The following is a 63,789-nucleotide window of genomic DNA, read 5'->3' on the forward strand; positions in this document are numbered from 1 at the left end:
TTAAAACTCTCCATTAACATTGGTTGTGATTTTCTGTAGGGTCTGTGTTGCAAGGAATAAAATATCCTTGACAAGCATTGGATATTATACTTATCTCTAGATATAAATATAAATATTACAGATTGTTGGGATTATGCTGATTTAGTAAATTAGTGGTTATAGATTCTTCACCAATGGCAATGGATTCACTGTCACTGAGTAATTAGATATATTTTTCAATACTGGGCATGGTTTTATTCTTGTTAGGAAGGTCTTAAGTCACCCTTTTTGTCCTGGTAAGACTTTTATTTCTGCCCATCATGTTAAACCTTTTCTTTGACAACACGTTGGCAGCCAAAGTACATGGCTTGTACCTGAAAATGGACCCCCAGACAGAATTAATAAATTAATAGGTTGGCAACCCAAAGATGGGTAAGATTCTGCACAGAGCCTTACCAACCTAAGACAGAAGTGAATTGCTTTTGATAATGCATAATCCATAATGGGTAAGGAAGCCATTCTTGTCAGAATGACATAAGACAGGCTCAGTCTTGTTAATGAAATAAAAAAGGGGGAGAGGCAGAGAGGCTTTGGTGTTGCTTGGCAAGAATCTGACATGGGCCAAGGACAAAGAAATGGGCTGCTTGGCAGGAATATGACATTGTCCAAGGACAAGGAAGTAGGCTTCAGGCAGGAATTGGACATTAGGCTAGAACAAAGAAGTAATTTCAGACAGGAATCTAAATTTTATGCTAGAACAAGAAAGTAGGCTTCAAACATGAATATGACCTTGGGCTAGGACAGGGAAGTAGGATCAGATACTTTGGTCATCCTGATAAGCCCTTAAAAACAGTTATCATGATAGTGTTCATGTAATTGGCTTTAATGCCTTGCCTTTTCTTTGATTATTTGTGTATATTCCCTTGCTTGTTCCTTGACTATTTGCATCTATTGTATTGCTAGGCCCTCAACCTAGAATTGACCTTAATACATGCATGTAATTAAAATGGTATAAAAGTGAAAGACCACCGCAAGGGGACCCTCACCCAAGTCCGGACCTGCACACCCCAAGGACACTCAAGAGACCTTCTTGATGCAATTGCAGAGGAGGTTTAATGACGAGGGCCCTCGGGCCGGAACATATCTCACGCAGAAGATAGAGGTTCTGACCCAGAACCCAGGAAATTTGGGATATTTTTGGGTAGGGGTTGGGGATAGCAGGAAAATTTGGGGCGGTTACATATGATTGGATATTTCAAACATCAGCAACTTGCAGAAGCAGCTACGTGTGAGCTGGCAGGATGACTAGATACTTTTGACCATGAAACCTTGGACTTCTCGAAAAGGGGGAGAGAAAAGTAAACACCAGATAGCCCATTACTCACTTGGGCTTGTCTGGGCACGTCTTAGCATGCCTTTTCATTTGGGTCACCCTGTCCCTGCAGGGGCTTAATATTTTTATTATGACTATATTTAACAAATTGTTGGTGGTTTTTGCTGACCATGAATTTTTGTTGTTACAATGCTGCTTTCAAATTTTGTTCTCACAAAAGCATAAAGGAGGAGGGGGGATGGAATAGGTGGTGCTAGGAAGGGGAAATGGGGAAAGGTGATGACATCTGTATTGTAAATAAATAAAATATCCAATAAAAAATTTTAAAGAATGAAAGGTCTAAAGTCCATTTAGAGAGCTGTTGGTTACAACCAAAGTATATTTGACACTACTTCACCTTTAGGATAATAATGACATGCTGGTTGTTTATGTGGCTCATAGTCATCAAAGCTAGGTAGGAAATGTTAGTTGCAACTCTCTTTGGAAACTTGCATGTCTTCTAATACCATGTAAGCTAGTCTTCAGGAAGGGGACTATCAGGTCAATTCAGTTCATGAGTCTATGGGCCCTAAAACTGATACTTTAACATGCAGTGACTATGTTAAAAGCCACTGAGTTATTTACTAGTGGCTCACTACTTCAAAATATATATATATATATATATATATATATATATATATATATATATATCCTCTTATATTCCACTTTGAATGGATCACTGTTATTATTCCCACTTCTAAAATTAAATTCAGAGAGTAAGTAAAACAGTTTATATACAGAGCAATCAAAAATTGTTTAGGCTAGTTTTGAAGGCAATTTTTAATAATTGTAACATTTTAAAAATTTAAATGTGTATACAACAATCATTTCTTTGCATTATGCACCTGTAAAACTTGTATTTCTTTACTCTGTGTCCAAAATGTTCCTTAAGTTTTCATTGAGGGGTGACTCAGCACTTAAGTCTCTTACAGAGGACCTGTGTTTCGTTTGTAGCATGCCTTTTAAAACAATAGAAAATTATTAAATATATTTTTCTTTTCTTAGTACTAGTAAATGAAAAAACTAATTATCAGAATAAGAATAGTATTAGGTTGTGTCTTAACACAGGAAAAGACTGGTTCCCACCTGGTTAGGAGGAGGCTCTCATTGCCCACTCCCACGGTGACACACTTACTCCAACAAGGCCACACATACTCCAAGAAGGCCACACCTCCTAATAGTGCTACTTGCTGGGCTGAGTTTATTCAAACCACCACATTTCACTTCCTTGTCCCCATAGATTTGATTAAACATATGGCTCTATAGGGGCTACACTTAGCCATAGCGTAATAAAAATACATTTAGTCCAACTTTCAAAGTCTTCATAGTTTATAAAAGTCTCACTAATATTAAAAGTCCAATGTTTAGTCTTTATTAAGATTCATTCAATCAAAAAGCAGACCCTAAACACAGCAGGATATATATTACAATTTGAAAATATCATAGTGAAGAAATATTGAACCAAACAAGACCAATTACCAGCTGGGAAAATTCCAACGTATACAACTCTGTGTCTGATATAAAAATACTCTTCAAATCTCCAATTCTTTATATATTTGTTGATTGCAACAAACTTCTTTCTCCTAGGCTGGTCCACTCCCTGTTGGTAGCTTTCCACAGAAGGTATCCTACAGCTTTGATATCTCTAACATGTTTGGGTCTCCCAGGCAACTTCAACTTTACAGCTTCTTATTCCAATGTTTGGGATCCAAACATGATCTTCTTGGCTTTTCAGAAGGGCTCTTATCCAGCTCTGCCTTCTGTAACACTCTAGGCCTAGTTGACTCTACTCCACTGCTGCTGCTGTTCTTGGTGATCATCCCACAGTACTGGCATCTCCAACACACTGAAGTCTTCCACTGCAACTAGGCTTCACCAATAGCCTCTCAAAGGCACTTGCCATGTTACCAAGCCTCAACTTTTTTACATGACTCCTTTGGTCCTGGTCCATCAACTGAAAATGATGCTGCATCTTCAACAATGGCTTTCCCTGGCCTCTCACAATGATGAGCCTCAGCTGCTCTTCATGACCACTTTATGCCTTCAAAACCATAAATGCATAAATGAAGAATTATGTTGTAATTCTATTGGGGATTGAATTGAGTCTGTATATTGCTTTTGGAAAGATGGCCATTTTAGTATGTTAATCCTACTAATCCTACATGAGCATAAAAGATCTTCTGTCTTCTAATATCTTCTTCAATTTATTTCTTCAGTGACTTGAAGCTGTCACATATATCTTTTGCTGGGGGCTAGTACTGGTTGTTCATCTTTCTTGTTCTTAGTTCTTCTTGATGCAGTGATGGGGGAAGAATGTTGCCAGTGGTAAGATTTGGACTTATGAGATATTTATGGTTGCTGTATAATAATAAAATCTTTACCTGTCTAAGTCTAACTCACTTTGCTACTGTTGCTGATCTGCCTGTGTCTCTTTGAGGCCAGAAACTGCAGTCTCTGTCATCTGGCACCTCATTATAAAATAGCAATATATTAAGTAAAGGATTGCAGGAAACTTTTCTCTTTTGTCCAGATGCCTAACACTTGTCAGGCTAGGAGGCAGTTTGGAGCAATAAACTATTTAACCAGGAGAATCATATTCACAGAAGAAAAACCTTTTACACAAGCAAATACAGGTTATTTTTGTTGGATTTTTTCTTTATTTACATTTCAAATGTTATCCCCTTCCCTGTTTCCCCTCCAGAAGCCCCCTATCCCATCCCCCTGATTCTATGAGGGTTCTCCCCCACCCACCCACCCACCCACTCCTGCCTCCCTGCCCTGACATTCTCTTACACTGAAGCATCAAGCCTTCACAGGACCAAGGGCATCTCCTCCCATTGATGCTGGACAAGGCCATCCTCTGCTACTTATGCTCCTGGAGTCATGGGTCTCTCCATGTGTACTCTTTGGTTGGTGGTTTAGTTCCTGGGAGCTCTGGGGGGTTTGGTTGGTTGATATTGTTGTTCTTCCTATGGGGGTCCATTCTCTAACTCCTCCACTGGTGACCCCATGCTCAGTCCAATGGTTGGATGTCAGCATCCGCATCTGTATTTGTCAGGCTCTGGCAGAGCCTCTGAAGAGACAGCTATATCAGGCTCCTGTCAGCAAGCACTTCTTGGCATCCACTAGTGTCTAGGTTTGGTGACTGTGTATGGGATGGATTTCCAGGTGGGGAAGTCTCTGGGTGGTAGGTGGCCTTTCCTTCAGTCTCTGCTCCATACTTTGTCTCTGTATTTCCTCCCATGAGTATTTTTTTCCCCCTTCTAAGAAGGACTGATGCATCCATCTTTTGGTCTTTCTTCTTCTTGAGCTTCATGTAGTCTGTGAGTTGTATCTTGGGTATTCCAAACTTTTGGGCTATTATCCACTTATCAGTGAATGCATACCTTGTATGTTCTTTTGTGATTGAATTACCTCACTCAGGATCTTATCTAGTTCCATCCATTTGCCTAAGAATTTCATAAAGTCACTGGTTTTGATAGCTGAGTAGCACTCCATTTTGTAAATGTGCCACATTTTCTGTATCTATTCCTCTTTTGAAGGACAACCAGTATATTTCCAGCTTCTGGCTATTATAAGTAAGGCTGCTACAAACATAGTGGAGCATGTCTTCTTTTTTATATGTTGGAGTATCTTTTGAATATATGCCCAGGAGTGGTATAGCTGGATCCTCAGGTAGTACTACATCCAACTTTCTGAGGAACTGCGAGACTGGTTTCCAGAGTGGTTGCACCAGCTTGCAATACCACCAGCAATGGAGGGGTGTTCCTCTTTCTCCACATGCTCACCAGCATCTGCTGTCACCTGAGTTTTTGATCTTAGCCATTCTGACTCAATCTACAGACTCAGTGCAATCCCCATCAAAATTCCAACTCAACTCTTCATAGAGATAGAAAGAGTGATTTGCAAATTCACTCGGCATAACAAAAAACCAGGATAGCGAAAACTATTCTCAACAATTAACGAACTTCTGTGGGAATCACCATCCCTGGCCTCAAGCTGTATTTCAGAGCAATAATGATAAAGAGTATATGGTATTGGTACAGAGACAGGCAAGTAGATCAATGGAATAGAACTGAAGACCCAGAAATGACCCACACATCTATGGTCACTTGATCTTTGACAAAGGACCTAAAACCATCCAGTGCAAACATGGATTAAAGTCACATAAATTCATATCCTATCCATGCATACACATTCTTAAATAATTATTTGAGCCAGTTGGACCCAGCTTTCACACTATCTTAGACCTCCTAGGAGGTAGGCAGTGCTGTCTTTGGTTAGGTCAGGCCCCCTGTGATCCTGGTTAGAGCAAGTTTCCTGTGTTCCTGTGGCTCTGTGGCCCTGGTTAGGACAGACCTCCTGGGAAACAGGTTGGCTTTGGGGTCCTGGGGGCAGGCACATTGATCTGCTAAGGGTTCAGGTAGAGGTGTAGACTGGAAGGATGATTGGACTTAGGTATAAAGGAATAGATTCTATGTTTGCTGGGCTCTGTGGGTGTTCCAGCTCATGGGTATTGGGGTGTGGATCTTATCCATGTTCCTGATTATGGCTGACCTCCTGCGATATAGGTAGGCTGTGCAGGATATGAGTTCAGGTAGAGGTGCATACTGGAAGGACAATGGGGTTCAAGCAGAGAGTGATAGGTGCATGGGGGAAGGGACACTGAACTGTATGGTTCAGGAGTCTGATGGAGGTAGAGTATAGGTAGCAAGAGAATGGGGGTATCCCTGGGAAAAATTTTCTAATTTCTTAATTCATTACATTTAAATTAAACTGTATTGCACATATATACAATTTCTTTACATATCATAGTATCTATTTATGTACTATCACCTAATCACTATGAGTAGTGCATCAATATACACAGATGTTCAAGTTTCTCTGTGATAAGACTTTCTAGTCCACTGGGTATACACAGGAATCTAGGCATGGGTATTGAGGTGTTGAGGTTCTAGTTGTGTTTGTAGGGACTCTCAGTGGGCTTTCCACAGTGGCTGCTCATAATATAATTACGTAACAGTGCCAGTTTTCTTTTTTTCCCACATCTTTGTGAGCATTTGTTGTTATTTGTTTTCTTGATGTTAGGTGTTCTGTTTATAGGATATAAAAATCTTTTTTAAAAAATTTTATTTAATATTTTATTTACATTTAAGATTCCATCCCCTTTCCCCATTTCCCCTCCCTAGAATACCCCTGTCCCGTGCACCCCCACTTTCCTTTTTGCTTTTATACAAATTTTTTAAATGTTAATCAAAGGATTTATAAGTTTGGTAATGCTCAATCAGAAGTGTAACCCAATACCCAACCTAGATATAAAAACTATCTTTGACTGGTGGAGACCTGTGAACATCTGCCTCCATGCCCCCTCTCTCTTTCTCTTTCTCATCACCTAGCTTCTCCTCTCCTTCATCTTCTCTCCTTACTCCATCTCTTCCTCTCAATACTCCTTCCCACTTAGCTCTTCCTACATATCACTCTTCCTGTTAAAGTAAAACTTTTCTCTCAAAATACAATTAAAGCATACTTATTCCTAATTTTACCAGTGAGGTACAAGATAGTCCTAATACCCAGTCCATCATTTTGTTGACTAACCAGAACCTCTGTCATCTCTTCTAACTAAAACACTTACTTTTGATCCTGGCTTTTTTTTTTTTTTTTTTTTTGCTTTAGAATGAATGTCAGCTGAAAACCATCTACTCAGATCTTTTCTCTCAAAGTAAATAGCCAGGATTGGCTATGAGACTATAGGTCTTCAACCCCGTCAGAAATCCAGAATGACTGAGTTAACTGAAGTTATGGGAAGCACTAAACATAGCTTCTAAAACTTAGCCAATTAATAGAGACCGCTGAACACCTGAAAAGCCCCTATACTACCGAACTTTGGAGCATCAAATCTTCAGCCTTCTGGCCCAGAGTCATCTGACAGACCTTAGTGATGCAGGATTATTAAGGGCTGATTACTCTGTCTGGGCAGATATAATCAGTTGACTATTCTGCATGTGTGTCCTTTTCTGGACAGTAATTTGTCTGTAGATGGAAAGAGGCAATTCTTGCCTAGTGGCTGTCACCACACAACTTGAGTAACTCCAAGGATGCTCAATTTCTTCTTAGAATTCACGACAGGAAGCTGTCAGGAGCAGACAGGTCTCTAATCAGAATGGACATTAATATATAAATATTTGTAGCGTCAATTCTATGGACTTCTGATGTTTTGAAAACCAACTATCCATGTAAGGTAACCTGGACTGTTGTCTGTTCACTCCTCTCAGCTATTTCTAAATAAAATATGGGAAACCTCCTAACAATAAACTCAAAGCCATGAATTTGCTATAGTCCCTTAACTCATAGGTTAACCGTCCCAAATCAGTTAAAAAAGTTAAAGAAGAACTAGGTCTAGGCCTTGTATTTCTAAATGTGTTATACAGACACAATGCCCATGAGAGTATCAATATTCATCTCACTTTTGTATGAATAAGAAGCTCATACCAATGAAAACCTTAAATTTGAAATCAAAGTAAATTTTGTACCATTTAAGAAATTAAAACTTCATCTTGATAATAATTATACAGATTTCTACCAATAGGTTATGGCTATGCAATAAGTCCTAGCTAATCCTCCCTGTTCCAACAAAAACACTACTTGTCCCTAGAAAGACAGAGCATTATTAACCATATTAATCCCCAAGCCCAGGGAATAGGGGCACTGACTCTTCTTTAACTTCTTCAAGCTGATTATGGGCTTTGAGATATTAGAAGAGGGGTTGGGGGAAGAGTAAGTTGATAAGCCTCTGACGCTGTGTCTTCACTGAATCTAGATGGAATTCCAGGACATCAGAGGTTTGGGTAGGTCTGCTCAGTATGCTTGATGAGTAGATACACCAAGGCTGTGTATTCTGCAATATACAATTCTCAGAACAAGTTTTAGTATAAGAAAAAAAAATTTCCCCCCTAGGGGGATGACATATATTTAAAGATATATGTAACTTTTCTTTTTTTTTTCCCTTTTTAAAATTCGTTGAAACATTTACATTTCAGATTTTATCCCATTACTCCACTTCCTCCCACCACCAAGAAACCTCCTATCCCATCCCCCTCCTCATGCTTCTATGAGGCAGTGACCGCATCTAGCCCCCCCACTATCCCCTCCCCACCCTCACATTTTCTCCCCCCATTCTGTGTTTATTTTTTTATGGGACCAAGAAATTCCTCTCCCACCTATGCCCTACAAGGCCATCCTCCCCTACATATACACTGGAGTCTTGGGTCTCTCCCTATGTGTTCCCAGGCTGGTGGTTTAGACCCTGGGGGGTGCGGGGGGGCTCTGGTTGTTTGGTATTGTTGCTTTCCTCCTGGGGTCACAAACCCTTTCCGCTCCTTCAGTCCTCTCTCCAAGTTCTCCATTGGGAAACTCGTGCTCATATCAGTGGTTAACTGTGAGCATCGTCCTCTGAGTGTCTTAGTCTTTGGCAGACCTCTAAGGAGACAGCTATATCATGTTCCTCACATTATGCACTTCCAGCCATCCACAACAGTGTTTAGCTTAGGTGGCTGTACATGGGATGAATACCCAGGTGGAATGGTCTCCTGATGGCCACTCTTTCAGTTTCTGTCCCATGTTTTGTTTCCATATTTGCTCCCTTGAGCATTTTTGTTTCTCTTTCTAAGTAGAACTGAGGCATCCCCTCTTTGTCTTCCTTCTTCATGAGCTTCATGTGGTCTGCGGGTTGAGTCTTCGCTAATCCAAGCTTTTGGGTTAACATCCGTTTAACAGTGAGTAAATACCCTGAGTGTTCTTTTGGGATTGGGTTAGCTCACTCAAGATGATAATTTCTAGATCCACCTATTTACCTAAAAATTTCTCGAATTCATTATTTTTAATAGCTGAGTAATACTCCATTGTGTAGATGTACCACATTTTTTGTATCCATCTTGGTTCTTTCCAGCTTCTGGCTGTTATAAATAAGGCTGCTATGAACATAGTGGAGCATATGTCTTTATTATATGTTGGAGCATCTTCTGGGTATATGCCCAGGAGTGCTACAGCTGGATCCTCAGGTAATGCTATGTCCAGTTTTCTGAGGAACCCCCAGACTGATTTCCAGAGTGGTTGTACCAGCTTGCAATCCCACCAAAAATGGAGTAGTGTTCCTCTTTCTCTGCAGCATTGCCAGCATCTACTATCACCTGAGTTTTTGATCTTAGCCATTCTGATTGGTGTGAGGTGGTATCTCAGGGTTGTTTTGATTTGTATTTTTCTGATGATTAAGGATGTTGACCATTTCTTAAGGTGCTTCTCAGCCATTCCAGTTTCCTCTGTTGAGAATTCTTTGTTTAGCTCTGTACCCCAGTTTTTAATAGGGTTATATGGTTGTCTGGAGTATAATTTCTTGAGTTCTTTGTATATCTTGGATATTAGCCCTCGATCGGATGTAGGATTGGTAAAGATCTTTTCCCAATCTGTTGGCTGCCGATTTGTCTTATTGACAATGTCCTTTGCCTTACAGAAGCTTTGCAATTATATGAGGTCCCATTTGTTAATCCTTGATCTGAGAGCATAAGCCATTGGTGTTCTGTTCAGGAACTTTTCCCCTGTGCCTAGGTATTCAATGGTCTTCCCCACCTTCTTTTCTATTAGTTTCAGTTTATCTGGTTTTATGTGAAGGTCCTTTATCCACTTGGACTTGAGCTTTGTACAAGGAGATAAGAATAGATTGATTTGCATTCTTCTACATGCTGACCTCCAGTTGAACCAGCACCATTTGTTGAAAATGCTGTTTTTTCACCACTGGATGGTTTTAGCTTCTTTGTCAAAGATCAAGTGACCATAAGTGTGTGGGTTCATTTCTGGATCTTCAACTCTATTCCATTGATCTTCCTGCCTGTCTCTGTACCAATACCATGCAGTTTTTATCATTATTGCTCTGTAGTACAGTTTGAGGTCAGGGATGGTGATTATCCCAAAAGTTCTTTTATTGTTGAAAATAGTTCCAGCTATCCTGGGTTTTTTGTTATTCCAAATGAATTTTCAAATTGCTCTTTCTATCTCTATGAAGAATTGATTTGGAATTTTGATGGGGATTGCATTGAATCTGTAGATTGCTTTTGGCAAGATGGCCATTTTTACTAAATGAATCTTGCCAATTTATGAGTATGGGAGATCTTTCCATCTTCTGAGATCTTCTTCAATTTCTTTCTTCAAAGACTTGAAGTTCTTGTCATACAGATCTTTCACTTGCTTGGTTCGATTCACTCCAAGATATTTTATATCATTTTTGACTATTGTGAAGGGTGTCATTTCCCTAATCTTTTTCTCAGCCTGTTTATTTTTTGAGTAGAGGAAGGCTACTGATTTGTTTGAGTTGATTTTATATCCAGCCACTTTGCTGAAGTTGTTTATCAGGTTTAGGAGTTCTCTGGTGGAAGTTTTAGGGTCACTTAAGTATACTATCATATCATCTGCAAATAGTGAAATTTTGACTCCTTCCTTTCCTTTTGTATCCATTTGACTTCCTTTTATTGTCTAATTGGTCTGGCTAGGACTTCCAGTGCTATATTGAATAGGTAGGGTGAGAGTGGGCAGCCTTGTCTAGTCCCTGATCTTAGTGGGATTGCTTCAAGTTTCTCTCCATTTAGTTTGATGTTGGCTACTGGCTTGCTGTGTCTGTCTGTATGTATATGTATGTGTATGTTTATGTATATGTATATATGTATATGTATATACATATATATGTATGTATATATGTATACATATGTATATACATATATGTATATACATATATATACACATATATATGTATATATATGTGTGTGTGTATATATATAGTTTAGGTATGGGCCTTGAATTCCTGATCTTTCCAAGACTTTTAACATGTAGGGATGTTGAATTTTGTCAAATGCTTTCTCAGCATCTAGTGAGATGATCATGTGGTTTTTTTCTTTGAGTTTGTTTATATGGATTTGATGTTTGATGGATTTCCAAATATTGAACCATTCCTGCATTCCTGGGATAAATCCTACTTGATCATGATGGATGATTGTTTTGATGTGTTTTTGGATTAGGTTTGCAAGAATTTTATTGAGTATTTTTGCATCAATATTCATTCATAAGCGAGATTGGTCTGAAGTTCTCTTTCTTTGTTGGGTCTTTGTTAGGTTTAGGGATGAGCATAATTATAGCTTCATGGAACGAATTGCATAGGGTTCCTTCTGTTTCTATTCTGTGGAATAGTTTGAAGAGAATTGGTATTAGGTCTTCCTTGAAGATCTGATAGAATTCTGCACTAAAATCATCTGGTCCCCAACTTTTTTTGGTGGGGAGACTTTTAATGACTACTATTTCTTTAGGGGTTATGGGACTGTTTAGATGATTTATCTCCTTCTGATTTAATTTTGGTACATGGTATCTGCCTAGAAAATTCTCCATTTCATGCAGATTTTCCCATTTTGTTGAGTATAGGCCTTTGTAGTAAGATCTGATGATTTTTAATTTCCTCAGTTTTTGTTGTTATGCCTTCCTTTTCAGTTCTGATTTTATTAATTTTATACTGTCTCTGTGCCCTTTGGTTAATCTGGCTAAGGGTTTATCTATCTTGTTCATTTTCTCAAAGAACCAGCTCCTGGTTTTGTTGATATTTTGTATAGTTCTTTCTGTTTCTACTTGGTTGATTTCAGCCCTGATTTTGATTATTTCCTGCCATCTACTCCTCTTGGGTGTATTTGATTCTTTTTGTTCTAAAGCTTTCAGGTGTGCTGTCAAGTTGTTAGTGTATGTTCTCTCCAGTTTCTGTTTGTAGGCACTTAGAGCTATGAGTTTTCCTCTTAATACTGCTTTCATGGAGTCCCGCAAGTTGTGGTATGATGTGTCCTCATTTTCATTAAATTCTAAAAAGTCTTTAATTTCTTTCTTATTTCTTCCTTGACCAAGTCATCATTGAGTCTCCAAGCATTGTTCAGTTTCCATGTGTATGCGGGCTTTCCATCGTTTTTTCATTATTAAAGACCAGCCTTAGTCCATGGTGATCTGATAGGGTGCAAGGGATTATTTCAATCTTTTTGTAGTTATTGAGACCTTTTTTGTGATCAATTATATGTTGTATTTTGGAGAAGGTACCATGAGGTGCTGAGAAAAAGATATATTCTTTTTTTGTAGGATAAAATGTTCTATAGATATCAGTTATAATTTGTTTCATAACTTCTGTTAGTTTCATTGTGTCTCTGTGTATTTTCTGTTTCCATGATCTGTCCATTGTTGAGAGTGGGGTGTTGAAATCCCCTACTATTATTGTGGGAGGTGCAATGTATGATATGAGTGTCAGTAAAGTTACTATTATGTATGTGGGTGCCCTTGCATTTGGAGCATAGATGTTCAGAATTGAGAGTTCATTTTGGTAGATTTTTCCTTTGATGAGTATGAAGTGTCCTTCCTTATCCTTTTTTATTACTTTTGGTTGGAAGTCGATTTTGTTTAATATTAGAATTGCTACTGCAGCTTGTTTCTTGGGACCATTTGCTTGGAAGATTGTATTCCATTTTTTTTTACTCTGAAGTAGTTAGTGTCTGTCTTTTTCACTGAGGTGTGTTTCCTGTATGCACCAAAATTCTGTGTCCTGTTTATGTATCCAGTGTGATAGTCTATGTCTTTTTATTAGATAATTGAGTCCATTGATTTAAGAGATATTAAGGAAAAATGATTCTTGCTTCCTGTTATTTTTATTATTAGAGGTGGAATTATGTTTGTGTAACTATCTTCTTTTGGGTTGTTGGAAGATTACTTCATTGTTTTTTCTAGGTTGCAGTTTCCCTTCTTGTGTTGTAGTTTTCCATCAATTATCCTTTGAAGTGCTGGATTTGTGGTAAGATATTGTGTAAATTTAGTTTTGTCATGGAATATCTTGGTTTCTCCATCAATAGTGATTGAGAGTTTTGCTGGGTACAGTAGTCTGGGCTGGCATTTGTGTTTTCTTATGGTCTGTATATCAGTCCAGGATCTTCTGGCTTTTATAATCTCTGGTAGGAAGACTGGTATAATTCTTATAGGTCTACCTTGATATGTTACTTGCCCTTTTTCCCTTACTGATTTTAGTATTTTTTCTTTGTTTTGTACATTTGATGTTTTGATTATTATGTGACAGGAGGTATTTCTTTTTTGGTCTAGTCTATTTGGAGTTCTGTAGGCTTCTTGTATATTTATGGACATCTCTTTCTTTCTTTCTTTCTTTCTTTCTTTGTTTGTTTGTTTGTTTTTGTTTTTATTTTTCGAGACAGGGTTTCTCTGTGTAGTCCTGGCTGTCCTGGAACTCACTTTGTAGACCAGGCTGGCCTCGAACTCAGAAATCTGCCTGCCTCTGCCTCCCAAGTGCTGGGATTAAAGGCATGTGCCACCACTGCTCGGCCGGATATCTCTTTCTTTAGGTTAGGGAAGTTTTCCTCTATAATTTTGTTGAAGATATTTATTGGCCCTTTAAGTTGGAAATCTTCACCCTCATCTATACCTATTATCCTTAGGTTTGGCCTTTTCATTGTGTCCTAGATTTTCTGAATGTTTTGGGTTAGGAGCTTTTTGCATTTTGCATTTTCTTTGACAATTGTGCCAATGTTTTCCATGGTATCTTCTGCACATGAGATTCTCTCTTCTATCTCTTGTATTCTGTTGGTGATGCTTGCATCTATGACTCCTGATTTCTTTCCTAGGTTTTCTATGTCCAGGGTAGTCTCCCTTTGGGATTTCTTTATTGTTTCTACTTTCATTTTTAGATCCTGGATGGTTTTGTTTAATTCATTCACCTGTTTGGTTGTGTTTTTCTTGCAATTCTTCAAGGGATTTTTTTTGTGTTTTCTCTTTAAGGGCTTCTACCTGTTCACCTGTGTTGTCCTGTACTTCTTTAAGGGAGTTATTTATGTCCTTCTTAACGTCTTCTATCATCATCAGGAGAAGTGATTTTAATTCTGAATCCTGCTTTTCCAGTGTGATGGGGGTGTCCAGGGCTTTCTATGGTGGAAGAACTAGGTTCTGATGATGCCAAGTAACTTTGGTTTCTGTTGCTTAAGTTCTTGAGCTTGCCTTTTGCCATCTGGTTAACTCTAGTGCTACTTGCACTCACTGTCTTTGACTGGAGCCTGTCTTTCCAGTTATCTTGCTTGTGTCAGAACTCCTCAGGGTCCAGATGTCTTTCTGATCCTGTGATCCTGAGCTCCAGCTGCTCTGAGTGCAGTGGCTCCTCTAGAATGTCTCAGGATATGGTGTCTCCATGGTAGCAGACCAGCTAGGTGTCTGCTGCTCTGAGTGCAGTGTCTCCTCTAGGATATCACAGGATATACTGTCTGCTGTTCTGAGTGCAGTGGCTCCTCTATGATGCTTCAGGATATGGTGTCTTCACAGGAGCAGATTGGCTAGGTATCTGCCCTAGCCACAAGGACCAAGCGAGGGCCGAAGGGGAGTGGTATTCTACAGGGGTGGGGTTTGGTTGCCTGGTGGGTCCTGAGTGCCCCCTGCTCCCAGTAGAGGAGTTCAGTGGCTCCTCTAGGATGTCTCAGGATATGGTGCCTTAACTAGAACAGGCCATCTATGTGTTTGCCCCAGCCACAAGGACCAAGTGAGAGGCCAAAATATGTGATCTTTATTTATACTTTAGTAAAGTCAAATTTGAAGGTAATTATGTGAATATTATCCATTTCTAACCAATGATTCTTAATCCTTGATGATATAAAAACAAGTATACTTAGAAGTCAGAATTATTCGTGCTATTTTTCTTAGTTTTCAAAATGAGTCATTAGCGTACATAGAGACTGTACACCTAGGAAGTTATGTAAGTTTACAATCTCCAATCTATTTGCTTCCATGTTTGATGAGACCCACACACTCACCAACTCACAACTGCATAATAACCAATTTTTATTTCCTTTGGGAGGCATTAAAGATATATAATTTTTAAAGATACCAATGAAAAGGCTGTCTGCATATGGTTGCTTTTACCTGAGTTGATCTTGTTCCTATTACTGATTCCGTCTTCTTTTTTTTAAATATGCTGAAGTGGATTCTGTGCATTTAATTTAAAATCTAATTCTCATTCCAAGAAATGTTATTAGTTTTATTTTGGCTTCAACTTGAGAATTTGTTCTTATTTTCCTCAACAATAATCTAGTAACAAATCTCTAAGATTTCACCAATACCTATCATTACTGCTATTCAAACACTAGCTGTTTTAAGCCATTTAGTTTCTTCGCTATTGCTCATGTGTAAAGATAAGGTATCATATACAAAAATTCTTTTCTTGTTTCATTTATGAAAGAGAAGTGTCATTGGTTAACCTGTGTGAACCAAAATTGGCTAAAATTTGTTTGAATTATCCATTAATCAAGTAATCATATGGGTATGTAATTTATGATAAGTTCTTGTTTTGTATCATTGTGAACAAAGAAATCTCCAGATAATTCCAATTATTTATGTATATATTACTCCATAATGATTCACAAAGAATTCTTGAATGTTTTTAACAAGAATTTAAGCATAAAGAAACTGATAAACTTTAAATGGAAAGGCTTCATTAAACCCACTTCTTAGAGTTTAGAGAACCCTGAGAAAGAGGAGGTCAGAGTGTGAAAACCATAGATGAAGAAAACAAGGAGAATAAATCCCTGTAAAGCAACTGAGCAAAGTTCATGTGATCTTACAGATATAGGAGCAGCAAGTACAGGGCCTACATGAATCTGCACCGGGTCTTCTTTCTATATATTATAGATATCAGTTTAGTATTCTTATGGGACTTCTGAGTATATGAATAATGAGTGGGTCTCTGCTTCTTGTTTCTTCTCTTGAGACTATTTTACTTCTGTTGCTTTCATGGGTCCAACTTCAGTGTGAAGTTTTGTTTTATCTTTTTATATGTTATGCTATGCTTGCTGTTATCTCTTAGAAGCCTGTTTTTCTTGTTGTTTTGTTTTTGTCTGGATTTTTTTATTTGCTTGCTTTGCTTTTTTTTTTTTTCCTATTGAGAGACAAAAAGGGAGTTAGATCCAGATTGCATAGAAGATGAGGAGAAACTGGGAGGAGTAGAGAAAAGGGAAACTGTATTTAGAATATATTGTATGAGAAAAGAATCTATGTTTAGTAAAAGGGGTGAAATAAAACAAAATAAGAAAATGCAGTAAAAAGTGAGAATCCTGAAACCTTTGCTGCTTTGTTTTAATAACTCAAGTATTTTGACATAGATTGCATTATTACAAGCATATGAATGATTAAGAAGCAAACATGTTTATTTCATTTCGATTTTCCAATTTTGTGGCATACAGGTTTTAAAAATAAGACCTAATGATTCTTTGTACTTCCTCAGTGTCTGTGACTTTATTCCCCTTTTCATCTTCTGATTTTGTTAATTTGGACATTTTCTCACTGCCTTCTAGTTAATTTTGTTAAGGGTTTGCCTATCTTGTTGATTTTCCTAAAGAACCCTCCCTTTGTTTCATTGACTTTTTGTACTGTTCTCTTTGTTTCTATTTTACTGATTTCAGCCCTGAGTTTGACTATTTCCTGTTCTCTATTCCTCTTGGGTCTTTTTGCTTCTTTCTGTTCTGCAGATTCCAGCTGTGCTGGCAAGTCATTAGTATGCTGTCTCACTTATTTCTTTATGAAGACAGTGCTACAATTTTTTTCTTTTAGCATTGCTTTTACTGTGTCCCATACTTTTGGGTATGTTGTACATTCATTTCATCTGGACATTTCCCCTAAGCAGGCAAGATTTCCAATGGAGATATTGGGGCACCAACTCAGCCACTGAAGCTCAGTCCCACAAATATGTCCTGCCTACAAGATATGCAGGGGTAAAAGATGGAACAAAATTTGAGGGAATGGTCAAGCAATGACTGGCACTACTTGAGACCCATGTCATGAAAGGAAATCCACCTCTGACACTATGAATGATGTTCTTCTTATACTTGTAGACAGGAGTCTAGCATAACAGTCATCACAGAAGCTTCACCCAATAATTGAAGGAAACTGATGCTGAGACCCTCAGCCAAATATTAAGTGGATCTCGGGGAATCCTGTGAAAGACAGTGAGAAAGGAGTGAAGGAGCCATGGGGGTCAAGGACATCACAAAAAACCCTACAGAATCAACTAATCTGAACTCACAGGGTCTCATAGAAACTGAACTGCCAACAAGAGAGCATGCATGGAACAGACCTAGATAAAAGTTGTGCAGCTGAGTCTTGATGTGGGACTCCTAATTCAGAAGCAGGGGATGTCTTTGACTATATTACTTGCCTTTGGATCGCTTTTCCTTATCTGGGCTTCCTTGTCTAACTTCAGTAAAACTAGATGCACCTAGTCTTAGTATAACATGAATGTCAAGGCTAGTTGGTATACATGAGATGCCACCCTTTTCTGAGGAGAAGGGAATCAGGGGCAGATGAGAGGAGAAGAGGGAGGAGAAGTTGGCATCAGGATGTAAATTAAATAAAAACGTAATTAATAAAAATTGTAATGCAGGAAAATAATAAAATGTGTGCCAAACAGATGACTGAGGATCTTTTTGATGCTAAATAAGTTTAAGTAGCAAGGAAATGACACTACAAGATTTCATCTTACTCCAGTAAGAATAGTTAAGACCATTAAAACAAATGACCAAAAGTGCTGGTATTAATTTGGAGAAAGTGGAAGACTTATTCACTGTTGATGGGAGAGAAAAGTAGTACAGCCTCTATGGAAATATCTTTGAACTTTCCTCAAAAGGCTAGAAACAGATATAATGTATTATCCTCTTTGCATATACCAGGCTATTACTATATGAATACATGCTCACTCATGTTCATTACTACTTTATTAACAATAGCCCAGAAATGGAAAAACCCAGATGTGCAAATGATGACTTGTTAGTAAAACCACACTACATATAAACATTGGAATATTATTCATTCACTTGTTAATAATCAAATTATGAAAGGGAGTTTATATAGTCATTTTGAGTGATGTAATTCAGACACATAAAGCAAATATCCTAAAATTTCTCTCAGATATAGATGTTATCTTTGAATCTTTAAATATGTGTGTTTAAATTAGAGTGCCCTTCAAAGTCAGAAAGCTATAATGTCACACAGGGTATTTCAAGGGATGGGAGTTAGGATACAGGTAGTATTAAGATAAAGTTCGATACATTGAAAAAAGATATATTAAAAGGGGTGGAGGATGGGAAGAAAGAATAGAAAATTGGTAGATGAAAAGATAATAATAGTAAAGATCCTTGAAAGGTTATATAGACATGTTCTATTAAAATATAGCTTCCCGAAATACATAAATGTGCATACATAAAAGTTGTTAACCTATACAGGTGGGGCAATGCCTTCTCCAGACAAAATAGGTGATGCAATAAAGAACCCAGTGCTGGAAATGTGTTACCTCTTCTGGAGTTGTTGGTCAAAGGGGTATCATGCACTTTCCACACATTGCAGACAGTTGTCATTGCTCTATAACTTGAAGGTAAGATCCTTATTTCTGAAGACATCACATACTGGAGATGTAGGATATAGAGAAATCTAACTGATATCGACCTGGATGATTAATATATACTAGCTAGCTGTCCTGTTGCTGAAAGGTTATATGAATGCTACCAAGGGAGGAAAGTCATCAACTACGTCATCAAATTGTGGACCCTGCATGCTATAATGATGATTGGCCAGACAAAATTGGCGTAATAGTGGCTTGAATGTTGTGGGGGTAACTATCCACCAAATTCTGATTGAATTTAAGGACTGGTCCTCAAAAAGGAATTCATGCTTGGTACTGTTAATTGTGAAAAACAAACACACACAAAACAAAACACCAAAATGACAATCAAAAATATGGCTGGGTAAGAAAATCTAATACACTATCCTGCTAAGTTAACATACTAATAAAACACCCTCTAAGTTCCTATTTTTATAGCCATAGTTTAATGTATCTTTCAGCTACCATCAGATAAATATCTTCTGTAGTAAATGGTGATTAATAAGAGATTCAGAACTGATCAATGTGCATGAAATAAGAGACTCTGGAGTGCTCAGTTTTAATAAGGCTTCATATACTCTCCCTCCAAGATTCATGGATCATCATGGAGGAGGGATGATTTAAGTTGCAGTGGACTAGGTCAGCAGTGAAATATATTTTGCTGAATATGGGAGAATCATTACACACATGATTTCACAGTGGCTATGACTGCATGCATTAGGCATGAATAATATAAAGTTGTCTAAAGTCTCAGCTGGCTAAAGGTAGGGGCTTGTGAAGTATGACCACTATCTGAGATTTAAATAATTGATGTCTGCTGATGGAGACAGAGCAACTTTTCTTAAGTGATGTGTAACTTGAGAGACTACTCATGCCCCAGCATATTGTTCTAAGCTATTGAGCATATAGACAACACTACATGGACCCAGTATATGTAAAAAAAAGACGGCACATGAAAATGAGAGGAAGAGGTTCTGAGGGCAGCTAGTGGAGTAATTTCAGGGGAGAATTTAATATAAACAAATTATATGCATATATTAAATAGCCTATAATAAAGAGATACTGAATTATACCACTGTAATCTTGAACAGGGGAGAGAACTGCATATGTAGAGAAATGTTGAACATGGCATGACTCACAGGTATATAGCCGCATAGGACTTGGACATACCGGTTAATTAAGATAAATTATCCTAACTTCTATAAAAAAGTATACAATATCTGAATCTATAATGGATCACTAAATATCAGGGTGTTTTACAAAGAGATGGATTATGGACTAGGCATACCAGTAAGTCAGAGGTATACTTCCTCCAGGAAATATTCACCTCTTAAAGCTTTCATAATTTACACAAATAGCAACACAAATATATGAGTACATGAGTGACAATTTTCATTCAAACTACCATAGCAAGGATATGTACTACGGGTGAAGAGTATAGTGGGACATATAATAACAGAAAAGGTGGAGAAATAGATCAACAATCTTGAAATGAGCAATATACAACCACAAGGAAATCATTAATCAATATAAATGAAAGAGTAGAGTTTTGTAGGTTTATACCCTCACACTAATTCCTGTACCTCGCTCTGCTTCCTTGTGTGAATGAACAAATGATCAGGCAGCTTCAAGCTCCTGATGATATTCCATGTCTCCACACCATCATGCACTCTACTCATTTGGAACATAAAGTTAAAACAACCCCCTTTTCTCCACTAAGTTTGTTTTGATAACCATGTTTTATCACAGTTAACAGAAAAGCAACTGATAAAGAAATTGGTACTAGAGGTGGGATGTGGCTATGAGGAACCTGATCATGTTGCGTTTTGAAAGCTTTAAGCAGAGCTTAATGGAGCTTTCTATCAAAAGTGTGGAAGGCAGTTTTGTTGAAATCAATGTGGACAGTGGAGATCTGGTTCAAAACGTCTCAGCAGGAACCAGAGACTGTATCAACCATAGGGCTAGATGCCATTTATGTGATATTTTGGCCAACAATCTAGCCATATCCTTATAATGTCCTAAGAATTTTTTTTTTAGGCGACTAAATTGTAAACTAATATACTGATTTATTTTCCAGAGGAATTCCAACATAGCCTAATGTTGACCCTGTGTATTGGTTATTACTTGTCATTCTTATGTAAGAATACAGTGAAAAGGAACAACAAGAACAGGAAGAAATAATATGTGCAACTTGGAGCAGAAAAGGGCACCAGGACACTTAAGAGTATAGTCAATCATGTACTGAAGAGGAAGCGGCTGTGTGATTTAAAAAAATAAATGGTGCCCAAGAGTGAGACTCCATCAAGAAAAGAAACCTAAGGGATTTCATCCTCCTAGAAAATAGTTTGCCTAGAAAAATTTCCATCAGCTTCAATATACAGAAGCTGCTGTAACTGTGGTCCAAGAATAGCAGAATCCATTCCAAATAGGCAGCCTAACTTGGTGTTACTCATGTGATGCTGGCTTTAGAATCATTAATGATGCAAAATTCATGACATCGTTGATTTTTTTCCTTCAGGGCTTAAAACAGTAATTGAAAATAAGACAATGTATTTAAAGGTCAGAGTCCCAAGTGGAGGTGAGGTATAAGGTCTGACCTGGCTCCAAAACTCTCTTTGACTTGTATTGATGGGAGCTGTATGCCTCTGACAGCCAGGTGTCTTCACTGTGGTTATTACCTAGACATCATCAGAAACAGCATAAAAATTTCTGCAAGTGAACAGAACTTTTGATGCTGTCTGCCAATCTCATTGACAAACAGAATTATGCAATTTGAACCTGGCCTTAAAGGGTTCAATCCGCACCTACACATCATTTTGCTTTTGCCCTGGAGCAGTTGAAGTCAGAAATTAATGGGTGAAAAACTAACTTCTAGAAGTAGATAACTTCAATTTCTTTCTTCAGAAACTTGAAGTTCTTGTCATACAGATCTTATACTTGCTTGGTTAGATTCACACCAAAGTATTTATGTTATTTGTGACTATTGTGAAGGGTGTCTTTCCCCTAATTTCTTTCTCAGCCTGTTTATCCACATGAAGCTCATAAAGAAGGAAGAACAAAGTGTGGGTTCTTCAGTCCTTCTTAGAAAGAGTAACAAAATACTCATGGGAGCAAATATGGAAACAAAGTGTGGGACAGAAATTGGAGACTGTTCCACCTAGGTATCCATTCCATGTTCAGTCACTAAATGTATATGCCGATGTGAATGCCAGGAAGTGCATGCTGATAGCCTGATATAGCTGTCTCCTTAGAGGTCTGCCAGAGCCTGACATATACAGAGGCAGATGCTTGCAGATAACTATTGAACTGATCATGGGGTTCCTAATGGAGGAGTTAGAGAGAAGGCTGAAGGAGATGAAGGGGTTTGTGGCTCCATGGGGAAAGCAACAATACCAACCAACCAGAGCTCCCAGGATCTAAAGGACTAGCCTGGGAGCACATAGAGAGAGACCTATGGCTTCAGCTGTATATGTAGGGGAGGATGGTATTGTCTGGCATAGGTGGAAGAGGAGATCCTTGGTCCCATGAAAGCTGGATGCCCCATTGTGGGGGAATTTGAGGTGGGGAGGTGGGAGTGGGTGGGTGGGAGCACATCCTCACAGAAGGAGGAGGAGGGGGGATGAGATAGTGAGTTTCTGGGGGGGATGAGGAAAAGGATTACATCTGAAATGTAAATAAAATATCCAATAAAAAAAGAAGAACTTGCTACTCTGTAATGTTTTTGCTCTTAATATAAATTATCAATAGATACTTCAAGGTACACTCTGTTTCACATTAAATCACAGTTGCATAACCTTGTAATAGTGGACTGATCTTGGTGATTAATCTTCAGTGAGTGTTGCTACATTGTCATTGACTTGGACAGATTTCTCTTCTACCTTTGTCTTACTACTTACTAATTTATATATGAGATGGCATTTGACTACTCACACAAAGAAATTTGGAGAAGACTTATCATGACGAACAAAACTCTGTGCTTTGCATTCTTTTTTATGTTCTTTGCTTATCTTAATTATGTACCCATACCAGGAAACATTGAGGAACCATGGAAAGTGAGAATCGTAGATGCTGGCATGAAAATATCATCACTTATGGTAATATATTTTTCCTGAAAAATTGGGAAGCTTTGTTACAAATAGATATGAAATTTCCTTTCATCAGTATTTTGAAAGATACTTTGCTTTTCTTTAGTGCTATATTTACAAATTACTATAGTTCATTTGGTTAGAATTTGAGTTATTCATTAACATGCTTTATTGTTTATTGAAGGAATCATGGTGTTTTAAGATGCTATTTCTAAAGTTAATAATGTACTCACAAAACAAAAAAATTAGTTTTCCTAAAAGAATATTTGGGTTCAGATTTTTAAATATATTTGATGCTTTATCAGGAAACCTAGGCTCACATATTTTCATAAATTTATGTATATAGACAATTCATATTATAAAATTTTGTATATATTAAACCTTTCATTGTTTTAGTGTCTTTCCCTCCTTCTTAGGTAATTCTTAAGCTTCCTATATTCAAAAACTATTCTTTAGCCAAAGAATTGATCAATATGAACTGTGTTAATAATCAACTTAATAGTAATGATAATTTCATTCCAACTCTATACAAGTGTTATGTTGATATTAAAATAATTACATTTTAATAATCAAAAAATGTTATGATAGTGGCATTTATTTCTTTCTTTTCATATCATTTAACAATTATTTGTATAATAATTGTAGAGCTGTATTTTTATGTTATAATATCCCTTCTGTAAAATCCACTAGAAATGTACCCTGTGTACTGATGAATGGAGCACATTTCTTTTTTTGAGCAGAAAGTGTGCTATATGGCACATACTCCCTGATATGACTTAGAGATCCATGTAGCTCAAAGGCCACATTTGGAACCTTCTGCTACTGTTGTCTGCTTTAGGTCCATGTTGCTGGCATTGAGACTTTATAATAATGACAGTGCCTGAATTTGAACTCAAGAATACACTTCATTATCTTTTTACCAAAATATGCTTCTGTCTGGAAGCCTTTGACTATTATGACAATGGGAAAGTTTGAGAAATAGAGATGAGCAAATAATGAATGATCAGAGAAGACACAGCAGTGTATGGTAGATGAGGAAGACATGAATATTGGGCTGCAGAAGGATGGTAATCTTCTCATGCTGGACAACTGCCCTATTTTCATTCTGATTTCTGTGATAATATGCCATGGCAAAGGGAACCTAAATGAGAGAGTGTTTAATACAGTCCATTATTCCAGGAAGATCAAGTTTGGGGTCTTAATGTGTAATCAAGAACAGAGAAAAATGGAAGCATGGATGTTAATATTTAACTAGTTATCTAGGCTCAAAATCAGGGAATGGAACCACTTACATTACAGGGCGGTATATTGCTACATCCATTAATATAATCAAACAATCCCCCATACACCTGTTCACCAGTCAACATGGTCAAGACAAGCCTTTATTGAGACACTCTCCTAAGGTGAGTCTAGGTTGTATGGAGTTGACAGTTGAACTAATCATTAAAATAGCTAACACATTTATTTTTGAGTGCAAAGTTAGCTGAGTTACCCTGGTTTGGGTTTCTTAATGCCTCATATTATTGACTTGGACAATATAGGAAATAAGGGTAAACAAGCTCTATTTTACAGAAAAATTGCTACATCATCATTATTGAGTAGTTTATATATTACTAGACTCCAAAGTGTCCCAATGGTTATCTCCTGTCAGTATAAATGTATTATGTGACTTTTGTGTCCTCGAATGTAAAATAGAACCATGAAACATGTAACTGTACATTGTTTTCCTTACACATGAATGTATATGAAAAAATTATTAGTTATTTAAATGATCATTCCAGTTATTGACAAGCTTCCACAGGGAGTTCAATTGATAAGTATTTTGCTTATGATTTTTACAGCCAGCATGACTCTCTTTTAATTATTATCTATGTGTCATGTCAGGTGTGAAATGGTTGTAAATATGGCTGCATGACACAGTTTCAGCTGCAGGAGCACCATCAACCTGAATATTGTATCTTCTGCTTTTCAGTATACAGATGGCATTGGTCTTTCTTGAATGCTTGTTTATTTTGCTTTTTTCTATACCCTATTTGTCCTTAAATATAATTTTGATTTTTTTCTCTGGGAAAGGGGATGAGGAAATTACTAGAGAAGGAAATGGCTTTGGTAACTATTGAAACAAATTGTTCTGGCCCTGGCCATTGAAGCAGCTAACCCAGGTATAACAGGACAAGGAGTCTAGGTGTAAAGGCTGACTGCCTTAATTGTTCTCTGGGAAAATTTTTGCCAACTCATGATGATAATTAAGCTGCACAAGGAAATATCTGATGCAGGAAATGTTTTTGAGAAACCTGAAGCTTTAGTAGTTAAGAGAATAATTGAAGACCACAAGGAAAAGGAACACTAGGCCTGGGTCACTAAGCACAGGGATCACCATAGAAAATATGAGGGACAGGATAGAGTAGAAATACCTGGGTATGCTTGATTAGTGAACACTGATGAGAGCCCCCATGAGAGGGGATCTCTAACAATAGCATGTTTGATCCAGAAATATTGGAAAAATTGGAAGTGTACATATTTATCTACACTAAGCTTATCAAAACAAGAATTATTGATCCCTCTATCCTGAGACAATTAGACTAATACATGCTACTAAAATATTCTAGTAACAAAACAAATTATAATTACTTTAGTTGAACTAACTATATGTTAGAAAAACAGAAATACTAAAGAGAGATTTATTTCAGCTATAGAAATGAATAGAGATGCTTTTATCTTGTCTTTTTTATTGGATATTTTATTTATTTACATTTCAGATGTCAGATTTATTTAAGGAAAAGAAAAGAAGCTTCTTGGTAGCATAAAAATGGAAACTTAGACTATTAGTAATATAGTAACTAAATAAGTACATTTTAACACTGAAATGAATTGAAGTCCAGGAAGATAGCTTGGTGGGTAAAGTACTTGCTGCACATGAAGGAAAACATGAGTTTGGATCTCTAGTACCCACATAAAACTAAACAGAGTAGTGTTTATTTGTGATCCTGCATCTCCCACAGTGGTATGGGAAGATAGGGGAATTCCTGGAAACTTGTGGACTAGCAGAACTGACATATGCAGTAGCAAAAAAATAGAAACAAACAAACAAACAAACAAACAAACAAGGAATGCAGACCATAACTCACACAATATGGAAACTGAAAAATGATAGCTGAATGTATTCTTTGGCTTCATAGACACATATATGCCTTCAAACACACACACACACACACACACACACATACACACACACACACACACACACGTTAAAATTTAATAGTTATAACTAGTCCTTCCAGTCTGTGCCAGTGCCATGATCATAAATAACTCCTTCAAAGAAATACAGGAAAACACAGGTAAACAGGTAGAAGCCCTTAAAGAGGAAACACAAAAATCCCTTAAAGAATTACAAGAGAACACAACTAAACAGGTAAAGGATTTGAACAAAACCATCTAGGTCATAAAAATGGAAGTAGAAACAATAAGGAAATAACAAAGGGAGACTACACTGGAGATACAAAAACTAGGCAAGAGATCAGGACCACAGAATACAAGAGATAGAAGAGAGAATCTCAGGTGCAGAACATACCATAGAAAACATTGACACACTGTCAAGGAAAACGCAAAATGCTCCTAACCCAAAACAACCAGGAAATGCAGGATACAGTAAGAACACCAAATACACCCAAGAGGGGTAGACAGCAGGAATTAATCAAACTCAGAGCTGAAATCAACCAAGCAGAAACAAAAAGAACTATACAAAGAATCAACAAAACCAGGACCTGGTTCTTTGATAAAGTCAACAAGATAGATAAGCCCTTAGCCAGACTAACCAGAGGGCACAAAGACAGTATTCAGATTAATAATATCAGAACTGAAAAGGGAGACATGACAACAGAAACTGAGGAAATTCAAAAAAAATCATCAGATCCTATTACAAAGGCCTATACTCAACAAAACTGGAAAATCTGGATGAAATGGATAATTTTCTAGACAGATATCAGACACCAAAGTTGAATCAGTAGCAGGTAAAACATCTAAACAGTCCCCTAACCCCTAAAGAAATTGAAGCAGTCATTAAAAGTCTCCCCACCTGTAGGACTGTGAAAGGATAGCATGGTTTCTGGTTGAGCACCAGCTAGAGATGGCCCAGAGTCCCAGCAGCCTGGAGACCCCACAGGTTTCCCTGCAAGGTACAGTATACATTTTGGTATGCTCCCAGACTCCAGGCTCCTGACAGGAGATGGAAGACTTCCATTGATCCACTCCTTTCAGGCATGTAGGACAACGTCTCTACTAGCCCCTCCACAGGTAGAGAGCATGACTACAGCTACAGAGCCTCAAGATAGATCTTCATGTTAATGAGAATCCTAAAGGCCAGAAGGACATAGCCAATTAAACATTCCTTTTAAGATCCTCCTCCTTGCAAAATGCATTTAACCTCAGGCCTGCCCTGAGAATACTGGGGTATCATTTCATCCATTTTCCACCATGACAATAAACGTTTTAAGGCTATGGACTATCTAGCTCCTTTGGGACCTGCAGTAGGGAACTGTGGAGAAGGTTTTCAACTACAGAGCTGACATCTAATCTCCCAATGATGACTGCTCTATGCTTCCAGCCACAGATGCCACAAATTCATCCCCTAAGAGTCTCATCTCTGCAGGACCCAGCCAGAACTCATCTCTCCCCCCGCCCCCTTCAGCTGTGGGCCTATCTAGCCCATGTACTCGACTTAATTTGGCCTTTCCGCGGCCTCCCAACCGTGTCTGGGAGTCCAAGGGCCTGAGAACCAAGGAGTTCCCTGCCACCTTTTGGCCCAGAGACCCCTAACCTAAGAAGTCCTGCCACCATGGGACCTCAGACTGTTCCCCACCCCTGTAGCAGAGTCTCGAAGCTTCACACAGCTCAACATCACACAGCTCTAGTGAAAACTACTTCGTGGTATTGGTACAGAGACAGGCAGGAAGATCAATAGAAGAGAATTGAAGACCCAGCAATAAACCCACACACAATAAACCCTATGGTCATTAATAAACCCACACTGCCCATGGAACTTTAAAACAATATCTTCATAAAATAAAAATGGGGGAGATATACTGGCCCGACCCACGAGCCTAGTAATTTGTGGGGGCAAGGAGGACTGCAACCTGTAAAAAGAACGGGCGAGAGAGAAAGGACTCAAGGAAGCAATTGCTTGTCAAGAGTTGTGTATTAGAGCACAAAGCGCTTTTTTATAATACATTTTACAAGGAGAGGGGGTAAGAGGGGCCAGGTGGTGGAAAAATACAGAGAGTCTTTGGACCCAATAGACATCAGAGGACCCTGGGGTGGAAACACCCCGGGATGGGCCCAAGGAAGGTGTTGAGGTGTCCAGTGGAAGGAGGAGGGCCTGTGCAAGGCGCTGTCCCTGGCGGATGTGAAGGGGCCCTCTGGAGCTAGTGGCCAATACTTTAATTTCTCCAGAGTAATCGTTATCAACGATTGAAAGGAAGACGGTAATGCCTTGAAGTGTGGCAGACACTCTGCCCAAGATAAGATAATAAGTCTGGGATGGGGGGTGGGGGTGCAAAGACACCAGTAGGGATTATCTGGCCTCCTCTTCCAGCTTCTAATATTGTATCAGAGGAGGCACAGAGGTCTAATCCTGCGCTCCCTAGGGTAGCCCTATGGAGGGATGAGGCTGGTTTGGGAGCTGTTGATGAAGGGTTTGGTGTGGCCCTGCCTGGCTATTCCCCGAGGCTGGCAGGAAGGACACTGGCTGAGGGGTCCGAGGCTAGCCCAGCATCCTGTTTCCCTGAAGGAGAGGGAGGGGGTTGCCCAGAATATCAGTTTTGGAATGGCAGGTATTAGCCCAGTGTTTGCCTCACTTGCAACAAGGGCAAGGGGTCATTGGAAGTGGATGCTCTCCCCTCAGTTGAGAGGGGGGCTGAGCCATGGGTCTACCCTGAGGGCACTGTTTAGCAAAATGACCCAGTTGACCACATCTGAAACAGATGGATGCATTCGCTCCACCACTAGTGGCTACTCCCACAGCCAGATTGATGGCTTGTGAGACCTTTTGGGCAAAGAGATCTACATCCTTGCAGATATGGATCATCTCATCTAAATCTTTATTTTTATATTTTCCTCGAAGGGCAGCCCTACAGGCAGAATTAGCATTCTCATATGCAAGCTGTTGGAGAAGTTTATTTTCTCCCTGGCCAGGTCCCAAGGACCTCTCAGCTGCCTCCAGGAGGCAAGCAACAAACTCTGAAAACTCTTCCTGATTGCCCTGAATGATCTTAGTCAAAGGAGAAAGAACAGAGCCTTTCATAGGAATGGCTCTCCAGGCCCTCATGGCTGCTGAAGAGGACTGAGCTAAGAGACCCAGAGAAAATTTTTGTTGTATTTGGTTAGAGGCATATTTCCCTCGACCTAGGAGTTTATCAAGCATCCATTTGATGGAGGGCGAGCGGAGCCTGTGCTAGAGAGATTGGCTTAGGCCTGAGACCTGCAGAGATCAGCCCAATCAGCTTGCCAAGAAAGGAACTGTCCCCTAGTCAGGACAGACTGTGCAAAGGTGAGCCATTCATTGGGAGTTAGATATCCCCCTCCACAGAGACTCTCAAGAAGAAAAAAAGTAAAGGGAGCACTGGGGCCATAGTTCCTAATGGCCGAATTTAACTTTTCAAGATGTTTAAAACGGAGTTTTTTGAAAACTGTGGAGTCACTTGTAGAATCCTCATTATCACTCTCATTTTCAACTTCTGAATTGGACACCGAGTACCGGACCAAGCGAAGGGGGGTGGGGGTGGGGGGGGGTGGGGGGAGTCAGCGGAGTCTGCCCGAGACTCGGAATCAGAAGCCACGGGTGTCTGTGAGGGGGAACCTGCGATCTGGTGACAGGAAAGGCTAGGCGGAGGGAATCTTGAGAAGGGGAGGAGGAAGAGCAAAGGACCAAGACGCTTGTTTTTGGAGGCGGAGAATGTCCGTCAGCTCACGAACCTGAAAAGAAAGGCGGTCCCGCATATCAGAAAGAGAGTTAGGCAAAGTGGCAGGAAAGGTCAGAAAAGCGAGCGTGGGGAGGGGAGCAGAAAGCGCAGTAGAAGTCCAATCAGGATTATAAAAGCAGGCAGCTTCATCTTCAAGGGTGGCGGTGTCACTGGGATCCAAAGGCTTTGGGTAGGGGAGTGCAGCCAAAGCTGTTGGAGCCATGGGCTGCTGCTGCTGCTGCTGCTGCGGCCTCCTGGGGAGCCCAGCCTAAACTGTTGGCTGAGGGAGTGGCAGAGGAGAGGAGGAATGGCGCTTAGTAGCAAGGCAGGGGGGACAGAGGGAAGCAGATTTTTTAAGGACAGGGTTGCAAAGGTGAGTGGAGAAGGGAGACTGCAAATCAGAAACGGCTGAAGAATCATAAGGTGGAGGCTGAGAAATCTGAGGAGGGGAGTCAAGAGAAGTCAAATCTGGATAGAGGCGAGGAGGATCAGAAGGAGAGGTGACCTGATCAGGGGGAATGTCTATAAGAGTGAAAGAAGAGAGGTTTGATGAGATGGGCAGGCAGAATTAAGCTGAGACTGTGACAAGCAGTATTCAGCAACAGACAAAAGTTGTCGTTTCCTGGTATCCCTGTCTGCATTTTCAATAATGTCCCTAATAATACCCCAGAAGGAGAAAATTGTTGCAATAACAGTAGCATCGCCTTCACTTTTGATTTTCTCATTTAATTCACGACCTACCTTCTGCCACTTCTTGGGATGGATGGTAGGGCCATCTATCATAAACCAAGGACACTTCTCATCAATAAACACACAAAAAACCTTATGAGATCCTTTTTCTTAACTCTTATTCCTCTCTCTCTCTCTCTCTCTCTGAGCTCATGTTTGAGATCCTTTATGAAGGAAGCCTCCTTTGATAGAGAATGACCCATTCTTATGGGACGGAATGAAAATGAAGCTTACCCGAGGATGGCAGGTCACCGGTGATGATCGCCCCATTCTCTGTGGATGTCCTGCGCACTTTCCTGCTAAGGGTCCGTCCAAAGGGGTCCGTGCCTCAAGCCTCACGTCTGGGTGCCACCTGGCCCGACCTGTGGGCCTACTAATTTGTGGGGGCAAGGAGGACCACAACCTGAAAAAAGAACGGGCGAGAGAGAGAGAAAGGACTCAAGGAAGCAATTGCTTGTCAAGAGTCGTGTATTGGAGCGTAAAGCGCTTTTTTATAATACATTTTACAAGGGGAGGGGGTAAGAGGGGCTAGGTGGTGGAAAAATACAGAATCTTCTAGGCCTGTGTCCTGAAACAATGTGCGGTCTAACTGTGTTTCTCAAAAGATACGGTACACTGCTTTTCCCAGAAGACACGGTATGCTGCTTTGAATCTACCTGCAGTTGCCAAGCAGGATCTTGTGGTTGCCAGGCAGGATGAAGCTGCAGGGGACATTGTGCAGGTGGGGAGAGGTAGAGGGTGAGGGTAAGAGGCAAGGGTCCTGGCTTCTGACAATATACCACAAATTTATTTAAGTCATTTTCTTTTTATTGTAAATTTTTTTTTTAAAAAAATTGAATGCTAAGGAATTTCCTGCTGAATGTCTATGGCACCCTACAACTAGGCATACTTATGCCTAGATGAAAGGGAAGTATCCACTTACTAGCATTTGGCATGATCCCAATCAGGTATTAATATGGGGAAGAGGGCATGTTTGTGGGGTTTTGGGGTTTTTTGCAGGATGCTGAAGGTCATGGTGGCTGCCAGAGTGAAGGGTGAGACATGCTGATGCCGGGACAAAAAATGATGCTGACCTGTGAGATTGCCGAGTGCCCTGACAATGGTGACTGGGGAGCTGTATTGGACATATGTTCCCGACCCACCTTTGCTTACCTATACTCCTGATGGGACAAACTGCCTTGTCTCAGGTTTTTAGACCTTGAGGGATAGAGAATCAAAAAGACTAGTTATAATGACTCTTGTACTTTTCTTAAATGTGACCAGTTATTCGGACTCAATCCAATATTGGAGATAACAGTCTTCATTTGGAAGGCTGGTTCTGGACATTTTCAGAGACATATTTGGAAGTTAGCTGCAATTCTCTATTCTGTTATGTTAGCAAGAGATAAAGTTGGGACAGAATCTGGATTTGAAATGAGTATTAGTACATGTGTTAAGGGTCTTTCAATGGTCAAGTTAAAATGACTTTTGTTTCTTCTACAGTATTTAATGTAAGTTGCACTGATTGTATACTTTCTAATTGTGTTAGTGTTTTGAAAACATGGCATGTGCATTACAGAGGTCTATCAACCAGGTTTTGTTTTATTGTCTTGAGTATTAGAGAGCCTTGGTATTCTGAAAAAAGCTGGCAAGTAATGGAAGAAGTGAGTCAGGTTTTAAGGAGAAGCAAGAGGGTAGTGGGCTTGATTATTGCTGGTATAACAGCTTTAATTACATTAGTTGCTAGCACCACTGCTTCTGCAATAGCATTGACACAAGAAGTTAAGACAGGTACTTTTGTTAATCATTTAGCAAAAAAATGTTACTGTGTTGAATATACAAGAAGATTTAGACAGGCATTGGAACAACAGATTGATGGATTGATGTTCTTTATCCTATTCAAATTATTGGAAGGAGGTTCAAAGTTTAAGAGTAAGGAGCCATCCTAAGTGTCATGCTAAATACTATTGGATTCCTGTTACTACTAAAATTTACAATGATAGTCATTATAATTATGTTGGGAGCCGACTTTAGCAGAAAGCTGCTAGATCAACTTTGCAGCCATCTGGAACCATATACCCTGACGAAAGATTTGGTTTTCAATAGCCTACAACAGCTAAAGCACACTCTGATATCCCACATATTTTGTGTTGCTGTTTACTGCCCCCAGCTGCAAGGTGCACTTGGTAGTCACGCCTACAAGACATGCAGTTGACGTGCTGTCCACGTGCTATCTACGCCATACATGCTTATAAGGCGCACGTGCTATCCAAGCCTGCAAGGCATTGCGGTGCACGTGCTGTCCACGCTATAGACGCCTGTAAGGCTTACGTCATATCAACACCTACAAGGCACGTGGCAAAAGCCTATAAATAGCTCAGAATTCCCTTCAATAAACGAGACTTGATCAGAATCTCTGTCTTGTCTCCATTCTTCGCGTCTCTTCCCCTTTATCCCCACCCTCTCTCTCGCTAGACCCTGACCCTCGGACCGGACAGTTTGGCGCTCAACGAGAGGCAGCGGGAACGAGAGACCCAGTGAGGGACGTTACTGGAAGAAGGTGATCACGAATCTGCTGAGTTGAGAAAGGTAAGGAAAATGGGACAAGAAATTAGTCAACCTGAATCCAAAATTAGTCAGCTTGAATTCAACTCTGTTTCGGTTTTGTTTACTGCTCACATGTGTTAATTTTCTGTTTTTGTTCTTGAATGCTGTCTTTTTTGTTCAAAATAAAAAGAAGCGTAAGTTAGATTCCAAAATACAGCCAAAGGTTGATGACAATTTGTCAGAGCCAGATTGTGCTGACTGAGAGGAAGAGGAAGTCAAATTTTATGACGCTGAAATGCCCTTTCCCTATGTGCCTCTACCTCCAAGTGCTCCCCCAATGGAGACAATGGTTGTAGATCCTAAAAAGGAGTTACAGGACAAAATTACTACCCTTAAACAACTGATAGAGTTAGAAAAAGAGTATCAGGGCTTAAGTAACCAGTTACAGAAATTAAGGACAGGGAAGAGGTCTCAAGAGACTAACTGCAAAAATCCCCCAGATTTTCATGTTCCTCAACCTGGTCCCTATCCTCTAGCTTTAGTTCAGCCAGAGGAGGGAGACGCTAAGGCTTTCCCTGTATCAGAGACCAGAGACGCTCAAGGGTTTGCTTGGAGACATCACACAGGGTTTAATTTTCAAATTATTAAAGAATTAAAAAATGCAGTATCTCAATATGGTGCCACTGCTCCCTTTACTCTTGCAATTTTAGAATCTGTTGCAGAGGAGTGGCTAACTCCTAGTGATTGGAATATGTTAGTGAGGGCAGTTCTTAGTGGTGGAGACTATCTTATTTGGAAATCAGAGTATCATGAGAATTGTAAAGAGACAGCTAGGAGAAACATTCAGGCAGGCAATGGTTGGTCCTTTGATGCCTTAGTAGGAGAAGGGCAATTTGCTTCTAGTGATAACCAGATGCAATATGACCCAGGTTTATATGCTCAAATTAAAAATGCAGCCATGAAGGCTTGGCGTAAACTCCCGGTAAAGGGAGACCCTGGTGTATCTTTAACAGCAGTCAGGCAAGGGCCTGATGAACAATTTTCTGACTTTGTTCATCAATTAATGACAACAGCAGGGAGGATTTTTGGCAATGCAAAGGCAGGTGTAGATTATGTGAAACAACTTGCATATGAAAATGCTAATCCTGCCTGCCAAGTGGCCATTAGACCTTATAGGAAAAAGACAGACCTTACGGGATATATCAGACTCTGTTCTGACATAGGTCCCTCTTATCAACAGGGCTTAGCTATGGCAGCTGCTATGCAAGGAAAATCTGTAAGAGATTTTTTGGCAAATAAAGACAGAAAGGCAAGTTTTAAATATGGTAAGCCTGGACACTTTGCAAGAGATTGCAAAGTAGAAAATGAGTTAAGCCAGAGACAGCCCAGAAAACAGCCTGGGCTCTGCCCACGTTGCAAACGTGGAAGGCATTGGGCTAGTCATTGTATGTCTAAAAGAGACGCACAACGTAACACCCTTTTCTATGATTAGGGAAACGGGAACAGGGGCCAGCTCCAGGCCCTGAACCAACACAAGCCAAAACAGGCTTATGGAGCAGTCAGTGTCCTACCAGCAAATACCAATCCCTTTCTGAACTTAGTCGAGCAACACCAGGAAGCGCAGGACTGGACCTCAGTTCTGCCACCCACACAGTATTAACCCCAGAAATGGGACCTCAGGCTTTATCCACTGGAGTGTTTGGACCACTCTATCCAAATGTGTTTGGCCTGATAGTGGGAAGAAGCAGTACTACTATGCAGGGATTACAAATTTTTCCTGGAGTTATAGATAATGATTATCAGGGTGAGATTAAGGTAATGGCGCAGGCAATTCAGAACATAGTCACCATTCCTACAGGAAAGAGGATAGCTCAACTATTGTTACTTCCATTGTACCCTACTAATCACAAATATAAGAATCCTAAAAGAGGGGATCAAGGTTTTGGTTCCACTGATGCATACTGGGTACAGCCTATAGTTAAACAAAAACCTATGATGACAATCTGGCTAGATGGAAAGGCATTCCAAGGCTTGGTTGACACAGGAGCTGATGTGACTATCCTAAAACAAAGTGATTGGCCTGCTACCTGGCCTCTGACCCCAACCTTAACCAATTTAAGGGGTATTGGCCAAAGTCAAAATCCACTACAAAGCTCTAAGGTGCTAACGTGGAAAGATAAAGAAGGAAATACAGGAAATATACAACCCTATGTCATCTCAGGCCTTCCCATTAATCTCTGGGGCAGAGATCTGTTATCCCAGTTGGGATTGATTATGTGCAGTCCTAATGAAGAAATCATGGCTCAAATGGTAAACTCTGAGCTTTCCCCAGACAAAGGATTAGGAAAAGGTGAAGATGAAATTATTCATCCTACTGAAGTTTATGGTAACAATGAAAGAAGAGGCTTGGGGTATTTTTGATGGGGGCTACTGATTCAGCTGCACCCCTAGGACGTTGTGCGGATCCCATCACCTGAAAAGGGGACTCGCCCGTCTGGGTGGATCAGTGGTCCCTAACCACCGAAAAATTACAAGCTGCCCAGTTGCTAGTGCAGGAGCAATTACAGGCAGGGCATTTGGAAGAGAGTAACTCTCCCTGGAACACCCCAATATTTGTCATTAAGAAAAAATCAGGAAAGTGGAGATTGTTGCAAGACTTGAGGGCTGTTAATGCAACCATGATTAAAATGGGAGCCTTACAACCTGGGCTGCCCACACCGGTGGCCATACCTTTAGGTAATTATAAAATAGTTATAGATTTAAAAGACTGTTTTTTTACTATCCTCTTACATCCTAATGATAGAAAACGTTTTGCTTTCAGTATTCCCTCTATAAACTTTAGAGAACCTATGAAAAGATATCAATGGAAGGTATTGCCTCAGGGTATGGCTAACAGTCCTACCTTGTGCCAAAAGTTTGTGGCTTCTGCCATAGAGGGTGTTAGAACTATGTGGAAGCAAATTTACATGATTCATTTCATGGATGATATTTTGATAGCTGGAAAAGATGGAAAACAGGTACTCCAGTGCTTTGATGATCTTAGAACAGCTTTACAGACTGCAGGGTTACAAATAGCACCAGAAAAGGTGCAATTACAAGACCCATATACCTATTTAGGATTTCAGATTAATGGTCCAAGTATTATTAATAGTAAAGCCACACTGAGGACTGATTCCCTTAAGACACTTAATGATTTTCAAAAACTACTGGGAGACATTAATTGGCTAAGACCATATTTGAAACTTACAACAGGAGAATTGAAGCCTCTGTTTGATATTCTCAAGGGAGATCCTGACCCTAAATCTGGCAGGGCTCTAACAGAGGAGGGTAGAAAAGCCTTACAGAAGGTAGAGAATGCTATTTCATCCCAATTTGTAACTCATATTAATTATTCTAAGCCTTTATATTTTCTTATTTTTAACACTAAACTGACTCCTACTGCAGTTTTTTTGGCAAACTGCACCCATATTATGGGTTCATCTTCCCTCATCCCCCAAGAAGGTTCTTAATCCATACTATGCAGCGGTAGCAGATATGATTATGTTAGGCAGAGATAACAGTCAAAAATATTTTGGAAAAGATCCTGATGTCATAGTACAACCTTTTACAAGGCATCAGGTTGATTGGCTTATGCAGAATTCTGAAGTCTGGCCTATTGCATGTGCCTCATTTGCTGGTCAGATAGATAATCATTATCCACCAGATAAATTGGTTCAGTTTTGTAATCATCATGAATTTGTTTTTCCATCTCGTACTGCACATGAACCTATCAAGGAAGCATTGCTAGTTTTCACTGATGGTTCCTCATCAGGAACAGCTGCTTATGCCTTTAAAGATCAAGTAATCTCCTTTGCTACATCATCTGTGTCAGCTCAATTGGTTGAATTACATGCTGTTATTGCTGTTTCAAGCATTTCCAAATCAACCCATTAACATTTATACAGATAGCTCATACATAGCTCAGTCTATCCCTCTGCTAGAAACTGCTGCACAAATAAAGCATTCCTCAGAAGCAGCTGATTTGTTTTTACAGTGCCAACAATTAATTTTGAGGAGAAAGTGTAAATTCTTTATAGGACACCTGAGAGCCCACACTGGGCTACCAGGTCCTCTCTCTGAAGGAAATACCAAGGCAGACCTAGCTACTCGAATAGCTGCAGTGACTTTATCAGATCAAAAATCTAATTTGGATCAGGCCATAAAGGCTCATGAGTTACATCACCTTAATTCTAAAACCTTAAGAGTTATGTTTAAAATTACCAGAGAACAAGCTAGACAAATTGTCAAACAATGTCAATCATGTGTTAAACTTTTACCAGTTCCTCATTTGGGTGTAAATCCAAAGGGACTGATACCAAACAGTATCTGGCAAATGGATGTTACTCATTATAATGAATTTGGCAAGCAAAAATATATACATGTATGTGTAGACACATACAGTGGTTTCATCTATGCAACATTACAAACTGGAGAAGCAAGCAAGCATGTGATTGCTCATATGCTTGCTACAATCGCTGTAATGGGTGTGCCTAAACAGATAAAAACTGACAATGGCCCAGGTTATACAAGCTCCAGTTTCCACCAATTTTGTGAAAGATTGGGAATACTACATAAAACGGGTATTCCATATAATCCACAGGGCCAAGGTATAGTAGAAAGGGCACATCAAACCATTAAATGTCAATTTGAAAAAATTAAAAAGGGGGAATGGTACCCTACCAAGGGATCCCCCAGAAATATCCTTCATCATGCACTCTTCATTTTAAATTTTTTAAATTTGGATTCTGAAGGAAAAATCTGCTGCAGATAGATTCTGGCATCCTGATACAAAAAAAAAAAATTTTTTTTGCAACAGTCCTCTGGAAAGACCCATTAACTGAAACCTGGAATGGGCCAGACCTAGTGCTTATCTGGGGAAGAGGTTCTGTTTGCATATATTCCCAAACTGCAGATGCTGGATGTTGGCTGCCAGAGAGACTGATTAAACAAATAGACAACAATAACAAATCCAGGGAGGAGAAACCCCCTGAGAAGCGTATTTTTTCTTCACAGGAAACATAAAGATGCTTCACAATTGCCTTCAAATTGGAACAGATCAACGAGTAAACCTGACTTGGGAAGTTATCAGTGCTGAAGAAGACATCACCACCCATATCTCCAGGGTGGCTCTATTGGACTCTTGATTCCCTGACTTATGATTTAGTGGGGAACTAGATTGTTTTAGATTTAGTGGGAATTTAGATTAGGAGAAAACCCACTACCACAGTTACTATAGTTGTTTTTTGGGTTTGAGATTGACTAGAGCAGGAACAGGGATTTCCTTAGTTTTCTTTAGATCAAAGCTATGATCAGTTTTGTATTTATATAGATTTAGATTCTGATATAAGACATTTATAAACAGAATAGAAGAGACTTACACTTTTTACTCCTCTGATAGAGGGAGTTATGTGTTACCCTTAAAAAAGAGTGTTGCTTTTATACTGACTGTTCAGGCATTGCTAAGTCTCTTGTCTCTTGGGTTAATAAGGTTCAACAAACTGATGGCTTTTGTACGAGATACTACTCAAATGAAACCCATACAGGTCCACTATTACAGGCTGGAAGTAGGGGACTCTGAAACCTCTGTCATCAAGACTGATGAGGATTAACCCCTAACTTACGCGCTAAGCCGGATAGTCAGTGACGGGTAAGAGAGCATACCGAGACCCTTGCCCCTAAAAGAAGGGAGGCCTCACCATCCTAAGACAGGAGCTCAACCAATGGCTGTTGAGTATCCAAGGACGGGAAAGGGAGGCTGGGGTCCTTTGTTCCAACCTAGGACAGGCACGGTTTCCGTAAGTTTTCCCAGCCTTCCCTTTTGAAAAAAATTTAAAAAGGGGGACCTTTTGGGAGCCGACTTTAGCAGAAAGCGGCTAGATCAACTTTGCAGCCATCTGGAACCATATACCCTGACGAAAGATTTGGTTTTCAATAGCCTACAACAGCTAAAGCACACTCTGATATCCCACATATTTTGTGTTGCTGTTTACTGCCCCCAGCTGCAAGGTGCACTTGGTAGTCACGCCTACAAGACATGCAGTTGACGTGCTGTCCACGTGCTATCTACGCCATACATGCTTATAAGGCGCACGTGCTATCCAAGCCTGCAAGGCATTGCGGTGCACGTGCTGTCCACGCTATAGACGCCTGTAAGGCTTACGTCATATCAACACCTACAAGGCACGTGGCAAAAGCCTATAAATAGCTCAGAATTCCCTTCAATAAACGAGACTTGATCAGAATCTCTGTCTTGTCTCCATTCTTCGCGTCTCTTCCCCTTTATCCCCACTCTCTCTCTCGCTAGACCCTGACCCTCGGACCGGAACGGGCAGTACGGGTTGCAACATAATTAGGAAAAAGTTTAAAGATACTTGCAGGGTATTTGGCATAATTCTAACACCTCTCTGGATGTTTTAACTTTGTATAGTGAGCTTATGAATTTAAAGAATGATGCTCTGCTGAGCGTTGATGTGGCAGATACTGCTGACTAAATTACTCATCGCCTGAGGTCAGTGTTTCTATTTTTGTCAAGCTTCAAGATAGTACCAACTTAGATAAGGACAAGTGAATCATAGGCAGAGTCATAGTGACCTGTCCCCTGAATCTTCACCCAGCCGGTACCCTGTTCTGAAAGATATTTGTACTTCCCCTGAACACCTATGCTCCTATGTCACTCCCTTCCCCATATCCTGCATTTTTGTGTTTATAACCCCGGTGTTAAAAAGTAAAAATTATGATTTGATAATAATAAAAAAAAGAATGGCATATATAGCTTGATTATGCTAGCCCTTCCTGTCCTGGGAATACTTTTATTTCTGTCCATTGTGTTAAAGCTTGTCTTTAACAACATCAACATGTGGGCAGCCAAAGTACATGACTTGAAACTAAAAATGGACCCCCCCAGACAGAGTTATCAATTTAACAGGCTGGCAAGCCAAGGACAGGTAAGATTCTGCACAGAGCCTTACCAACCTAAGACATAGTCTATTGCTTTTAAAAATGAGATTACTTATGTTCCAAATATTTGGATGCTTGAGTTTTTTTCAAGCTTGAAAGTTCATATATCCATGGGATGAGTTCCCTCTCTTCTGCTGAAATTGTTCTCAAAATTTTCTCTTTCTACTTTTATGTCTTCTTTTTTTTGCAAGACTCAATTAGTTTAATTAGTTTCTTAACATGAAGGAAGATTCTGCACAAGGACGAGGATAACTACACCCCTGAAGAAAGCGACACCTCCCCCAACAACCATTAGTGTCAGTATTTCCATGAGGTTGGGTTGGGACTTCATGAACAACTCCCATATCTATCATGAAATGTTGATTGCCCCCATCTTATGAAAGTCTTAGCAGATGAAGTTAATGAGATTTCTATAGTGTAAGTGATAGTACATGTCGTAGGACATGTAAGAAGTCTCATTTTTCAGAGTCCAATATTTTTATGTTTTTCTAAAGTAAGGATGATACTTATTTCTCCCAGACCCTTCTTAGTTTATACACTGCTCAACATCATGTCCTTTTACAAAATACTTTGTATAACTCAATTAGTTCTGTTAGTGCTGCCTATATGTGTATAGATTTAGAGCCATATATTGGAGCCAGGGCAACTTACCCAGAGCCATATCCCTCAAGGTACCTGATTTCCCCATCCCCAGTAGCTATGAACTGCCAATAGCTCTTAAGCTGGGGTTAGGGCCTATTGAGTCACAACCACCAATCTATACTTACATATTGTTTGGTTTGTTCATGTGTGTGTCTCATGCAGATAACCAGAGCATCTTTGAGTTTATAAGTGCAACTGCCTTGACATTTATGGAAGACACTGTATTTCAGTAGTCTTCCACTTCTGGGTTTCCATATCTTTCCTCACCATCTTCTGAGATGCTCATATAATCTGTGGCAAGGGCTATGCTATACACACTACAGCATAATCTTTTCCCATTTCATCTCCATGTGCATTTAGTATTACTAACATTAAAATATTAATATTTACATTTGAATGTTTTTAAATAGGCCATATTGTTGGAAAATATGGGTCTTATGAAATTTGAAGAATTTTTCGTCATGTTAATGGGAGTTCAAGATACAAGGCCAGTTTCAGATGAAAACATTACAGTGATTGACACAGACTTCGGTGACATTCCTGTTCGTCTGTATTTACCCAAAAGGAAGTCTGAAAGACAGAGACCAGGTATAATTCATATTCATGGTGGTGCCTATGTCTTGGGAAGCTTCAGTAAGTATATGTTTTAAATATGTGTTTTATTTGATTGCATTTATTATAGTAAATGGACCTCTGTGCATTCTCATAAACTTGATTCATTTCTCCTGTGCTGTGGGGCCAGCCCCAGCATGTAGGGAGGGAAATCTTCTTTCTTCCTGAGGCAGTGGAGAGGGAAGAGCATTGGCAGGGGTGAGACTTGGTCTTAAGAGATTTGGGGTAAGACTTTGTCTTACAAGATATTTATGGTTGCTGTATAATAAAAGTTTAATTATCTAAGTTGCTATGCTACCATAGCTGACCAGCCTTCTGTGATCCTCTGAGGCCAGAAACTGGTTTCTGGCACTTAGCACCTCATCCTAAAAACAGCAAAGGATTAAGTAAGTAGCCTTTGTACTATCTGAGCAGGAACTGCTAGGATCTAACTTATGCCTGCTAGTCTGAGGTCACAGGAAGAAAAGACACTTAGAGAAGTTATTATAGAGTTTATTATTAAGTGTAAAAAATTCCCTATGAAGTCTATCTAAGGGGAAAAGAAAAAATGTCCTAAGTGGGGAAAGGAAAAAATTCTAATAAGGGAAAAATTCTAGGCGGGGGGTGGGGTGGGGGGGAACTCTTCATCTTTGCCTCCAGTACTTACGCATCTTTCAGAGTACATAGTCACATGTTACAAAGTTCATCACAAGTTCACACCAAAAATCAAATCATAAATTGAAATAGAAGTTTACAACAGAGAATGTTTACATGCATATCCATTAGGAGTAATTATCTGGCTAAACATCCATCACCTGTCTAGCTCTATAGGTTCACTGAAGGTTTAAAACTATAAGTTATTAGTGTTGTTTTGTACAGATAAACCCAGGCAATATTTTATCTTCTGTCCTAGCACCTATAATAAATCATTAGTTCCCTTTTAATAACCTTTGGTTAATTGTTTTACAATCTCTTGGGATGTGTTCTGAGTAGGAGAAAGTCTGGTTTTACTATCTAAGAGCAATTAACTAATGACACTTGGGAGACTAGCAGAGTTCTCATTGCAGTTATGACTATCAGAAAGGGATCTAATAGCAGTCCCATTATAAAAGAGCTTAATAATCATTGATATAATTTTAGAAATTCTTATAGGATCATCATTAAGACTTAAGAAGTCATCTATTTGTGTATATAGCATCACTACAAGACAAGTACATCTTCATGGATCTGCAGAGATCTGCTCCAAAGGGTGGGCTATTACTTAGTGATTGTTATATTTGTTTAATAATAATAGGAAAAGCATATCAATAGCAGGAATCTTTCCTAAAATAATTTGCTTACAGCCTTGCTGAGTAAGGGCTCACTTGTTGCAGATTATATAATAATCCAAGGCAAGCCATTTCAGGATGATTACCCGCTAGTTATTAGCTTGTCCCATTATGGCTCCTGACACTCCTGCAGTGTTTCATTTTCCCCTTAAACAGTTGATAGGAGTGACTATGCTTATGTTTTATAGAATGAATACAATTTTATGCTCTTTAAGTGAATTGTAGTTTGCCAAAAAATTTTGACATTGGTTTTCGTTAAGATTCTAAATATAAATTTACCTTTTCTTATTCCCACCTCTTTGTATAATCACTAGATACAATCCATAAATAGTTTCTGTAAGAAATTACACAAGCAGGAATGTGCTGACTGATTTTAACTACAATTAAAATTTTCACTTATATTCAGAAAAGTAACTTAAAGTTTATTTGTAAATGTATTAAATATGAGTATTTAAAAGTCTAAGCCTTGCATAAGGGAAAAAGCTTATTTTTTAAAATTACCCCAAGAAGTATATATAGCAAGTTGAAGTTCCATTATTAAAAATTACAGTAATTCTAAAAGATCTTTAAAGATTGATTATGTGACTATCTGATTTTATGAATATTATAGTGATGGTTTTAACATTGTTTTCAAGTTACTTCTAGAGTTCTGATTTAAAGCCAGTTTAATGGATATAGCAGTAGTTAGTTACTTCGAGAGAGTCAAGACATACACTTTTTTCTCTCCCAGAAAAAAATCAGCAAAAATAGTTTGTTACTACTACTGAAGCTTTTGGGATTATGATCTTTGCCATTGCTCAGTGGTTAGTGTTGGTGCAATATTGCCTGGTGTAGTTTCTTTCCGTATTGCTCAGGCACACTCCTCTTGATGAATCCTACCCCACACAAGAACAGAGCATGATGCTTGTAGACTATGCTCTGCAGCAAGGGTCATACGAGTGAGCAACACAAAGAAGCCAGTGGAAGTTTTCTGAAAGAACAAAAGTGGGTCATCAGAACACAAGTTTGCTTATTTCATTGTGACCAAACTGAGTTTGTCTTCTAGCCCAGCTCAGGAGTAATTTAGGAGGCATAATAAGATGGTCCTGTTACTCCAATTTTCCTATATGTGGCGACAGAAGTATTGATTGGCAGGTTTTCATCAAGTAACCACAATTCAAATAAGTTATGATTCATAGATGTGTCTGGGTTTTCATTGCTTGGCTTTTATGGAGCTCTGTTCTACACTTTTTTTCTTCCATTCCAGAGAGTCTGTCTTATGATTCCATGAACCGAAAGACAGCCAACAAACTTGATGCTGTTGTTATTGCTCCAGAGTAAGAGACCTGAAAAATCCTTATTTTTGTGATATTTTCCCTCCCAGGATAAACTTGCTTTATAGTCCAAGTCTCATAGTCCTCAATGGTGGCTGGGCTACTGCTAGGAAATTTTGGTTTATAATTTTTTTTTTCCTTAGTACTATAATATCAGTGAGTCCTCAACAAAGCACAATTTTGCTTTTATCTCTGCCATGGTAGACACCTGTGAGATACAGAGGAGTAAGCGTCTTTGTGCATAAAGCAGTGATAGCTCTGGGAACAAAAAGCCTACACAAGTAATATACCTATAATCTATACCCATCATATCTGAGGGGTGCTGGGCTTTATTTGACATAATAACAAAAACAATGTATGTTAGGACGTTTTCTGGGTCCAGTGAATATTAGAACCAATGCTGGGACCATTCAAATACTCCAATCACCTTTTAAATGACAGATCTTAGTATTTTATGACTTTTGCTGCTCAAATGTCCAACAATATACCAGAAAGTTTAATATATGCCTGTTACTTTATGACATACTGGGTGTATTCTATATTTCTTAAATCCCATCATGAAGATGGAGAAACATAGCTTTTACTTGCCAATATTATAGTACAGAAATTAGTTTGCAAAATTTTAGACATGTGCAGAAACACTATAAAGAATTCTGACTGACAGTATTATAGAGTCAAGTAGCAAGACTAGAAAGTTCAGTATTGTCCTGTTCACAGCTACATCTTCAAAGTAAATGGAATTACTATGTCTGAGAAATTTCTAAACAGTAATGATAGTTTGCTTTCCTCATTATAATTTAGCCAATATTTACACATTACAATTTAAAGAAGCTTTTTAAAAAGCAGAGTACAATAGGGTATATCTAGTTTAAGCATTTTACAGTTTTTTAGGAAATTTTTGTAATTCTTGTGAAATATAATATTTTAATGTTGGTTGGTTGATATTAAGCTACTTAAAAACACTTGGACACATCTTAAAATTTGAAAATTCAGAAGGACTGTCTGGATAGTATTGTTTATTATTGTTTCAATTAACTGTGTATAATTGAAGAAATCAATGGATATTTTAGTGTCTAAAAGAGAGAGTTAAAAAAGTAAGACAGCTCAATTTAGGTGTGATTCTATAAAAGAACACAGTGAGAGGTGGGCAAGAATGGAGAAAGTACAAATTGTGATACTATTTTGTCTTAAGACTTATAGTATTTTAGCAATATACTGTACATATTCATATATTTTCTAATTTTAAATTCCTTGAATTATCTAATCAATAATCATGAATTGCTTTTGAATCACCAACTCTATTGAGGGCCTGGTGAAGCTTACAGATTTTTTGAGGGCAAAGATGTATGTTATATAAATCTTCTCCCAATAGAAACAATACCCCAAACCCTTTAATCCAAAATCTACTTCTTGTTTTAAAACTGAAATTTTTAGTAAGCCCAGGTTAATTGTTGGAATTAAATGTTCAAAGTGGGATAATTTAAAAAAAAACTGGGGAAATTAAGAGATAATTGAAAACATAAATTTAATCATAATTTTTCCACTGGTTTTGTTTGTGTGTTTATTTGTTTGATTAATTTACCTTTAAAGCTACAGACTTGCTCCTCAGCATCTATTCCCAGCTGCCATTGAAGACTGTATTTTTGTGATCAAGTTCTTTCTCCAGGAAAAAGTTCTTGAAAAATATGGAGTGGATCCCACTCGCATCTGTATTTCAGGAGACAGTTCTGGGGGCGCCTTGGCAGCAGCAGCGACTCAACTGGTAGGTTGTATGTGTTATATATAATAGAAACCAGCACAGTTTAGTCCTAAAAGAGAAGAATCTATACAATGTAAACTACCCCAGTAAATTTATTCTTTTTGCATGATTTTAACTTTAGTTTTGGCTTTAAGTAAGTAAATAAGTAATAATAAGTAAGGATTTCATAATCCTCTCTCTCTTATTGATCTGTCTGTCTATCTCTGTCTCTGTGCTTTTGTGTGTGTGTGTGTGTGTGTGTGTTTATTGAGTATTGAATCCAATGTCCAATGTGTGTGCTTGTTAGACAAATAGTCTACTATGGAACTATTTAGTTACTTCCTTTTAAACTCTTCTCAAGTTGGCCTACCTTATCATACAAAGTTTAAAAACATACCAATGACTATGAACTACCATTTAATATAAGCTTTAATGCCAATTTTTAACAATAACTTGTAAAAATCTCTTGTGATGTTGGTGTCACTGTACATGATGTGTATTAATTGCTTTCTTGTCCCTGTGACTAGAAAAGATGACAAGAGCAGCTAAAGGAGAAATGAGTTATGGGCTTATGTTGTGACAAGGTATATTATGGTAGAAAAGCAATGGACGTGGGACGGGGTTTATCTTTGGATGGAGCAGGAGGGTGGAGCTGTTTGCTGACATTTCTCCAGGACACAGAAAGAGTCATGAAGCAGAGGACATAAAGAAATGGTGCCCAGTGGCTTGTTCCCCTGGCTTGCTCAGCTTGCTTTCTTATATTATGCAAGATGGAACCTCCCATAGTGGGCTAGGGATATCAATCACTTGTTTAGAATATACTGCATAGTCTTACCCATAGGCCAGGGTAAAAGAGACATTTTCTTTATTGTTTCCTCCTCTCAAATAAATCTAGCTTTTGTTATGTTTTCAAACAAAACAAAACAAAACCGGCCAGGACTATTGAGTTCTTGTTACCTTGACACAGAAACACATCAGTATTCAACTCTAGCCTTTCATCTCTTACTTATTTCTAATATCTTACGTTAATATTACTGTCTCAATATTCAACACATTTCAACTTTAAAAGTCCCAGAAATTCCATGACTTTGACAGTTTAGTCACTATAAAATATTCAAAGTCTCTTTAACATTCCAAAGTCTATTACTGTGTGCACCTATAAAATAATAAATTAACTAAATAACTTTTGTATTTCAAGAAGGAAGGATCAGAGCATACTCACAATCAGAACAAAGCAAGAAAAATGCTCAACATAACAAAACTCGGTGTCAGACACCGAAGAGTCCCTATATAAGCTTGGAAAGGCGGGCCATAGCACATGTAGCATGTCTCGTAGTCCTTGTCTAGCTTACCTTCATAGCTGTTGCTGTTCATCTTAGAAACCCCATGTTACTGACATCTAAAAAAAAAAAAAAAAAAAAAAAAAAAAAAAAAAAAAAAAAAAAAAAAAACCAAACCAAAACAAAAAGCTATGGTCCCCATGGCAACTGGACTTAACAAGTACTGAAAGAGCTTTTCCTGTACTCTCTTCAGAGTCTTGGACACTCACATGGTGCCAAGACCCAACCTCCTTTCACGACCCTTTCAGACCTTAGGCTTCTATGTCCCCTGAGGCTTCACATTCATCAATAGCCTTTATGGTTCTCTCATGGTGCCTACCAAGTCTTGACTACTCCCCATAACCCCTTCATTCATTTAAAAATCAGTAAAATCAGTACCACCTGGGAAACTGTATATTACCAAATTCAGTGGCCAGCAGCAAGTAAAACCTTGGCCCCACCTGGAGTGCAACCTCTACGTATTGACCCTGAGGAAACACTTCCCAGAAGATTCTCTTCTTAACCACAGCCGATTCTTCAGCCCAAGCAACCAGTATTGATTGTCTCAGGTAAACAAACATTTTCACTTTAGTGGTTCTTAATTCAAAATATCACATAAATGGCCGTGATAGAGATTTTCAAATTTCTGGACAAATGCTGCTTACTGGCTTGATCTTCATGGCTTGCTCGGTCAGCTTTGTTATACAATCCAGTCCAGCCCACCAGAAGCTGTATTGCCCACAATGGGATGGGTCCTCTTACAGTAATCACTAGCTACGGAAATATGCCACAGGTTTGCCACAGGCAAATCTTACAGAGACATTTTCCGAGTAGCTATATCGTCTCAGATATCTCTAGTTTGTGCTGATTTGGCAAAAACTAATCAGGACACCCATCACATACAGTTTGTGCAGTCCATACATTCTTGGATGTTTTGGCTTTGCTCAAGGGTGGAGAAGTCACGAGGAACCGCATCCTTAAAGAAAACATACTCCCCCTTTCCCAACATTCATCAAAAATCAATAGCTCCTTGGATAAATTGAGACTTTGAGAAGTCAAATTTAATGATGTTTAAGGATTGACACATATTATTTGCTAAGTAAATTTAATAATTTTCATAGGCACTAGAAATCTAAGCATACGTGTACTTCAAGTTCACAGGAAGGGCATAACCACATTTATAATGATCTTACTTTTTTACACAGATAAGTATAACATCTCTTTGTATTTTTACTTTTTTCTTTTAAATTTTTACTTAACTTTTTTTTTTAATTATCATTTTTTTTCCATGTATGAGTGGTTTTGCCTGCATGTATGTCTGTGCCCCAAGATGCATGCAATGCTCAATGAGGCCAGAAGGTGGCAATATACTCCACAGAAACTTGAGGTTTTGACAGTTTTGAGCCACCATGTAGGTACTGGGATTAAAACTCTTAACCGCTCTTAAACTGCTGAGACATTTCTACAGCTTGGCAACATGTCTGTCATTAATAGCAAATTATAATACTTTTTACTAAGAAAATAAAAGAGTACATGATTTTAGAATTTCCAAAATCTATTAATAACATTTGCTAATTAAATGTGCAGAATAGTTTTCTTTTTAATTCATAGTTATATTGGTTGACCAATGATACTGAGTTTCATCTGAACTGAACCTTTAAGAACCTTTCATCTGATGATTTTTTCTCTTCAAGTTTTCTTTTGTTTCTTTTATTCAGGAAAAAAATTTAAAAAGTTTCTGTTTTAGAAATATAATAAAATCATGTCTTAGGCTGTATCATATTTATTATTGGATATTTTATTTACATTTCAGATGTTATCCCCTTTACCCATTTGCACCACACCCAGAAACCCCCTATTCAACCCCCACTCCCCACCTATTTCCTCCTCTTCACTCTCAAATTCCCCCACACAGGAGCATCCAGCCGTCATGGGATCAAGGACTTCCTCTCCTACCTATGTCTGACAAGGCCAGACAAGGCTATCCTCCCCTACATATACAGCTGGAGCCATGGGTCCCTCCCTAAGGCTCCCAGGCTGGTGGTTTAGGCCCTGGGAGCTCTGGTTGGTTGGTATTGTTGCTCTCCCCATGGGGCTGCAAACTCCTTCAGCTCCTTCAGTCTTCTCTCTAACTTCTCCATTGGGAACTCCATGATCAGATCAATGGTTAGCTGTGAGCATCTACCTTTGTATATGTCAGTCTCTGGCAGACCTCTAAGGAGTCAGCTATATCAGGTTCCTGTCAGCATGCACTTCCTGACATCCACATCAGTGTCTGCCTTTGGTGACTGTACATGAGATGGATACCCAGGTGGAACAGTCTCCAGACGGCCCCTCCTTTAGTTTCTGTCCCATACCTTGTCTCTATATTTTCTCTAATGAGTATTTTGTTACTCCTTCTAAGTAGGACTGAAGCACCCATACTTCCTTCTTCTTAACACCCATGGTCTTCCTTCTTCTTAAGCTTCATGTAGTCTCTGAATTCTATCTAGGGTATTCTGAGCTTTTGGGCTGCTGTCCACTTATTAGTGAGTGCATGCCATGCGTACCTCACTCAGGATGACATTTTCTAGTTTCATCCATTTGCATAAGAAGTTCATGAATTCATTGTTTTTAATAGCTGAGGAATACTCCATTGTATAAATATATGACATTTTCTGTATCCATTCCTCTGTTGAAGGACATCTGGGTTCTTTCCAGCTTCTGGCTATTATAAATAAGGCTGCTATAAACACAATGGAGCATGTATCCTTGTTATATGTTGGAGCATTTTTTTTTTTTGTATATATGCCCAGGAGTGGTATAGCTGGGACCTCAGGTAATATACTATGTTCAATATTTGAGGAACTGCCAGACTGATTTCCAGAGTGGTTTTACCAGCTTACAATCCCACCAACAATGGAGGAGTGTTCCTCTTTCTCCACATTCTCTCCAGCATCTGCTGTCATCTGTGTTTTTGATCTTAGCCATTCTGACTGGTGTAACATGGAATCTCAGGGTAGTTTTGATTTGCATTTCCCTGATGACTAAAAATGTTGAACATTTCTTTAGGGGCTTTCAGCCATTCAGTATTTTTCAGTTGAGAATTCTTTGTTTAGCTCTGTACCTCATTTTTTATAGGGTTATTTTATTGTCTGTAGTCTAGCTTCTTGAGTTCTTTGTATATTTTAGATATTAGCCCTCTATTGGATGTAGGATTGGTAAAGATCTTTTCCCAATCTGTTGGTTGCTCTTTTGTCCTATTGACAGTGTCCTTTGCCTTACAGAAGCTTTGCAATTATATGAGGTCCCATTTGTCAATTCTTGACCTTAGAGCATAAGCCATTGGTGTTCTGTTCAGGAACTTTCCCCCTGTGCCCATGTGTTAGAGGCTCTTCCCTACTTTCTCTTCTATTAGTTTCAGTGTATCTGGTTTTATGTGGAGGTCCTTGATCCACTTGGACTTGAGCTGTTTTATTAAGTTCAATTGCATAGAACAGTACATAAAAGAACTTATTAAGAATTTTAAGTTTTGGCTGCTGAGCTTTTAAACAAACATGAAGTCCTTCTGGCTGTAGGGCTTTCGACAAGCCCTTGGTTGCTCTTTCACACATGATAATCTCTGACGTACCACCAATAAAAGAATGTTATTACATCATTCTAAACCATGCTGCTGAAAACCTATGAAAATATTAGAGATTACATATGCAAAAAGAGGTCATGTATTTGGAACAGATCAAGGAGGCATATAAAAGATGGTTTGAAAGATGGAAAAGAAGAAAAAAATCATCTATTTATATTATAAACTCAAAAATAAAAGAAGTAAGTAAAAGGTGTTACTTCACTGAGGGAAGAGTATTACATTTTTTACATTAATCTTCTAGCTTACCAGGTTCATATGTCTTAATTGTAAGACATTTTGTTAAGTTTTGTTAAGTTTCAGAATAAGGAGTCATGTTGTTGAATGTGACAACATTTTTGTATCCTGAATTAAGAAGGAAGTATTAATTAAACAATTTCAGCTTTGTCCACATAACAAGGGTAGAATTATGGTATCATATTTCATTTCTCATTTGACCTTTGCAAACTCGTTTGAGTCATTTTTAAAGTAATAATATTCTCACCTTAATCATATTCTTTTAGTCAGTTTGTATATAGGGTAAGAAATGAATGCTGGTGCATGTTCATTTTTCAAGAGGCCCGTCCATTTTGAACGATGTTTTCATGAGGCTCAATTCGAGTGTATTTTCCTTCCCTGAAGGCTCAATTTTCTTCTGTGGGTTTGTGTGGCACTAGGATGAATACACATACACTTAACCACAGTGCCTATATTAATTACAAGATATACTTTTTAAGTAGTTGCTACCTACTTTTAAATACTATTTTTATGACTGCAATGATAACATCTGTCATTTAGTATAAAAACCTCAAAATAGTATTAGTTGATCTATCTTTGCATGCAGTGTCTGGAGGGGACAGAAATGGGCACTCAATACCCTGGCCGGAGTTACAGACAGTTGTGAGCCACCACCTGAGGGCTAGAAATGGACATCAGCTCCTGAAGAAGAACAGCCAGTGCTTTTGACTGAGACATTTCTCCAGCTACAATACTGCATATATTTTTAGGACATAGTATGACGCATGGTCTTTAATGTAAGGTGGGAATTGAACATTGGTGCACTGGAATTGAGGCATATTGCTCTGTGAATTTAGGAAGTGATTCTCTTGCTTAGGTGTATGCATGCACAAACCTACAGTTGAATGCTTACAGGTAAAACTAAAAATGCACCAGAGAACCTGCAATAATTGTTACCAGACTGATAACCCTGTGGTTGTGACCAGTGTAGAGTCATTATTATTGGATATTTTATACACTATGTAACTGAAGAAGATTAATTTGACCTCTGTCTTGAAATAAGATAGGTAAGGATGTTGGAGTCTAGATTAGTAGACAATATAAAGGAAGAAGTAAGGCTATAAGGATTGGAACATGTGTGGAAAATGTGTGTTGGAGCTGGAATGTTAAGACTTGCCCCAATGCTGCCTACCAGCAGACCCTGTCCTCGCTGCTTCCATTCTCTGCATTCTGCTTTGTCAACCACACTGAGAATAATAAGGGATTTCTACTCAACCATTGCTACACCTGCTTCCTCATTTCTTTGCAGTGTCTACTAAAGTTTATAATGGTGGCTTTATGAAAAGTCGAGAAATAATTCAAGAAACATATCACATGGTGGTTATTACACACCTCTTATCATGAGTTGACTTTTCTAGCTGAGAGGGAGACCCCTCTCATCCAAGTCTTCCAAGGTTCTGGTACAGGGCAATGAGGGAGAGGGTCTCCAGGTTCATATAAAGTTGAACACCACACATTGACTCTGGGGTAAAAGTAACTGCCTTTTCTGAAAGCATAGGTGTGTCATCTCAAAACTCTATGAGATAAAAAAGAATGAAAAGGGCAGTAGTTTTGTTAACATCTTGATCCCTTTTGATCAAATCAGACCCCGTGATTTTTCTGGCTTGTTAATGGATAAAATATTTGTGGTTACTGCTCAGCTTTCCATGGTGCTAATAAATCCAAGCAATGATAAGTGTTCAATTATCTACATTTTTATTAGAAAGGACTCTTATAAGTGAAGGTCCTATTCACCTGAGCTCCTGGGAGATTTGGCATGTGATACTCTGAAAGTATTGTAGTATACCAGGAACCACTGTTTTGGGGTTTCTCATTATGAAGGAGAGTGGTTTTACAAAGTACTTAGAGGTAAGGACAATATCTTACAGCTTTAATACAAAAGGCATTAAAAAAGTAACTGTGTGGTTCAGGATAAGGTTAGAGAGATACCTGCAAATCCAGACAATCCCTACCTCAGCTCTTTCCATTATGCTAACCCATTGATTTGCTGGCATTTCTTGGTTTCTCTTAATGTAAATTTTGTGGAGTTTAAAATACTACTGGGAAAGTCATTATTCTCTTTTTTTCTTAATGTGTGATAGATTTAATTTATTTTTTCTATTTTTTGTGTGTCTGTGTGGATTCAGCATGTGAGTGTGCATGTGTGTTTACCATTGCATGTATATATGTTGTACATATGTGTGTTTAAGCATGTGGAAGTCAGCTGTTCCCTCATTTTCCTTTCCATCCTTTATTTTTTTCTCTCTGAGATAATCTCTTACTGTGCAACATTTGTTGGCCTGTAACTTGATAGGTAAACCAGTTTGATCTTGAAAATCATGTATATTATATACAATATAAAATCATATATATATATATATATATATATATATATATATATATATATCCAGGTCTGATTTCAGGTCATGCTTCTGAGGCTTATTCTGGCAAGGATATTACCAATTGAGCCATCTCTCCAGAATCAGATTTCACCTAATTCATAAGTTTCTTTTATATCTCAATGAGCCATGAAACACTTAAACTGAAGTGTAATCTCCCTTCTCCTCAAGTACCATCAGCATGTGAACTCAACTGGGGACCATGTCAATTTATACATGAAAGAGCTATTGCTTGTCTTAGCCTAAGTTTTACGCTTATGTTACTTATTCTCCAAATGATTTGGGACACTACATTTAATTTGGAAAATTACTAGCCTAAAGACACTGGGAAGGATCAAGAGTCTGACAACATTTTCTTAGGAAAAAAATATCTTTATTTTCCTCATGAACTTGCTGGACTGTGCATCTATTGTGTGTGCATTTTGGAGTTAGTCAAATGAAAGATGTTCTGTTGAAAGATCAATTAATCCTATCATTTTATATAAATTAACTTTTGTGATGGGGGCCTGTCCTTGACCTAAACAGATCCTGATCTTCCTTCCCTATGGAGGGCTATAGAGACAGACATTTGTGGATGTGGCACTACTCTGTAAACACATGTACTGCCTAAGTGATGACACATGAGAGGCCACTGTGCATGTTTTCCTGAAGAAAGCAGGACTAGAAAATGAAAGGAAAATGTCTCCTTACAACTACAATCAGGACACACTCCATTTCTGGTAAAGACAGATTACACATAAAGATTAAACTACTGCTTTCTGCCCTTCTGAGTTTTGTAACGTATTCTTTGTCTTTTCTGTCATGTTATAATACTAGTTAGCTAAAGGTAAGACATATGTTAGTACTGTTTTCAACATGTAACAACAAATGGTTATGTCCATTCTGCCATCTTCAGTAGGACTCTTCAGATCATGGTCCCATGTGCTTGCCATGTGTGAATGAATGTGTATGAACAGGAGAGTGTGTACCACTTTCTCACTGAAGAAAATGAAATGATATGTTCATGTTTCAAACAGTGAGTAAATAGGAGAGTAATCATTAGGCACTGTTTTAGGTTTATAAATTTATTTACTTCCAGTTATTAAAATAAAGGTTCCAACTCTTCTGTTTAAAAGCTAGTGACTCAAGAACACTCATACTGTATTATATTTACAGCTAAAGGATGACCCAGAATACAAAAACAAAATTAAGGCACAAACTTTGATATATCCTAAACTACAGACAATTGATACCTTAACGCCATCTTATCGGGAATATGAACATGGTCCCTTTCTGTCAAGGAAGGTAGCAATTACGTTGGCATGTCTATATTTGTCGGAAGATAAAGAGTTGTCCAAGACAGTACTGAGAAATGCTCATGTGCCTCAGGAGTCACAACATCTGTTCAAGTTTGTTAACTGGAGTGACCTCCTTCCTGAGAAGTACAAAAAGAACCACATTTACACTGAACCAGTTTTTGGAAACCTAAATGCATCCCATCCAGGACTTATGGATAGTAGAGTATCACCTTTGTTAGTCAATGATTCCCAGTTACAGAAATTGCCATTAACGTATATCCTCACATGTGAACATGACATCCTAAGAGACGATGGACTTATTTATGTCACACGACTCAGAAATGTTGGAGTTCCCATCACCCATGACCACATAGAGGATGGAATCCATGGAGCCATGTTATTTTCCACAGCGCCACTTCATTTACAACTAGGTCTGAGATTAATAGATAAGTATATAACTTGGCTAAAAGAAAATCTATGATGGTGCATGTAGCTAGTTGGTTAATTAGCAATGTAACCTAAAGGTTATACTTTAAAGTATTTTAAAATTAAAGAGTTTAACTATGACTTGAACTTTACATAAACCTAATTTTAATTGGGTATGTCAGGACAGTTACTCTGCTAATTTTCAATGCTGACAAAATGGGGGTATTTGTTTCATTGTCACTTTAATTATCATAAGTTGAAATGCTCTTTAAGATTTCTAATCTAGTAGTTCAGAACTAAAAAAATGAGTGTAGTTATATTAAAAAAAAATCACGAGAGTTTCCAGGCAGAGATGAGATGGGATGATAAAGGAGGAAAGAGTTATCGGGAGAAACGCAACTGTAACATTTCTAAGGAGTACTCATTACATTGTATTTCAGCCAAGGGTTTTAAGTGTGTACAGTTTATACAAAAACTCAATTTCTTCACGGTAAATTAGATTAGGTTTTTTTTTTTTTTTTTTTATTCACTTTATATGAAGCTATTTACTACTTATTACAAAATGTTCCTGTGTATTAGAAAGCAATGGTGATATCTTCACTACAAATCATTTCAAAACTTACATATTTGAACTTTAGCTAAGCTTTAGGAAGACAAAGCCAGGTTCAGAGCTATTAATCGATGTCTATTATAAGTGGTCATTCCTGGAATTATATATATGTAAATAGTACTGAATCATATATACATATACATACATAAGTATATATGATATATAGATTTGGTTGGGTTTTAAGAAGAAAATGTTCAAAAGTATAATTATGTAATTATAATTTATTTTAATTTTTAAAAGGCTAAAACTTCATTCATTCTTAGACAATGGTTTCTAATCCAAGATGATACCTAGTCAACTATTTGTGGGAGTCAGAATTATTTGCAGTATTATTTTCATATTTTGAAATGAATCATTCATTAGTCCACATAGAAACTGCATTCCTAATCTAAGAAAGTATCTTAGCTGATGATACCCAGGTATACTCTCCCCTTTATTATGGGCTCCTCTGTCAGTACCAACAAAAATAACTGTAATTCCACTGGGAGGCACTACAATCATTGTCAAATTTTTTAATGTGCTGGTGTTGCTGCTGACTCCATATGGCTGTTTTCAGTTGTTTTGTGTTTTTGCTTAAAGTTGAGGAAACTTTGGGAAATTGTGTATGTCTTATGAATTTAATTGATAAAGTAATCTTTATCTTTATTACTTTCATTAATTTTTTTCATGCAGTTTGAGCATTTTTTTCATTTTACCAGTGATCTGATCACTGATCTCTCTGACCTTATCATATAAGGTTCTTCCCTGACATTTAAACATCACATAGCTATTGGTAAACCAGAAATGCTAGATTAATATGTTTCTTTGTTGTCAGTTGACCCAGGATCACCATGAATAAAAAAAACAAAACAAAACTGTTGTAATCTTTTCGGATTTAATTTTTCCCTTTATAAAAGAAAGGGGTTATCTAATTTTTGTTTTACTGCTGTGAACAGATACCATGACCAAGGTAACACTTATAAAGGACAACATTTAATTGGGGCCCGTTTACAGGTTTAGAGGTTCAGTTCATTACCATCAAGGTAGGAACTGCTTTGAGACTTTTTTTCTCAAAGTAATTAATATACATTTTCCACCTTAGCCTCAGGCAGAGTCTTTGGACAATAGCTAAAAGTAGCCATATTCTTTACCAAATATTTCACAAATCAGTCTCTAGACTACATAGTAAAAGTCTTCTCTGAAAACTCTTGAACTAGGTCTCTGCAGTTCAAAATACACTCAGGAATGCTCCGTGCTTCTACTAGTATGGGCAACTAAGCTCCACTTAAAGCTTTCTACTGCTTTACAAAGTCCCCAAAACCACATTCCTCCAAACAAAACCATGGCCAGGCCTATCACAGTAATACCCCAGTCCCTGGTACCAAAAGTTCTACATCTTCATCCAAAGGAAGCCAAGAGCAGACTGGTTCCCATGTGGCTAGGAGGAGGGTCTTAAAGCCACCCCTACAGTGACACCCTCCAACAAGGCCACATCACCTAACAGTGCTACTCTGTGACCCAGGCATATTCAAACCACCACAGGGGTCATCAACAAAAGTATATTAAACCAGAACTGACAATTTTTTTTCCATATATGATTTACTTTGATACACATGAAATAGTTTTCAAATATCTAGTTACATGGTAAATTTTGATAAACATGTAGAACAGTTTGTTGTGGAGGAAGGCGTTATCTTGAGATTTACAAATGCCCACATGTAAAATAATAACATAAATGTCATGAGAATAATGACTTTCTGATTGGATTTAAGGCTCATTCCACAGGAGGCAAAGCATGCTAGGTGCTGTGAATATGGTCAAGAACCTAGGGCTGGAATGTCTATAAATCTGATGGGGAACAAACTACTATATTTTCCTAAGTGTTCCTAAGTTCCACAGCTCCTAACTGTGAAACATATTTTTCTATACTTATAGATAGTATAGCTCTCAACACTCATAGGAGAATTATTTTCTATTTTTCTTGTACAATGTACAAGAGAAAACACAGAAATTGTAAGTGGTCAAAGTGAAAAGAGTAATATCTGTAGGAACCTTGGCCATAAATCTGCCATGTACATAATTATTGTGTTCACTTCTTCTGGAGATCATTGAGGAAGAAAGTGCAGAAAGATTTTAAGAGGTAGATATTGGAGAGGACCAGAGTAAGACAAATGTCTTCTGGATTGGTGGGATTGTTGCAATGGGAATGAAGGCATGACTGCCTTCATGAGCCCTAAACAGATCAAGCCATGATCAATAATCATTTCACCATCGATGTGGAAGTGGATCACAAGTCTCTAAACCCAGCTGAGAATGTATTGGCACAGATTATTACTAGGATGAAGAATTTTTATTTTAAGGATGTGGTCCCCTGTAGCTTAACCATGATCCAGTGGATGGCACCACACATGTACATGTATGAACCACACAAATTGGACCAACTTGGTTGTAAAGCAAAAAGAAGACATGCAGTTGGGTAAGAGGTTGAGGGTATGGATCTAGGAGGAACTAGACATAGCATAGGGAGGCTAGTGTCATCAAAATATAATATACAAATGTATGAGATTTTCAAGACATGTATAAGCATATCAAATTATAAAGAACTCTAAAGTTCAGCATGTGGAGGTGGAGGAACTCTAAAGTTCAGGGGATGTGGAGGTCAACCTTGTAAAGGAAAAAGTGGGATGGAGAGCAAGGCATCACAGGCTCCTGTGACTCCTCAAAGAATCCTGACCTGCTGTACATGACATTATATCTAAGATGTCTCCTGGCACACCAGTGAGACAGCAAATAAGAACCAAGGCCAAGATGATGATTCTTTCTTTACTCCTTTCATGTTTCCTCATTTAGCAGAGCTTTCATTGGAACATGATGACAATGTGGTGAGATACAATTGGCCAAAAATTTAGGGGCTTGGAATTGGCTCCAGTGCTTTATATAAACTTATGGGCTGGGCAATAAACTCAGGTCTGTATGCTGATGCTGGTCTCCAGAGTCAGATTTCCCAGGTTTTATCATGTGACTCTAGTCTCTCACCTCCTAACCTCAGTCTTATTCCCACACCACAAACAAATATTTTTACCTCATTCAAAAGTTTGTTTCATGGTCTCTCATCTTTTGCATAATGTCTAACTGTGGGTTTCTATACTTGTTTTTAACTGCTATAGGAGAAATCTTCTATGATGAAGATCTCTTTGGTTTTGGGATACCTAGCTCAGAATATTTTTTCTAGTTCTATCCATTTGTATGGAAATTTCTTGATGTAATTCTTTTTAATGGATGAGTAATAAATACCAGATTGTGGAAATGAATCACATTTTCTATATCCATTCTTCTGTTGAGGAATATCTAGGTTGTTTTCAATGTCTGTCTGCTATAAAAACAGCAGTAATGAACATGGTTGAATTAGTGTCCTATGACAAGATGAAGCATGAGTGATCTTGGAACACTTAGCCTAAATGGGTTGTCTCCATCGATTCTTTAGTCCCTAGAGTTCAGGGACCCTGCATAAAAGGGGACAGAAAAAGTGTAGGAGCCAGAGGAGATACAGGATGCCAAGAAAACAAGGCTGTTTATATCTATACGAGCAAAGATAGTGGGCTCATAGATAAAGAATGCACGGGACCTGCACTGCTCTGCACTAGGTTCTCTGCATTTATATTATGGCTTCCAGTTTAGTATTTTTATGAGATTCCTGAGTGTGTGAACAAGTGGGTCTCTGACTCTTGTGCCTTCTCTTGGGCTGTTTTCCTCCTATAGGTTTATCTTGTCCAACATCAATGTAATGGGTTTTGTTTTTTTTCTTTTTATATTATATTTTGTTATAGTTATAAAAGTAAATAACTGAATGAAAATCTCATCTCTAGGTTAAAGGTTAACAATTGAACTGACAATTATACCTGCTGGGAGAGGGAAAATAAGTTTTCTCCAACAGAGTAACACTGGGTGTATCAACAACACGACAGACCTAATTTTCAGGAGTAGTTGACAAATGTACAATTGATTCCACAGTTTGTTTTTGTTTTAATTATTTTGTTTGGTTACAATGTGGGGTTTTTCCCTTTCTCTTTGTGTGTTGTATTTTGTTTTCTATGGTTTGGAGGGTTTTGTTTATTTTTTGAGAAAAACTCAAAGTTGAATGGGTATGGAGGAAGAGAGAAGAAGGACTTGGTGGAAAGGAAGAATGTGATCAAAATATACTTAAATTTTAAAATTGTTTTAAATAAAATATAATAAAATGAAAAAAACAACAAAAATAAGAATAATAAAAATGTCAATGTAAATATTTGTGAGAAAAATTGAATAACAACTTAAAAAGTAACTTATTTTTTAAAAAATATTAAGCACCATTTTTAAAGCAAAATAGCAAAAGATAGTAAAAAATAATCCTACACCATAGGCCACACCTGTGGCACAGTTTAGTGACAGAGAAATTAGAGTGGAGAGACAGAAAACAAAGAGAAGCAGAATGGTTTGTGGACTATGAAGAGAAGCAGGTCTGGAGATGCAAAGGTGCTTACTATTCTTGCTCCTTGGTAAATAGTGAGTCACACTGTCCATCACCAGAGGCAATAACAATCGCATGTGCCAGTGGGCCTATGCCTTCTTTGAGAAAACCAGCCACTATGTGAATCACTGTGACTCCCAGAGCTGCATCCTAGCCCAAGAAGAAAGGTAGTTTCTGTAGAGTGGAGAACCACATCTGACTGCACAGATCCTTCTATATTAATGTCTCATCATTGGACTATTTTCTAATCTATCTAGCTGGTTGGGGTGGCAGTTCAACCACGAGACTGGATGACTCTATGTTGAAATATAGTTTTTCTGCACTATGTTAAATTTGGCCAGGGGTTTATTTCCTTTGGAATCTTAGGGTTGGACAAGTATTTAACTATCATGTCTTTCAAAAGATGTGATTGCTGAAAAAGAGTATGTGGGCACCACTATGATGAACAAGTATATGATGGAGGGATAGGAAAGAGAGGGAATGGTTGGCATACTATAAGTGAGGTGGAACTGGAAAGTAGAGCTGCCGCTGGTCGTGGGGTAGCATGTAAGCTAGCCAGGAGGGCATGAATACAGGAAAGTTAGCTCTGCTCTTTGCCAGTTGATACACTGTGGGCTTGGGAGAGGTGGCCCTGCCCCTTGCCTGAGGAGTATGGAAAAGCTCCACCATCTCTTCTCATCTATTGCTGCACTTGAGAGAGTAGACCCTGCACAGCACCTGGACAGTACAGTAGAGCTAACCCTGGTGGCAGGTATGCCAGTGAGCTGGTCCTGAGCATGTGAGCTTATAGGATCTGGCCCTAACCCCAGATGTATTCAGCAGGCTGGAAAGCTGACCCTACTTTTCACCTGGCCAGCATGGGAGAACTGGATCCAAGGACATAAGAGTTGGAGACCTACATGCCTTCACTAGCTGTGATACTCAGGAGAGTGGAGCCCATATTTTTACTTGGGCAATACAGTAGAGCAGATTATGGTGAAGGGAGTGTTCATGAGTCAGCCCTGAGGATTTGAGAGCAATAGAGCTGGACCTGCTCATTACTGGTAGCAGCATTTTGGTGAGCTAGTCTGCTGCTTGTCAGGGAAGTGAGGGAGAGCTGGCCCTAATGACATTAGTGTAAGATAATTGGTGGGCAGACCAACTCAGCTACCACCCACTCCAAGATTACCCATCCCTATGTCTACCCCATCTATGAGCTGCTGAATCACATAAAGGTTCTGCAGAACCAAAGATCTGCAGAACTGATAAGACAGCAGAATCAAAGCTGCAGGAGCTCCATGACACTGGGTAACAACACAACACCAAGAGGAGTCCTGGTGAGGATTTAGCATTGGAAGTGCAGCAGAAGCCAGAGCCCTGGAACCAGACCAATGACTCATTGCGATGAACATTTGCAGGTGTACTTGTTTGGACAAGAGTATACTGTGTGACACATACCATGACACACCACAGCTTCCACAGCAAGATGTTTTGATTCTGTTTTAGTTCCTTTAGGACAGAGATTGCAATGGCAGAGGGAAGATGTGAAGGGAAAGGCAGATGAATAAGATTGGGGTGCATGATGTGAAATTCACAAAACATCAATAAAAGTTAAAAAAAAAAAAACCAAAAATACAAAAGACTATATAGCACAGCAGCTCTTTTGTGTTTTCCAAAACTTGCATCATGCAGCACTGATTGGTCCATGGGTCTCAGCACACTTTCCTCTGACTTCATAATGTGTTTCTACAATAATTCTCATTATGGTTAAAAATAAAGTATCAGCTCAGATAGGAAGCATAGAGATCCCGAAACACCAGGATTTTTATTAGATTAAGAACTGAGAGCTAATCAAGCTAAGTTCCCAGAGTGAACTGAAGAGTAAACTAGAAATTTATGCATAGTGTTCAAGCAGGACACATTCTAGAAGTGTTAGAATGTGTCAATAAGAAAGTATTCAAGGTAATTTAAAAATTAGCATATAAAAGGACTATAATTGATAATTTAGTCAGCATGTAACAAATAGTACTCATTAAAGTTTAAATTACTTGTAGGCAAGACAAATTTTGGGTCCAAAGTTTTGTCTGTGGAATGATGTCCTTATTTCCCCACTGGTGGTCCTGACTGGCTACAGGAAGTAGCCATTTTGGGTTCTACATCCCCACTGCTATAAGTTTCAGATAGAGTCACCCCCATAGATTCCTGGGAGCCTCTGCCTTCCCTGGTCTTTGGCATGTCCTAAAGATGCTCTCTAGTCTACCAACCCAGCCAACAGCAAACAGATCTCTATTCACTCTCCTGGTCATTTGGATCTCTTTCCTGTCTCTCTTTATACCTGATCCTGACCACCCCATCTCCCCATCCCCTCTCCCACAGAGTTCCCTCCTTCTATCTGCCTCCTAAGACTTTATTCCCCCTTTTAAGTAAGATTCAAGCATCCCCTCTTTGGGTCTATGAAGTGTAGCATGGTTATCCTGTACTTTATGGCTAGTATCCACTTGTGTGTACATACTGTCCATAGCCTTTAAGATCTGGGTTACCTCACTCAGAATGGTATTTACTAGTTCCATTCATTTGGCTGCAAAATTCATGATGATTTTGTTTTCAATAGCTGAGTAGTAATTCATTGCAGAAATAAACCACTTTTTCTGTATACATTCTTCCATTGTGGAGTCCAACTTGAAACCAAGCCCATGGGCAAACACCAGTCCCCGACACTATTAATAATACATAAAGTTATGCTTGCAGACAGTAACCTAGCACAACTGTCCTCTGCGAGGCTCCACACAGCAGCTCATCCAAAACAGATGCAGAGACCCACAGCCAAACAGTGGATGGAGCTTGGGGATTACTATGGATGAGTTGGGGAAAAAATTGAGGGTTCCAAACTAGATACGAACTCCACAGGAAGACCAACAGAGTCAACTAACCTGGACCCTTGGGGCTTTCTGAATCTGAACTATCAACCAAAGAACATACACAGGCTTGACAAAGTGTAGCAGATGTGCAGCTTGGTCTTCATGTGAGTCCTGAACAACTTGAGCGGGGGAATCCCAAAAGCTGTTGCCTGTCTAGCCTCAGTGGGAGATAACCTGTGTCTTCTAACTGGGCTGCCTTGTCTGGCCACAGTGGGAGAAGATGTGCGTATCCCTGCAGAGACTTGATGTGCTAGGGTCAGCGAATAATCAGGGTGGAGGCTTGTACTCTCTCAGAGGAGAAAGGGACTGAAGGATGGGACTGTGCGAGGCAGGGACATGGGGTGGCGGTGGCAGTGAATAAATAAATAAATAAGTTGGAAAAGTTTAAATTACTCAATATTTAAAAAAAACTAAATAATAGAGATTGGAAAATGCAAGCATGAAAACAATTTCATTGTAAATGGTTCTAACACTATTTCTAAATTTTTTCCTGTATTTTTTTATTGGATATATATTTACATTACAGATTTTATTCCCTTACCCCATTCCTTCCATCACCCAGGAGCCTCCTGTCCCATCCCCCTCCTCCTGCTTCTATGAGGATATGTCCCCCCACACCCACCACTCCCACCTCCCCACCCTCGAATTCTGCCCCACTAGGTGTTCAGCCTTCTGGGACCAAGGATCTCCTCTCCCACCTAACAAAAAAAAAGTTGCCTATAGTAGGAAACCTAATTTTAATTTTTGCATTAGTTTACAGTCATTCC

General features: G+C 38.7%; 1 protein-coding gene across 1 annotated transcript; it reads left to right on the forward strand.

The window, feature by feature from the left end:
- Positions 1–22,786: 22,786 nt before the first annotated feature.
- LOC117707763 (arylacetamide deacetylase-like 2) lies at positions 22,787–55,084 on the forward strand. The gene is made up of 5 exons (XM_034501287.1): positions 22,787–22,924; positions 41,175–41,397; positions 43,930–43,999; positions 45,587–45,758; positions 54,482–55,084. Exons 1-5 carry the CDS (start codon positions 22,787–22,789, stop codon positions 55,082–55,084), a joined length of 1,206 nt encoding a protein of 401 aa, XP_034357178.1.
- Positions 55,085–63,789: the final 8,705 nt, after the last annotated feature.

This window comes from Arvicanthis niloticus, chromosome 4, assembly GCF_011762505.2.
Source record: "Arvicanthis niloticus isolate mArvNil1 chromosome 4, mArvNil1.pat.X, whole genome shotgun sequence".
NCBI classification, from domain to species: Eukaryota; Metazoa; Chordata; class Mammalia; order Rodentia; family Muridae; genus Arvicanthis; species Arvicanthis niloticus.

Bases quoted from the DNA above. Each gene is read 5' to 3' on its own strand.
- LOC117707763 (XM_034501287.1), top strand. From the start codon at position 22,787: ATGACGAACAAAACTCTGTGCTTTGCATTCTTTTTTATGTTCTTTGCT. The intron at 22,925-41,174 runs GTAATATATTTT...GTTTTTAAATAG, and splicing joins TGAAAATATCATCACTTATG to GCCATATTGTTGGAAAATAT. The intron at 45,759-54,481 runs GTAGGTTGTATG...TTATATTTACAG, and splicing joins CAGCAGCAGCGACTCAACTG to CTAAAGGATGACCCAGAATA.